At 41.9% G+C, this 72,089-nt stretch overlaps 1 protein-coding gene across 1 annotated transcript; it reads left to right on the top strand.

The window, feature by feature from the left end:
• The first annotated feature begins 44,214 nt into the window (after positions 1 to 44,214).
• On the top strand, positions 44,215 to 52,998 carry LOC127335401 (uncharacterized). The gene is made up of 15 exons (XM_051362059.1): positions 44,215 to 44,341; positions 46,090 to 46,734; positions 46,842 to 47,154; positions 47,425 to 47,571; positions 47,669 to 47,757; positions 47,833 to 47,925; positions 48,515 to 48,641; positions 48,895 to 48,959; positions 49,036 to 49,207; positions 50,278 to 50,472; positions 50,576 to 50,623; positions 50,702 to 50,848; positions 51,924 to 52,006; positions 52,398 to 52,516; positions 52,615 to 52,998. The coding sequence occupies exons 2-15, from the start codon at positions 46,151 to 46,153 to the stop codon at positions 52,698 to 52,700; spliced, it is 2,268 nt and encodes a 755-aa protein (XP_051218019.1). The 5' UTR covers positions 44,215 to 44,341; positions 46,090 to 46,150; the 3' UTR covers positions 52,701 to 52,998.
• The last annotated feature ends 19,091 nt before the right edge of the window (positions 52,999 to 72,089 follow it).

Below are 72,089 nucleotides of genomic sequence, written 5' to 3'. Positions count from 1 at the left end.
TTTGTAATCTTGCGGGATGAGTTAGAAACCTTCCCGGACTCTGTAACTTGTACGGCACGAATCCCTCGGCTCCGCCTCCTATATGAGGGGGAGTCGAGGGACGCAGAAATCATCGAATCATTGTTTACAAACCCTAGTTTTCACAATCGTCGAGTACTTTTCGGCTGAAACCTTCGAGATCTACTTGCCCTCTACTTCCAACTAAACCCTAGCCTACAATCCATAGGCATTGACAAGTGAATACCTTGTCAGTATCATAATCTTGATCAATACTATTGTAAATCATATGAGATGAATGAAGTGATTCGAAGCAATGTAAAGACAATGATTAAACAACTGAATCATATAGCAAAGACTTTCATGAATAGTACTTTCAAGACAAGCATCAATAAGACTTGCATAGGAGTTAACTCATAAAGCAATAGATTCTTAGTAGAAAGTTTTGAAGCAACACAAAGGAAGATATAAGTTTCAGCGGTTGCTTAAAACTTCAACATGTTTATCTCATGGATAATTGTCAACACAAAGTAATATGATGAATGCAAATAAGCAAGTATGTAGGAATCACTGCACACGGTTGACACAAGTGTTTGCTTCTAAGATAGAAAGAAGTAGGTAAACTGACTCAACATAAAAGTAAAAGAATGGCCCTTCGCAGAGGGAAGCATGGATTGCTATATTTGTGCTAGAGCTTTTATTTTGAAAACATAGAAACAATTTTGTCAACGGTAGTAATAATTCATATGTGTTATGCATAAGATATCCTATAAGTTGCAAGCCTCATGCATAGTATACCAATAGTGCCCGCACCTTGTCCTAATTAGCTAGGATTTACATGGATTATCATTGCATAGCATATGTTTCAACCAAGTGTCACAAAGGGGTACCTCTATGCCGCCTGTACAAAGGTCTAAGGAGAAAGTTCGCATTGGATTTCTCTCTTTTGATTATTCTCCACTTAGACATCCATACCGGGACAACATAGACAACAGATAATGGACTCCTCTTTAATGCATAAGCATTCAACAACAGATAATATTCTCATAAGAGATTGAGGATTGATGTCCAAACTGCAACTTCCACCATGGATCATGGCTTTAGTTAGCGGCCCGATGTTCTTCTCTAACAATATGCATACTCAAACCATTTGATCATGATAAATCACCCTTACTTCAGACAAGACGAAAATGCATAGCAACTCACATGATATTCAACAAAGGTGGAATAGTTGATGGCGTCCCCAGAAACATGGTTACCGCTCAACAAGCAACTTATAAGAAATAAGATACATAAGCTACATATTCAATACCACAATAGTTTTTAAGCTATTTTTCCCATGAGCTATATATTGGAAAGACAAGGAATGAAATTTTAAAGGTAGCACTCAAGCAATTTACTTTGGAATGGCAGAGAAATACCATGTACTAGGTAGGTATTGTGGACACAAATGACATAGTTTTTGGCTCAATGATTTTGGATGCACGAGAAGTATTCCCTCTCAATACAAGGCTTAGGCTAGCAAGGTTGTTTGAAGCAAACACAAGTATGAACCGGTACAGCAAAACTTACATAAGAACATATTGCAAGCATTATAAGACTCTACACTGTCTTCCTTGTTGTTCAAACACCTCACCAGAAAATATCTAGACTTTAGAGAGACCAATCATGCATACCAAATTTTAACAAGCTCTATGGTATTTCTTCATTAATAGGTGCAAAGTACATGATGCAAGAGCTTAAACATGATCTATTTGAGCACAACAATTGCCAAGTATCAAATTATTCAAGACATTATACCAATTACCACATGAAGCATTTTCTGTTTACAACCAAATAACAATGAACGAAGCAGTTTCAACCTTCGCCATGAACATTAAGAGTAAAGCTAAGAACACACGTGTTCATATGCAACAGCGGAGCGTGTGTCTCTCTCACACAAAGAATGCTAGGATCCGATTTTATTCAAACACAAACGAAAATAAAAACATAAAAACGCTCCAAGTAAAGCACATAAGATATGACAGAATAAAAATATAGTTTCACTAGAGGTGACCTGATAAGTTGTCGATGAAGAAGGGGATGCCTTGGGCATCCCCAAGCTTAGATGCTTGAGTCTTCTTGAAATATGCAGGGATGAACCACGGGGGCATCCCCAAGCTTAGAGTTTTCACTCTTCTTGATCCTATTGTATCATCCTCCTCTCTTGATCCTTGAAAACTTCCTCCACACCAAACTCAAAACAAACTCATTAGAGGGTTAGTGCATAATCAAAAATTCACATATTCAGAGGTGACATAATCATTCTTAACACTTCTGGACATTGCACAAAGCTACTGAAAGTTAATGGAACAAATAAATCCATCAAATATAGCAAAACAGGCAATGCGAAATAAAAGGCAGAATCTATCAAAACAGAACAGTCCGTAAAGACGAATTTTTCTGGGGCACTTAACTTGCTCAGATGAAAATGCTCAAATTTAATGAAAGTTGCGTACATATCTGAGGATCACGCACGTAAATTGGCAGATTTTTCTGAGTTACCTACAGAAGGGGCTGCTCAAATTTGTGACAGTAAGAATTCTGTTTCTGTGCAGTAATCCAAATCTAGTATCAACATTGCTATCAAAGACTTTACTTAGCACAACAATGCGATAAAATAAAGATAAGGAGAGGTTGCTACTGTTGGAGATATGCCCAAGAGGCAATAATAAAATGGTTATTATAATATATCTTTGAGTTTATGATAATGTTTACATACCATGCTATAATTGTATTAACCGAAACATTGATACATGTGTGTTATGTGAACAAACAAGGAGTCCCTAGTAAGCCTCTTGTATAACTAGCTTGTTGATTAATAGATGATCATCGTTTCATGATCATGAACATTGGATGTTATTAATAACAAGGTTATGTCATTATGTGAATGATATAATGGACACACCCAATTAAGCGTAGCATAAGATCACGTCATTAAGTTATTTGCTATAAGATTTCGATACATAGTTACCTAGTCCTTTAGACCATGAGATCATATAAATCACTTATACCGGAAGGGTACTTTGATTACATCAAACGCCACTACGTAAATGGGTGGTTATAAAGATGGGATTAGGTATTCGGAAAGTATGAGTTGAGGCATATGGATCAACAGTGGGATTTGTCTATCCCGATGATGGATAGATATACTCTGGGGCCTCTCGGTGGAATGTCGTCTAATAGCTTGCAAGCATATGAATGGTTCATAAGAGACCACATACCACGGTACGAGTAAAGAGTACTTGTCATGAGACGAGGTTGAACGAGGTATAGAGATACCGATGATCAAACCTCGGACAAGTAAAATATCGCGTGACAAAGGGAATCGGTATCATATGTAAATGGTTCAGTCGATCACTGAAGTCATCGTTGAATATGTGGGAGCCATTATGGATCTCCAGATCCCACTATTGGTTATTGGTCGGAGAGAAGTCTCAACCATGTCTACATAGTTCGCGAACCGTAGGGTGACACACTTAAGGTTTGATGTCGTTTAAGTAGATATGGAATATGGAATGGAGTTCGAAGTTTTGTTCGGAGTCTCGGATGGGATCCAGGACATCACGAGGAGTTCCGGAATGGTCCGGAGAATAAGATTCATATATAGGAACTCATTTTCTAGGTTTGAAAATGATCCGGTATTTTCTCTGGAAGGTTCTAGAAGAGTCCGGAAGAAATCAGGAAGGAAGGTGGAGTCCCAGAGGGACTCCACCCATCTTGGCCAGCCAGCCTAAGGGAGGAGGAGTCCCAAGTGGACTCCTCCCCATGGTGGCCGGCCACCCCACCAAGGAAAGGGGGGAGTCCCACTCCCCCTAGGTTTGGTCATATGGAAGGTTTATGTTGGGGTCTTATTCGGAGACTTTTGACCTAATCCTTGGGGCTTCCACCTATATAAAGAGAGGAGGGGAGGGGCTGGCCGGCCACTCAAGCCTCCAACCTTGGCTGCCCCCTTTGTGGTCGGCGCCCAAGGCACCCCTCTCCCCAAACCCTAGCGCCCCTCCTCCACATACAACTCCCGCATACGCTTAGGCGAAGCCCTGCCGGAGTTCTCCATCGACACCGCCACCACGTCATCGTGCTGCCGGGATTCCGAGAAGGATCTACTACTTCCGCTGCCCGCTGGAACGGGGAGAAGGACGTCGTCATCAACACCGAACGTGTGACCGAGTACGGAGGTGCTGCCCGATTGTGGCACCGTCAAGATCTTCTACGCGCTTTTGAAAGCGGCAAGTGATCGTCTACCGCAGCAATGAGAGCCTCCTCTTGTAGGCTTTGGAAATCTTCAAGGGTTAGTCTCGTTCATCCCCTCGTTGCTCCCATCATCTAGATTGCATCTTGGCTTGGATTGCGTTCTCGCGGTAGGAATTTTTTTGTTTTCTATGCTACGAATCCCTACAGTGGTATCAGATCCAGGTTTATGCATAGATGGTTGCACGAGTAGAACACAATGGTTTTGTGGGCGTTGATGCTTTGTTGTCTTTAGTTCGAGTACTTTGCATCTTTGTGGCATGGTGGGATGAAGCGGCTCGGGCTAACTTTACATGACCGCGTTCACGAGACTTGCTCCACGTTCGACATGCAACTTGTATTGCATAAGTGGCTTTGCGGGTGTCTGTCTCTCCCACCATAGTGAAGATTCAATTTACTCTTTCTATTGACAACACTAGTATCACCGTTGTGGTTCATGTTCGTAGGTAGATTGGATCTTACTCGAAAACCCTAAACCACGTAAAATATGCAAACCATATTAGAGACGTCTAACTAGTTTTTGCAGGGTTTGGTGATGTGATATGGCCATGATGTGATGATGAATATGTATGAGATGATCATTATTTTATTGTGGCAACCGGCATGAGCCTTATGGTTGTCTTTAAATTTCATGTTGAGTAGTATTTCAAAGTAGTTGTAATAGTTGCTACATGAGATGAACAACCATGAAGACGGCGCCATGGACCTTGACGCTACGCCGACGATGATGGAGATCATGCCCGTTGATGATGGAGATCATGTCCGTGCTTTGGAGATGAAGATCGAAGGCGCAAAGACTAAAGGGCCATATCATATAACATATGAATTGCATGTGATGTTAATCCTTTATGCATCTTGTTTTGCTTAGAACACGACGGTAGCATTATAAGATGATCCCTCACATTAATATCAAGATAATAAAGTGTTCTCCCCTCGTATGCACCGTTGCACAATGATGTCTACGGGTGCTTCTATTCTTGTAGGCAGTGTTGGGCCTCCAAGAGCAGAGGTTTGTAGAACAGCAGCAAGTTTCCCTTAAGTGGATCACCCAAGGTTTATCGAACTCAGGGAGGAAGAGGTCAAAGATATCCCTCTCATGCAACCCTGCGATCACAATGCAAGAAGTCTCTTGTGTCCCCAACACACCTAATACACTTGTCAGATGTATAGGTGCACTAGTTCGGCGAAGAGATAGTGAGATGCAAGTAATATGGATGAGTATGAGTGGTAATAGCAATCTGAATAAAATATGGCAGCGAGTAAACATGCAACAAAACAGTAAACAAACGGAGATTCGATGCTTGGAAGCAAGGCCTAGGGATCCTGCTTTCACTAGTGGACACTCTCAACAATGATCTCATAATAGGACTACTATACACCCTCTTGTTGGATGATGAACACCACTAATTGTGTAGGATTACACGAACCCTCAATGCCGGAGTTAACAAGCTCCACAATATTCGATATTCATATTTAAATAACCTTAGAGTGCAAGATAGATCAACACAATTACACCGAGAACTAACATAGCATGCACACTATCACCATCACAATATGAAGGAGGCATAGATCACATCAATACTATCATATCAATAGTTAACTTTATAATCTACAAGAGATTACAATCATAACCTACGCCAAGTACTACACGATGCACACACTGTCACCATTACACCATGCAGGAGGAATAGAGTACTTTAATAACATCACTAGAGTAGCACATAGATGATATTCAACTAAATCACATAAAGAGAGAGATGAACCACATAGCTACAGCGGAGCCCTCAGCCCCGGGGGTGAATTACTCCCTCCTCATCATGGAGACAGTGATGGCGGTGAAGATGGCGGTGGAGACGGCGGTGGAGATGACTCCGGGGGCACTTCCCCGTCCCGGCGGCGTGCCGGAACAGAGACTCCTGTCCCCCAGATCTTGGCTTCGCGATGGCGGCGGCTCTGGATGGTTTCTCGTACCGTGGCTTTTTCCGTATCGAGGATTTAGGTCAGGGACCTTTAAATAGGCGAAGAGGCGGACTCGAAGGGCTGACGAGGCGGTGACACAACAGGGGGGCGCGGCCCACCCCTGGCCGCGCCAGCCTGGTGTGTGGGGCCCCCAGGGCTCCCCTCTGGCGGCTCTCGGGTGTTCTGGAAGCTTCGTCCAATTCTAAGACTCTGGGCGTTGATTTCGTCCAATTCCGAGAATATTTCCTTACTAGGATTTCTGAAACCAAAAACAGCAGAAAACAGGAACTGGCACTTCGGCATCTCGTCAATAGGTTAGTTCCGGAAAACGCATAAAATCATCATAAAGTATGTATAAAACATGTAGGTATTGTCATAAAACAAGCATGGAACATAAGAAATTATCGATACGTCGGAGACGTATCAGCATCCCCAAGCTTAGTTCCTACTCGTCCCGAGTAGGTAAACGATAACAAAGATAATTTCTGAAGTGACATGCTACCAACATGATCTTAATCATACTATTGTAAAGCATATGAGATGAATGCAGCGATTCAAAGCAATGATAAAGACAATGATTAAACAACTGAACCATATAGCAAAGACTTTTCATGAATAGTACTTTCAAGACAAGCATCAATAAGTCTTGCATAAGAGTTAACTCATAAAGCAATAAATTCAAAGTAAAGGCATTGGAGCAACACAAAGGAAGATTAAGTTTCAGCGGTTGCTTTCAACTTGTAACATGTATATCTCATGGATATTGTCAACATAAAGTAATATAATAAGTGCAATATGCAAGTATGTAGGAATCAATGCACCGTTCACACAAGTGTTTGCTTCTTGAGGTGGAAGGAAATGGGTGAACTGACTCAACATAAAAGTAGAAGAAAGGCCCTTCGAAGAGGGAAGCATCGATTGCTATATTTGTGCTAGAGCTTTGGTTTTGAAAACAAGAAACAATTTTGTCAACGGTAGTAATAAAGCATATGCATCATGTAAATTATATCCTACAAGTTCCAAGCCTCATGCATAGTATACTAATAGTGCCCGCACCTTGTCCTAATTAGCTCGGATTACCTGGATTGTCACCGCAATACATATGTTTTAACCAAGTGTCACAAAGGGGTACCTCTATGTCGCATGTACAAAAGTCTAAGGAGAAAGCTCGCATTGGATTTCTTTTGATTATTCTCAACTTAGACATCCATACCGGGACAACATAGACAACAGATAATGGACTCCTCTTTAATGCTTAAACATTCAACAACAATTAATATTCTCATAAGAGATTGAGGATATTTGTCCAAAACTGAAACTTCCACCATGGATCATGGCTTTAGTTAGCGGCCCAATGTTCTTCTCTAACAGTATGCATGCTCAAACCATTCAACTCATGGTAAATCGCCCTTACTTCAGACAAGACGAACATGCATAGCAACTCACATGATATTTAACAAAGGGTAGTTGATGGCGTCCCCAGGAACATGGTTATCGCACAACAAGCAACTTAATAAGAAATAAGATACATAAGTACATATTCAATACCACAATAGTTTTTAGGCTATTTTTCCCATGAGCTATATATTGCAAAGACAAAGAATGGAATTTTAAAGGTAGCACTCAAGCAATTTACTTTGCAATGGCAGAAAATACCATGTAGTAGGTAGGTATGGTGGACACAAATGGCATAGTTTTTGGCTCAAGGATTTTGGATGCATGAGAAGTATTCCCTCTCAATACAAGGTTTAGGCTAGCAAGGTGATACGTCTAATTTGCATCACTATTTTATATCATAATTTGCTGTTATTCATTGATATATTTCATATTTGGGGATAATACTTATGTTATTTCATCTATTTTGCATGTTTCATGATTATTGGAGGATCGAGCACCAGAGCCAGGATTCTGCTGGAAAAAGCGCCGTCAGAATGCAATATTTCGGAAGATCAACAGTTGACGGAAATTATACGAAAAATCCTATTTTTCCAGAAGACGAAGTGAGCCAGAAGGGGGAGCCGAGGGCACCCGAGGTGGGCCCACCCCATAGGCCGGCGCGGCCCAAGGCCTGGCCGCGCCGCCCTGTGAGGAGGGGGCCCACAGCCCCCTCTCGCCTCCTTTTCTTCGCGTATGCCTTCGTAGCTCCAGAGGGTACCTCGCGAAGAGACACAGCCGCCTCTGCGGGGCGGAGAACACCAGAGAGAAAAGAGCTCTCCGGCAGGCTGAGATCCGCCGGGGAAATTCCCTCCCGGAGGGGGAAATCGACGCCATCGTCACCGTCATCGAGCTGGACATCATCTCCATCACCATCATCATCATCTTCATCATCATCACCGCCGTCTCCACCGCTGCACATCGTCACCGCTGTAGCAATTTGGGTTTGATCTTGATTGTTTGATAGGGGAAACTCTCCCGGTGTTGATTTCTACTTGTTATTGATGCTATTGAGTGAAACCGTTGAACCAAGGTTTATGTTCAGATTGTTATTCATCATCATATCACCTCTGATCATGTTCCATATGATGTCTCGTGAGTAGTTCGTTTAGTTCTTGAGGACATGGGTGAAGTCTAAATGTTAGTAGTGAAGTATGGTTGAGTAATATTCAATGTTATGATATTTAAGTTGTCGTGTTATTATTCTAGTGGTGTCGTGTGAACGTCGACTACACGACACTTCACCTTTATGGGCCTAGGGGAATGCATCTTCTACTCGTTTGCCAATTACGGGGTTGCCGGAGTGACAGAAACCTAAACCCCCGTTGGTATATCGATGCAGGAGGGATAGCAGGATCTCAGAGTTTAAGGCTGTGGTTAGATTTATCTTAATTACTTTCTTGTAGTTGCGGATGCTTGCAAGGGGTATAATCACAAGTATGTATTAGTCCTAGGAAGGGCGGTACATTAGCACAGGTTCACCCACACAACACTTAACAAAATAATGAAGATTAATTAGCCGTATGTAGCGAAAGCACTAGACTAAAATCCCGTGTGTCCTCGAGAACGTTTGGTCATTATAAGTAAACAAACCGGCTTGTCCTTTGTGCTAAAAAGGATTGGGCCACTCGCTGCAATTGTTACTCTCGCACTTTACTTACTCGTACTTTATTCATCTGCTACATCAAAACCCCCTGAATACTTGTCTGTGAGCATTACAATGAATCCTTCATCGAAACTGCTTGTCAACACCTTCTGCTCCTCATTGGGATCGACATTCTTACTTATCGAAGATACTACGATACACCCCCTATACTTGTGGGTCATCAAGACTATTTTCTGGCGCCGTTGCCGGGGAGTGAAGCGCTATTGGTAAGTGGAATTGGTAAGGGAAATTTCTACTGTTTGTGCTGATTTTATTTCTGCCTGCTGCCATAATTCATTATGGAGAGATCTTCTCTTGAGTTTTTATTTGCAAAATCTACTACTACTGCAAAGGTAGTGGATGAGGCGCCAGGTGAGGAAGAGATACCATACAAAATACCTATGAAAATTATTGAACGTGTAGTGGATAAACGTTATACAGGGGATGGAACTGTCCACCCTGGAGATCATTTACTGTTCTTACATGAATTATGCGGTTTATTCAAGTGTGCAGGTATTGCTATGGATGAAGTGAGGAATAAATTATTCTCTATATCGCTGTCTAGTAAAGCGGCGCATTGGTATAAATTACTGGATAATGGGGATTCTCTTGAATGGAATGATATTGTGCCCCGGTTTTATTCTAAGTTCTATCCTCCAAGTGAAATTCACAAGGATCGGAATCGCATATATAATTTTTGGCCTCATGATGGAGAGAGTATTGCCCAAGCATGGGGGAGATTGAAGTCTTTAATGCTCAAATGCCCCATTCATGAGCTTCCTGGTAATGTTATTATTGATAATTTCTATGCAAGACTTTCTTTTGAAGACAAGACCTTGCTGGATACTTCTTGTTCTGGATCATTTACGCGCAACAAAGAAGAGTTTAAAAGGGACCTTCTTAATCGGATCCAGGAGAATACTGAAGGATGGGAGAACGACAAAGATAGAGAATCAGGTATAAATTATGATTATAAATGCATTGAAGCTTTTATGGATACTGATAAATTTCGTAATATGAGTGCTACTTATGGTCTTGATTCTCAAGTTGCTGCAAATCTTTATAAAGATTTTGCCTCTCATTATGAATTGCCTAAGAAGAATTTTGATAAGTATCATGAACCGTATAAAGATAAAATTGATTCATCTATTAATAAATGCGTTGTAGTTGAAACTGTTGATCATGTTATTCCTGAAGCTTATATTGAAAAAACTCCTTTCCCTGCTAAAATGAAGGAGTACTCTGTTATAAATAGTGCGGTTCATAAAAGTGAAAAGAAACCTATAGAACCTGAAGAACAAATAAAATTTGAACCTGTTGTTGCAATAGTTAAAGATCTTGTGACTGAAAATGTGGAGGATTGTCATATTATTTTCTGTGAAGATGCTTCTAATATTGTTTCACATCCTAATAAGTCTAAGAAAGCTAGTGTTCCTATGCTATCTGTTAGAATTGGTGATCATTGTTATTATGGTTTATGTGATATTGGTGCAAGTATTAGTGCTATTCCTTATGAGCTTTACACGGAGATTATGCACGAAATTGGTTCTTGTGAACTTGAAGATATTGATGTGGTTATTCGGCTGGCTAATATAGAAACTATCTCTCCAATTGGTATTGTTCGAGATGTGGAAGTTCTATGCGGTAAGATTAAATATCCTGCTGACTTTTTGGTACTTGGTTCTGCTGCTAGTAAATATTGTCCTATCATTTTTGGTAGACCTTTTCTAAATACTTGTGGAGCTATTATAGATTGCAAGAAAGAGAAAATTTTGACTAAATTTGCTGGTGAATCTTATGAGTTTAACTTCTCTAAATTTACCAAAACTCCTTATAAAGCTGATTTGCCTAATAATGATTTTAAAGTTGAACAGTGTGCATCTATTGTTCTTGCTCCTAATAATCCCTTGCAGCAATATTTGGAGAATAGTGAGAGTGAAGTTTTTAGGGAAGAAAGAGATGAGCTTGATGAAATTTTTCTTCGTCAACCTATTCTTAAGCATGATTTACCGGTGGAAGATCTAGGTACAACACCACCACCAAAGGAAGATCCTGTCTTTGATTTAAAACCATTGCCTGATAATCTTAAATATGCTCATATTGATGATAAGAAAATATATCCTGTTATTATTAGTTCTAAGCTTACAGAGTTTGAAGAAGAAAGGTTATTGGAAATATTAAAGAAACACCGAGGTGCTATTGGCTACACTCTTGATGACTTGAAGGGGATTTCTCCCTCTATTTGCCAACAAGCCATTAATATGGAAGATGATGCCAAGCCTGTTGTTGAACCTCAGCGTCATCTAATTCCTAAGATGAAGGATGTGGTAAGAAATGAGGTATTAAGACTTCTTGAAGCTGGTATTATATATCCTATTGCTGATAGTAGATGGGTTAGTCCTGTGCATTGTGTTCCTAAGAAAGGAGGAATGACTGTTGTGCCTAATGATAATGATGAGCTCATCCCTCAAAGAGTAGTTGTAGGGTATAGAATGTGCATTGATTATCGAAAAGTTAATAAGGTTACTAAAAAGATCATTACCCTTTGCCTTTTATTGATCAAATGTTAGAAAGGTTATCTAAGAATACTCACTTTTGCTTTCTTGATGGTTATTTTGGGTTTTCACAAATTGCTGTTAAAACTAAGGATCAAGAGAAAACCACTTTCACTTGTCCCTATGGAACTTATGCTTATAGACATATGCCTTTTGGTTTATGTAATGCTCCTGCTACTTTTCAAAGATGCATGTCTGCTATTTTTCATGGCTTTTGCGAGAGTATTGTAGAGGTATTCATGGATGATTTTTCTGTCTATGGGAATTCTTTTGATATTTGCTTGCGGAACCTTGATAAAGTTTTGCAGAGATGTGAAGAAACTAACCTTGTTCTTAATTGGGAGAAATGCCACTTTATGGTTAATGAAGGAATTGTATTGGGACATAAAATTTCCGAGAGAGGTATTGAAGTTGATAGAGCTAAAGTTGAAGCAATTGAGAAGATGCCCTATCCTAGGGATGTTAAAGGTATTCGTAGTGTTCTTGGACATGCTGGGTTTTATAGGAGGTTTATTAAAGATTTCTCCAAGATTTCAAAGCCTCTTACTAATCTTCTTCAAAAAGATGTACCTTTTGTTTTTGATGATGATTGTAAGGAAGCTTTTGAAACTCTAAAGAAAGCCTTAACAACTGCTCCTATAGTTGAACCTCCTGATTGTAATTTACCATTTGAAATTATGTGTGATGCTAGTGATTTTGTTGTAGGCGCTGTTCTTGGACAGCGAGTAAATAAAAAATTGAATGTTATTCATTATGCTAGTAAAACCCTTGATGCTGCTCAAAGAAATTATGCTACTACTGAAAAAGAATTGATAGCTGTAGTCTTTGCTTGTGATAAGTTTAGATCTTATATTGTTGATTCAAAAGTTACTATACATACTGATCATGCTGCAATCAGATACCTTATGCAAAAGAAAGATGCTAAGCCAAGGCTTATTAGATGGGTACTTCTGTTGCAAGAATTTGATTTACATATTGTAGATAGGAAAGGTGCTGATAATCCTGTTGCTGATAATTTGTCTAGATTGGAAAATATTGCTTATGATCCTGTTCCTGTTAATGATAGTTTTCCAAATGAACAATTGGCTGTAATAAAGGTGAGCTCGCGAGATAGCCCTTGGTATGCTGATTATGCTAACTTTATTGTTTCCAAGTACTTGCCTCCAACCTTTTCAGCTCAGCAAAGGAGGAAATTCTTTTATGACTTGAGGCATTATTTCTGGGATGACCCACACTTATATAAAGAAGGAGTGGATGGTATCCTGCGAAGATGTGTTCCCGAATATGAACAACAAGAGATATTGAGTAAATGTCATGGTAGTGCTTATGGAGGACATCACGCCGGAGATAGAACCGCGCAAAAGGTTCTACAATCAGGTTTTTATTGGCCAACTCTCTTCAAAGATGCAAGGAAGTTTATTTTATCTTGTGATGAGTGTCAAAGGGTTGGTAATATCTCCAGACGCAATGAAATGCCTATGAATTATACTCTTGTTATTGAACCGTTCGATTGTTGGGGATTTGACTTCATGGGACCTTTTCCCTCTTCAGAAGGTAACACTCATATACTTGTTGCTGTTGATTATGTTACTAAATGGGTGGAAGCCATACCTACAAAAAGTGCTGATGGTGAGACCTCTTTAAGAATGCTTTTAGATATTATTTTTCCTAGATTTGGAGTTCCTAGATATATTATGACTGATGGAGGTTCTCATTTTATTCATGGTGGTTTTAGAAAAACTCTTGCTAAATATGGTATTAATCATAGAATTGCTTCTGCTTATCATCCTCAAACTAGTGGGCAAGTAGAATTATCAAATAGAGAGATTAAATCTATTTTGGAAAAGACTGTTAATAAAACTAGAAAGAATTGGGCTAGTAAATTGAAGGATGCACTATGGGCTTATAGAACTGCTTATAAAAATCCCATGGGAATGTCACCTTATAAAATGGTTTATGGAAAAGCTTGTCATTTACCTTTAGAACTGGAGCACAAAGCTTATTGGGCTGTTAGAGAGCTAAATAAAGATCCTAAACTAGCTGGTAATAAGAGGTTGCTGCAATTGAGTTCTCTAGATGAATGGAGAAGTGAAGCTTATGAAAATGCTAAACTCTTTAAAGAGAAAGTTAAAAAATGGCATGATAGAAGGATTATCAAAAGAGAATTTAATTTTGGGGATAAAGTCCTATTGTATCGGTCTCGTCTCAGATTCTTTGCAGGGAAATTACTCTCGAAATGGGAAGGACCATATGTTGTTGAGGAGGTGTATCGTTCAGGAGCAATTAAAATTAGCTCTCTCCAAGGCAATGCCACACAAGTGGTGAATGGACAAAGACTCAAGCATTATATCTCAGGTGATTCTTACAATGTAGATGTTGATGTTATTCGAGTGGAAACACCGGAGGCCTTCATCAAAGGTCAAATTGACAGTCGCGTAACTCGACTTTGAATAGGTAATGATCGTAATAAAAAGTTCGCAATTTACTTTCTGAACAATGTTTTTGCTGTTTTTGGAAAATATGAAAAATTACGAGATCGAAACGGAGTGGAGGAGACGCACGAGGGCGTGCCCCCATAGGCCGGCGCGGCCAGGCCTTGGCCCGCGCCGCCCTATGAGCTGGCCGCCCCGTTGCCTCTTTCCGACTCTGGTTCGACCTGGTACTTTCCTTTTGACATAAAAATTCCTGCTATATAATCCCCCGGACCCCTGGAGGTCCGTATATCGTTTTCTCGACGTGTTTTGTTTCGAGCTGTTTCTGCCAGGATCTGTTTTCAGTCTAGAAGCACCATGGTCTCCAAGAACAAGGGCAAGGAGCTTTCGGATGAAGATATTCAAGATCCCGAGTGGAAAGAGGTGGACAAGAGCGTCAAGGAAGAGGATGAAGAAGAGGTGGAGGAAGACTCGCGCGCATACCCGCGTGCTACCATCGCAAGCATCGAGGTGGTGGATAACCCTTTTAGTGCAAACAAGAGCGCAAGAATTCGCACCGGAGGAAGGGTTCCACGTCATTACCTAGCTCCGAAGACGTCTTCTTCAGGCACTCACCATCCCTTCCGCAATCTAATTTTCAATAGCCAAATTGAAAGGACTCCCAAGGCATCATTGCCTAGCAATTGGGATATAGATCGTTCTAACACTGCAGGAAGGATGAAGCCTGAGGGTGAAGAGTGGGGAAATAACTCCAAGAGTTGGGACTCGCCGTCGGACATACTTCTTAATCGCGTCGAGCATAATTCGGAGATGATTCGCAACCTCACGTACAAGATTGATGAGCTTCAGGAGCTTGTTGAGAAGCTTGTCAGGAATTCATCACCACCATCGCCGAAGGAGTAATTCATCATCGGTATTGGCATCCCCTTGGTTTGTTCCAAGCTTGGGGGAGTGCCGCGGTATCACATCATCACTATCTTTTACTTTTTATTATCAAGTAGTGTCATATCATGAGTAGGGAAGTTATCATATAAGATGGGTTGCAGTGTGGAAGTATCTCTCCTTTAGTTGATTGTCTATGTATCCCTTGGTGTGAGTTATCGTTATGGAATATTAATGAGAAGTCTTATCATTTACATGTTGCACATCTTATTTTAGTTTGCAATCCTTATTATATGATTGATCTTGTTATTAGTATTGGTATCACTTTGGGAGCATTGAATAAATCTATTTGGTTTTGGCAAACTTAGCATTGGTCAATAGCATCAACACTTTGAAGTTTAAGTAGAAAAGAGAAATACATGTAGTTGTTTCATTATCTTTCTTTCTTGTTAGCTCATAGTTTATTATTCTGAAGTTAAAACTATTTGTGCTTGCAAGGAAGATGCATGGTTGTTTCTATCACATGTATATTTGTTTGTTTCCCTCGACTCTTATGCTTGCTAATTAACCTTGCTAGCCAAAGACCTGTACTGAGAGGGAATACTTCTCGTGCATCCAAACCTTAACCCAAACCTATGTCATTTGTGTCCACCATAACTACCTATTACATGGTATTTCCTGCCATTCCAAGTAAATACTTCGTGTGCTACCTTTAAACAATTCAAAATTTACTATCTCTTATTTGTGTCAATGTTTTATAGCTCATGAGGAAGTATGTGGTGTTTTATCTTTCAATCTTGTTGGGCAACTTTCACCAATGGACTAGTGGCTTCATCCACTTATCCAATAACTTTGCAAAAAGAGCTGGCAATGGGATTCCCAGTCCCAAGTTAATTAACCTAAATAGACACTCCTCCATGGTATGTGATTGATGGACGGCACCCGAAGGATTCGGTTAGCCATGGCTTGTGTAAGCAAAGGTTGGGGGGAGTGTCATCATAATAAAACTAAAATAAAAAGGCACTCCTTCATGGTATGAGATTGTTGGCAGGCACCCGAGGATTCGGTTAGCCATGGTTTGTGAAAGAAAGGTTGGAAGGAGTGCCACACAAAAATAAAATGGGAGCCGCTCTTTGAAGGTTTGTCTGGCAAGGGGGTTAGAGTACCCGCTACCAGTCGTTGACAACAACAAACACCTCTCAAAATGTTACTTTTATTCTCTTTATATGATTTCAAAACTGAAAAAGCTCTAGCACATGATTTAATCCCTGCTTCCCTCTGCGAAGGGCCTGTCTTTTACTTTATGTTGAGTCAGCAAACCTATTTCCTTCCATCTTAAGCAAGCATTTGAGTTGTTGTGATCAAACCATTATATTGTGATTTGCTTCATCATGTCTTTTATTCTTCCTTGTTTAGTACAAGTTTTATCTAAATGAATATAGCTTTGCAAGTTATCAATGATCATGAGGAGACTATTATGATTGAGTATGCAAGTTGTGCCATATAAACTTTAACATGAGAGCGCTGCTCAATAAGATAAGTATAACCTGTTAATTGTTCTCTGACCAAGAACGAAGTTTTCCATCACCAACTAAGATTTCTTATGCACCTTTATTTGTGATTACCTTATACTTGTTTCAAGTTGAATTATGTGAGGGAGTTGTTTACTAGAATGTCTTGTGTGAATGAATATGATGCTTCTTGTCCGTATTTTATTTATCGACTCTTCACTCCATAAACATGTGGTCCTGTTTACCGAGTTCAGTTTCGCTTGGGGACAAGCGAAGTCTAAGCTTGGGGGGAGTTGATACGTCCAATTTGCATCACTATTTTGTATCATAATTTGCTGTTATTCATTGATATATTTCATATTTGGGGATAATACTTATGTTATTTCATCTATTTTGCATGTTTCATGATTATTGGAGGATCGAGCACCGGAGCCAGGATTCTGCTGGAAAAAGCGCCGTCAGAATGCAATATTTCGGAAGATCAACAGTTGACGGAAATTATACGAAAAATCCTATTTTTCCAGAAGACGAAGTGAGCCAGATGGGGGAGCCGAGGGGACCCGAGGTGGGCCCACCCCATAGGCCGGCGCGGCCCAAGGCCTGGCCGCGCCGCCCTGTGAGGAGGGGGCCCACAGCCCCCTCTGGCCTCCTTTTCTTCGCGTATGCCTTCGTCCCGAAAACCTAAGCTCCAGAGGGTACCTCGCGAAGAGACACAACCGCCTCTGCGGGGTGGAGAACACCAGAGAGAAAAGAGCTCTCCGGCAGGCTGAGATCCGCCGGGGAAATTCCCTCCCGGAGGGGGAAATCGACTCACCATCATCATCATCATCTTCATCATCTTCACCGCCGTCTCCACCGCTGCACATCGTCACCGCTGTAGCAATTTGGGTTTGATCTTGATTGTTTGATAGGGGAAAATCTCCCGGTGTTGATTTCTACTTGTTATTGATGCTATTGAGTGAAACCGTTGAACCAAGGTTTATGTTCAGATTGTTATTCATCATCATATCACCTCTGATCATGTTCCATATGATGTCTCGTGAGTAGTTCGTTTAGTTCTTGAGGACATGGGTGAAGTCTAAATGTTAGTAGTGAAGTATGGTTGAGTAATATTCAATGTTATGATATTTAAGTTGTGGTGTTATTCTTCTAGTGGTGTCGTGTGAACGTCGACTACATGACACTTCACCTTTATGGGCCTAGGGGAATGCATCTTGTACTCGTTTGCCAATTGCGGGGTTGCCGGAGTGACAGAAACCTAAACCCCCGTTGGTATATCGATGCAGGAGGGATAGCAGGATCTCAGAGTTTAAGGCTGTGGTTAGATTTATCTTAATTACTTTCTTGTAGTTGCGGATGCTTGCAAGGGGTATAATCACAAGTATGTATTAGTCCTAGGAAGGACGGTACATTAGCACAGGTTCACCCACACAACACTTATCAAAACAATGAAGATTAAGTAGTCGTATGTAGCGAAAGCACTAGACTAAAATCCCGTGTGTCCTCGAGAACGTTTGGTCATTATAAGTAAACAAACCGGCTTGTCCTTTGTGCTAAAAAGGATTGGGCCACTCGCTGCAATTGTTACTCTCGCACTTTACTTACTCGTACTTTATTCATCTGCTACATCAAAACCCCTCGAATACTTGTCTGTGAGCATTACAGTGAATCCTTCATCGAAAATGCTTGTCAACACCTTCTGCTCCTCGTTGGGATCGACATTCTTACTTATCGAAGATACTACGATACACCCCCTATACTTGTGGGTCATCACAAGGTTATTTGAAACAAACACAAGGATGAACCGGTGCAGCAAAACTCACATAAAAGACATATTGTAAACATTATAAGACTCTACACCGTCTTCCTTGTTGTTCAAACTCTTACTAGAAATTATCTAGACCTTAGAGAGACCAATTATGCAAACCAAATTTTAGCAAGCTCTATGTATTTCTTCATTAATGGGTGAAAAGTATATGATGCAAGAGCTTAAACATGAGCACAAAAATTGCCAAGTATCAAATTATTCAAGACATCATACCAATTACTACATGTAGCATTTCCCGTTTCCAACCATATAACAATTAACGAAGCAGTTTCAACCTTCGCCATGAACATTAAAAGCTAAGAACACATGTGTTCATATGAACCAGCGGAGCGTGTCTCTCTCCCACACAAGCATTTATTCAAACAAAAATAAAAACAAAAACATACAGACGCTCCAAGTAAAGTACATAAGATGTGACCGAATAAAAATATAGTTTCAAGAGAAGTGACCTGATAATTTTGTCGATGAAGAAGGGGACGCCTTGGGCATCCCCAAGCTTAGATGCTTGAGTCTTCCTGAAATATGCAGGGGTGAACCACCGGGGCATCCCCAAGCTTAGAGCTTTCACTCTCCTTGATCATATTGTATCATCCTCCTCTCTTGACCCTTGAAAACTTCCTCCACACCAAACTCGAAACAAACTCATTAGAGGGTTAGTGCATAATCAAAAATTCACATGTTCAGAGGTGACACAATCATTCTTAACACTTCTGGACATTGCTTAAAGCTACTGGAAGTTAATGGAATAAAGAAATCCATCCCTCATAGCAAAAGAGCCAATGCGAAATAAAAGGCAGAATCTGTCAAAACAGAACAGTCCGTAAAGACGTATTTTTAAGAGGCACCAGACTTGCTCAAATGAAAATGCTCAAATTGAATGAAAGTTGCGTACATATCTGAGGATCACTTACGTAAATTGGCAGAATTTTCTGAGTTACCTACAGAGAATTCATCCCAGATTCGTGACAGCAAGAAATCTGTTTCTGCGCGGTAATCCAAATCTAGTATCAACCTTGCTATCAAAGACTTTACTTGGCACAACAATGCAATAAAATAAAGATAAGGAGAAGTTGCTACAGTAGTAACAACTTCCAAAACACAAATATAAAACAAAATTACTGTAGTAAAATAAACACATGGGTTATCTCCCAAGAAGTGCTTTCTTTATAGCCATTAAGATGGGCTCAGCAGTTTTAATGATGCACTCGCAAGAAATAGTATTTGAAGCAAAAGAGAGCATCAAGAGGCAAATTCAAAACAAATTTAAGCCTAACATGCTTCCTATGAAAAGGAATCTTGTACACAAATAAATTCATGAAGAGCAAAGTGACAAGATCAAGAAGATAAAACAAGTGTAGCTTCAAGATTTTAAGCATATAGTGAGGTGTTTTAGTAACATGAAAATTTATACAACCATATTTTCCTCTCTCATAACGATTTTCAGTAGCAACATGAACAAACTCAACAATATAACTATCACATAAAGCATTCTTATTCACATGCATAAAAGTATCATTACTCTCCACATAAGCATAGTCAATTTTATTAGTTGTAGTGGGAGCAAATTCAACAAAGTAGCTATCATTATTATTCTCATCATAAAATATAGGAGGCATATTGTAATCATAATCAAATTTATCCTCCATAACAGGCGGCACCAAAAGACCACTATCATTATAATCATCATAAATAGGAGGTAAAGTATCATCAAAGAAAATTTTCTCCTCAATGCTTGGGGGGCTAAAAATATCATGCTCATCAAAACCAGCTTCCCCAAGCTTAGAATTTTCCATATCATTAGCAACAATGGTGTTCAAAGTGTTCATACTAATATGTTCCATGGGTTTTTTAATTTTCGAATCAAACCATCCATGTCTTAACTCAGGAAATAGAATAAAAAGCTCCATGTTGCCTTCCATTATGCCTTACTAGTGTAAAACAAGAAACAAAAAGATGCAATTGCAGGATCTAAAGGAAATAGCTTCGAGTACTTACAACGGCGCCGGAAAATAGCTTAGTAGCCGAGATCCGGAGTGTGAGTACCTTTTACCTTTCCTCCCCGGCAACGGCGCCAGAAAAGTGCTTGATGTCTACGGGTGCTTCTATTCTTGTAGACAGTGTTGGGCCTCCAAGAGCAGAGGTTTGTAGAACAACAGCAAGTTTTCCTTAAGTGGATCACCCAAGGTTTATCGAACTCAGGGAGGAAGAGGTCAAAGATATCCCTCTCATGCAACCCTGCGATCACAATGCAAGAAGTCTCTTGTGTCCCCAACACACCTAATACACTTGTCAGATGTATAGGTGCACTAGTTCGGCGAAGAGATAGTGAGATGCAAGTAATATGGATGAGTATGAGTGGTAATAGAAATCTGAATAAAATATGGCAGCGAGTAAACATGCAACAAAACAGTAAACAAACGGAGATTCGATGCTTGGAAGCAAGGCCTAGGGATCCTGCTTTCACTAGTGGACACTCTCAACAATGATCTCATAATAGGACTACTATACACCCTCTTGTTGGATGATGAACACCACTAATTGTGTAGGATTACACGAACCCTCAATGCCGGAGTTAACAAGCTCCACAATATTCGATATTCATATTTAAATAACCTTAGAGTGCAAGATAGATCAACACAATTACACCGAGAACTAACATAGCATGCATACTGTCACCATCACACTATGAAGGAGGCATAGATCACATCAATACTATCATAGCAATAGTTAACTTCATAATCTACAAGAGATTACAATCATAACCTACGCCAAGTACTACACGATGCACACACTGTCACCATTACACCGTGCAGGAGGAATAGAGTACTTTAATAACATCACTAGAGTAGCACATAGATGATATTCAACTAGATCAGATAAAGAGAGAGATGAACCATATAGCTACAGCGGAGCCCTCAGCCCCGGGGTGAATTACTCCCTCCTCATCATGGAGACAGCGATGGCGGTGAAGATGGCGGTGGAGACGGCGGTGGAGATGACTCTGGGGGCACTTCCCCGTCCCGGCGGCGTGCCGGAACAGAGACTCCTGTCCCCCAGATCTTGGCTTCGCGATGGCGGCGGCTCTGGATGGTTTCTCGTATCGTGGCTTTTTCCGTATCGAGGATTTAGGTCAGGGACCTTTAAATAGGCGAAGAGGCGGAGTCGGAGGGCTGACGAGGCGGTGACACAACAGGGGGGCGCGGCCCACCCCCTGGCCGCGCCAGCCTGGTGTGTGGGGCCCCCAGGGCTCCCCTCTGGCGGCTCTCGGGTGTTCTGGAAGCTTCGTCCAATTCTAAGACTCTGGGCGTTGATTTCGTCCAATTCCGAGAATATTTCCTTACTAGGATTTCTGAAACCAAAAACAGCAGAAAACAGGAACTGGCACTTCGGCATCTCGTCAATAGGTTAGTTCCGGAAAATGCATAAAATCATCATAAAGTATGTATAAAACATGTAGGTATTGTCATAAAACAAGCATGGAACATAAGAAATTATCGATACGTCGGAGACGTATCACACAGTTCGTTGTTTCGAAGCATCTCGTGATGATCGGATGTGATAGACTCAACGTTCACATACAACGGGTGTAAGCCATGTTGCACACACGGAATACTTGGGTTTGCTTGACGAGCCTAGCATGTATAGGCATGGCCTCGGGACAACGGAAACCGAAAGGTTGAACACGAGTCATATGGAAGATATGATCAACATGTTGATGTTCACCATTGAAGCTACATCATCTCATGTGATGATCGGTTTTGGTTTAGTGGATTTGGATCGTGTACCACTTAACAACTATGAGGGATGTTGTATTAAGTGGGAGTTCATTAGTAATTAGATTAAAACATGAACTAATTATCATAAACATAGTCTGAGTAGTATTTTGAATTAATTTTGTAGTATTGGCATCCGTTTTCTACCATGCGCTAGTCTTGTAATTGAGATAGAAATACTGTTAAAATCTGACAAGAAACTTTACGGACTGGTACCGTATTGTTAAAGAATCAAGAAATAATTAAGTCCTATTGCAAACTTTTAGTAAACCTCACATTGTTGATTCAAAGAACTATGGTTTCAATTAGTACCTAAAGTTATCTTGTCTCCGTGAAACTTGAAGTTCAAATCTGTTTGAAAAGTAAGGAGCTGAAAATTTAGTTTTCAGAAATAATCAAGGTATGAGATATATGTGATATCTAAGTCCTTATTGCAAGATGATAGAATATAATTTGGTGAGACTACATAAACTCATAAGTTTTATGGGAATGTATGAAGGTTGAAGACGCAAGGCGTCCCAATCCTCCAACTATTGGGGCACTAACGATATTCGCATATCCATGAAGTGATCGTCTTTAGTATGCACCGTTGCTAAGACTCGTCGTTTCGAAGCATCACGTGATGATCGGGTATTATAGATTCTACGTGTGCATACAACGGGTGCATGCTAGATTTGCATATGCGAATACTAAGGTTAAACTTTATGAGCCTAGCATGTACAGACATGGTCTCAGAAAGTCGTCATGAATTGATGGATAAGATTATGAGTGAAATTGTTCATCATATTAAAAGGTTACTAATAGTAAAATCCGGAACGCTTGTCATATGATGATCAACTTCAAAGTAAGAACCTCAAGGTTATTGGTATTTGACCAACAAACCTAGAAGTTATTGATGTTGAAGTGTTTTTCTGAATAATGAGGAAAGCTAAAAGAGAAACTACAAAAGATTATTGGCAGAAAGAAAGAAAAGACTAGAAAGTCTAGCTCAGGTGTATATAAATGATATACATGTTATGGATATATTCCTTGTTTGGTCACATAATGAAATTCTTGGGTATTTGTACCAGGTTGGTTGGTATGAGATGTCATACAATACAACGCAATACAAGAATACGATGGCCTAAGTGACTAATAAGGAATATGGTAATAATGCACATCTGGAACATAATAAAGAGTTATCATGTTTGTCGTTGGCATTCTACCTAGCCCTTAGAATTTATAATAAAGAACTTAATAATTGTTATTTTGCTCTGGTCAAATGAAAACAATGAGTTGTTCAAATTATGGCATTACTCCATGTACGATGGATAAGTTATTATAAATCTTAATAGTGAAACACACACACATAATACTGACGCTAAAATGCCATAAGTTAAATGATTTGTATTCCACTTATTTGTGGAACCGCCATTTAGGTCATGTTGGAAAGGAACGCATGAAGAAACTCCATGCAAATGGATTATTGGAGTCATTTGATTTTTGAATCATTTGGCGCTTGCAAATCTCTTCTAAAAAGAATGACTTAAGTACCGTTCATAGGCCAAGATTTGAACGGGCAACTAACTTAGTGGAAACATACATGATGATGTATATGGTTCACTGTGAATAGTTGTGTGCGGGAGATTCTTCTACTTCATTAAAACTTCAAACAATGAATTGAGTATATATATGTGGATATATTCGATAAGGAAGAAGTTTGAAACATTTGAATGGATTCAAATAGATTTCAGCATGAAGTGGAAATCATCGTAATAGAAAATTCAAATCTCTATGATTGGATCATTGAGAAAATATTTGAATTACGAGTTTTAGCGAACATCTAAGAGAGTTATGAAATTGTTCTACAACTCACGTTTCTTGAAGTATCATAGTGATGATGGAGTATCCGAGAGATGTATCCAAACCTTGTTGGGTCAATGAAGAGATAGTATATTGATGCCATTATATTTTTGTGGATTATGCTTTAGAGACTACCGCTTTTACACTAAAATAGAGCATCATCATGATCCGTTGAAATGACACCATACGAGTTATGGCATGGGTATAAACCCTAATAGTCCTTTCTTTAAATTTTGGTCTAAGAATTTACAACCAAAATCGGATGATTGTCTTTGTTGGTTATCCCAAAGAATTGATAGGGAATTCTTTCCACTATGAAGTAAAAGACAAAAGTGTTTGTTAATGTTACTTGCTTATTTCCAAGAAATTGTTTTCTAGCGAAATATTTGAGTGGGAGGACAATAGAACTTGATAAGGTTTATGAACCTGAGCATAATGATCAGAGTAGCGCAGCATCGGAAGTTGGTTCCGGAAGCAGCCACGACGATCATGGCTCCCATGACTACAAAGTGTTATAGCCATGGAGATCGAAGTATATATTGAACCTTGTAGGTATGGTTTACTTTGTGATCAAATAAATGATTTGTGGACAAAGGATTGATTTTGAACAATGATAAACCAACTACAAACAAAGAAGTTATGATGGGCCCTGACTCCGTTAAAATGGCCATGTGCCATGAAATCCAAGATAGATGAATACTTTTTGAAAGTAAGTGGATCTATAAAATTGATGGACTTGGATGAAATATCCTTGAAGAAGCTCGACCTATCGAAAAGTTGTTTACGACAAAGTTCAAAGATTTGACTACTATAAGATTAGATCTTCCGTGCTTATAGTCTATGTGGATTATTCTAGTAATCACTACATATTTCTTTTATGAGATATGCTAGTAGGATGGCAAAATACATTACTTATCAGAAGTATGTATTAAAGGTGTATACAAGATACAACCAAGAGTTTTGCTAGTCCATGGAATACTAGATAGGCATACAAACTTCAATTGGATGAAGTGAGTATTGCGGAGTTGGAATCTTCACCAAATGAAATAGTCAAAGAGTTTTTGATTTCATCAGAGACGATGAAGATGCTTGCATTTGCAACAAATTAAGTGGGAGCGCTGAGACATATTTATAATACTTATGTAAATGACATATAGTTGGTTATAAATGATGTAATTATATACTTGATTAAAAAGTTTCATTGAAAAATTAACTTCAATGAAAGGATAAGGACTGAAACGAAATTAGTGTCAAGATCTATGAAGATAGATTGAAGCACATAGCAAGTTTAAGTCAAAGTATATAGAATGGATATTGAAGTAGTTCAATATAGAAATATTAAGAAAATGTTCTTGTTATGTGAAGGTTTAACAAGACTTGAGTGTATCTGACAGTCAATGAGTAAAAACACATGAGTGATTTTAGATCACGAATAATATGTACAAAAACAGATGTCTTGTGCTCTAAAATGTTATAAGCATATACCAGAATGATTCATGTGATGATCATTGAAAAACAGTAAGAATATTCTTGAGTACTTAAGAAGAACCAAGGATATATAAAGTTTTGTATGGAGAAATGACAAACAAATCGCTGTAAGATGTTACACCGATATTGGTTTTGTAAAATATAAAATTTCAATCTCAAATTAGGCTAAGTGTTGTTTTAAAAGGTAGCACAATGAGCTAGAAGTTGTCTATGCTAGATTTAGATGAATTCTAAATATTGTGACGGATTCTACAAACGAAGGCAGAGTATGTCATTGTTTTGACAATGACTGAGGAGGTTAAGTCAAGAAATTCTTTGAGAACTTGGTGTAGTTCCGATAGTGTCAGAACTTTGAAGCTATATTGTGTGTGACAATATTAGTGACTTATTTCAGACCATGGAATTAAGGTTCCACCAGAAGACCAAACATATTTAAATGTTGACTCATTTGGAAAATGAGTGATGCGTGAAGACGCAAATGAATTGCAAAATACATACGGTTCTGAGCATGTCACGTCCGTTGACTAAAACCTCTCCCGTGAGCAAAACATGATAAAGCACCGGAAGGCCAAGGTGTTATATCTTTACAAATGTAAACTAGATTATTGACTCTAGTGCAAGTGGGAGACTGTTGGAGATATGCCCAAGAGGCAATAATAAAATGGTTATTATAATATATCTTTGAGTTTATGATAATGTTTACATACCATGCTATAATTGTATTAACCGAAATATTGATACATGTGTGTTATGTGAACAAACAAGGAGTCCCTAGTAAGCCTCTTGTATAACTAGCTTGTTGATTAATAGATGATCATCGTTTCATGATCATGAACATTGGATGTTATTAATAACAAGGTTATGTCATTATGTGAATGATATAATGGACACACCCAATTAAGCGTAGCATAAGATCACGTCATTAAGTTATTTGCTATAAGCTTTCGATACATAGTTACCTAGTCCTTTCGACCATGATATCATATAAATCACTTATACCGGAAGGGTACTTTGATTACATCAAACGCCACTGCGTAAATGGGTGGTTATAAAGATGGGATTAGGTATTCGGAAAGTATGAGTTGAGGCATATGGATCAACAGTGGGATTTGTCCATCCTGATGACGGATAGATATACTCTGGGCCCTCTCGATGGAATGTCGTCTAATAGCTTGCAAGCATATGAATGGTTCATAAGAGACCACATACCACGGTACGAGTAAAGAGTACTTGTCATGAGACGAGGTTGAACGAGGTATAGAGATACTGATGATCAAACCTCGGACAAGTAAAATATCGCGTGACAAAGGGAATCGGTATCATATGTAAATGGTTCAGTCGACCACTAAAGTCATCGTTGAATATGTGGGAGCCATTACGGATCTCCAGATCCCGCTATTGGTTATTGGTCGGAGAGAAGTCTCAACCATGTCTACATAGTTCGCGAACCGTAGGGTGACACACTTAAGGTTTGATGTCGTTTAAGTAGATATGGAATATGGAATGGAGTTCGAAGTTTTGTTCAGAGTCTCAGATGGGATCCAGGACATCACGAGGAGTTCCGGAATGGTCCGGAGAATAAGATTCATATATAGGAAGTCATTTTCTAGGTTTGAAAATGATCCGGTATTTTCTCTGGAAGGTTCTAGAAGGTTTTAGAAGAGTCCGGAAGAAATCAGGATGGAAGGTGGAGTCCCAGAGGGACTCCACCCACCTTGGCCGGCCAGCCTAAGGGAGGAGGAGTCCCAAGTGGACTCCTCCCCATGGTGGCCGGCCACCCCACCAAGGAAAGGGGGGAGTCCCACTCCCCCTAGGTTTGGTCATATGGAAGGTTTATGTTGGGGTCTTATTCGGAGACTTTTGACCTAATCCTTGGGGCTTCCACCTATATAAAGAGAGGAGGGGAGGGGCTGGCCGGCCACTCAAGCCTCCAACCTTGGCTGCCCCCTTTGTGGCCGGCGCCCAAGGCACCCCTCTCCCCAAACCCTAGCGCCCCTCCTCCACATACAACTCCCGCATACGCTTAGGCGAAGCCCTGCCGGAGTTCTCCATCGACACCGCCACCACGCCGTCATGCTGCCAGGATTCCGAGGAGGATCTACTACTTCCGCTGCCCGCTGGAACGGGGAGAAGGATGTCGTCATCAACACCGAACGTCTGACCGAGTACGGAGGTGCTGCCCGATTGTGGCACCGTCAAGATCTTCTACGCGCTTTTGAAAGCGGCAAGTGATCGTCTACCGCAGCAACGAGAGCCTCCTCTTGTAGGCTTTGGAAATCTTCAAGGGTTAGTCTCGTTCATCCCCTCGTTGCTCCCATCATCTAGAATGCATCTTGGCTTGGATTGCGTTCTCGCGGTAGGAAATTTTTTGTTTTCTATGCTACGAATCCCTACAGCTACAGTAGTAACAACTTCCAAGACTCAAATATAAAACAAAAGTGCAGAAGTAAAATAATGGGTTGTCTCCCATAAGCGCTTTTCTTTAACGCCTTTCAGCTAGGCGCAGAAAGTGTGAATCAAGTATTATCAAGAGATGAAGCATTAACATTCTTACCAGGGGCGTTGCGCCTACCCTTCTTACTCTTATTCTTACTCTTTGGTTTAGGGAATATATGACCGCATCCGGGTGTAGAGGCAAAATTTAGAGTGCTTTTCCCCACATCTATGATTGCTCCCACGAGTTTCAGCAGGGATCTTCCAAGTGTGATTTGTCCTGTCCCTACACATTCAACAACGAGATAATCTGTGGATACCGTCCTTCCAAGAAAGGTTGTGAACACACCTTCAGCTATTCCCTTAGGAATTATAACAGAGTTATCAGTAAGAGTTATTCCTTCTCCTCCTTCAGTAAGTTCCCAAAGTGTCAAAGATTCATAAATACTTTTAGGAATAAGGCAAAACTCAGACATAATATCACAACGGGCATGAAAAGTTTCACCACAAATAGCAACTTTAATGGTAGGCACCCACATTGAAGGTTCAAAGCTTAATGGAACATAATCATAATATTCGCGAATCTGGTTGTACCCTTCTTTTAAACATGATATATTTTTTCGAGAGTGTTTAATCTATTATGAATGCTAGCAAGAGATGAATCGAAATTATTAGCGGAGCTAGATGATGTAAACAATTTTTTATGGCATTAAAAGCTTGATCCCCATCACAACGAAGGAAATCTCCGCCCACTACAGCATCCAAGGCATATCTATAGCGAAGAATAAGCCCAAAATAAAAGTTACTAAGAAGCAAACTTAGAGTCATTTTAGGTTCAGTTTTACTATAAGAATCAAAAATTCTAGACCAGGCTTTTTAAAAACTCTCCTCACCCCCTTGTTTAAAAGTAAAGATCGATTCCTCAGGTGATAGAGTAACAGCTACGGGACTAGTCATGACAACAAAATAAGGTAAATGCAATTAACTAATTTTTTTTGTGTTTTTAATTTAGAGAATGCAAAAAAGACGGTAAATAAAGTAAAGCAAGTAACTAATTTTTTTGTATTTTGATATAAGAAAGCAAACAAAGCAGTAAATAAAATAAAGTAAAGCAAGACAAAAACAAAGTAAAGAGATTGGAAGTGGGAGACTCCCCTTGCAGCGTGTCTTGATCTCCCCGGCAACGGCGCCAGAAATTTATTTGCTGGCGTGAAGTTGACGTGGGAGTTAGAAATCTCTGTTGTGCAATTTTCCTTCACGTCCCGGCAACGGCGCCAGAAATTTAGCTTGTTGACGCGTAAAGCACACGCCCGTTGAGAACCCCAAGTGGAAGGTGTGATGCATACAACAGCAAGTTTCCCTCAGTAAGAAACCAAGGTTTATCGAACCAGTAGGAGTCAAGGAGCACGTGAAGGTTGTTGGTGACGGAGTGTAGTGTGGCGCAACACTAGGGATTCCGGCGCCAACGTGGAACCTGCACAACACAATCCAAATACTTTTCCCCAACTTAACAGTGAGGTTGTCAATCTCACCGGCTTGCTGTAACAAAGGATTAAATGTATGGTGTGGAAAATGATGTTTGTCTGCGAAGAACAGTAAAGAACAATGTTTGCAGTAGATTGTATTCAGATGTAAAAGAATGGACCGGGGTCCACAGTTCACTAGTGGTGTCTCTCCAATAAGAAATAGCATGTTGGGTGAACAAATTACAGTTGGGCAATTGTAAAATAAAGAGGGCATAACAATGCACATACATATCATGATGACTACTATGATATTTAATTGGGCATTACGACAAAGTACATAGACCGCTATCCAGCATGCATCTATGCCTAAAAAGTCCACCTTCGGGTTAGCATCCGCACCCCTTCCAGTATTAAGTTGCAAACAACAGACAATTGCATTAAGTATGGTGCGTCATGTAATCAACACAAATATCCTTAGACAAAGCATGATGTTTTATCCCTAGTGGCAACAACACATCCACAACCTTAGAACTTTCTGTCACTGTCCCAGATTTAATGGAGGCATGAACCCACTATCGAGCATAAATACTCCCTCTTGGAGTCACAAGTATCAACTTGGCCAGAGCCTCTACTAGCAACGGAGAGCATTCAAGATCATAAACAACACATATATGATAGATTGATAATCAACTTGACATAGTATTCCATATTCATCGGATCCCAACAAACACAACATGTAGCATTACAAATAGATGATCTTGATCATGATAGGTAGCTCACAAGATCTAACATGATAGCACAATGAGGAGAAGACAACCATCTAGCTACTGCTATGGACCCATAGTCCAGGGGTGAACTACTCACACATCAATCCAGAGGCGATCATGGTGATGAAGAGTCCTCCGGGAGATGATTCCCCTCTCCGGCAGGGTGCCGGAGGCGATCTCCTGAATCCCCCGAGATGGGATTGGTGGTGGCGGCTGATGTCTACGGGTCCTTCTATTATTGTAGACAGTGTTGGGCCTCCAAGAGCAGAGGTTTGTAGAACAGCAGCAAGTTTCCCTTAAGTGGATCACCCAAGGTTTATCGAACTCAGGGAGGAAGAGGTCAAAGATATCCCTCTCATGCAACCCTGCAACCACAAAGCAAGAAGTCTCTTGTGTCCCCAACACACCTAATAGGTGCACTAGTTCGGCGAAGAGATAGTGAAATACAGGTGGTATGAACAAGTATGAGCAGTAATAACGGCGCCAGAAAAGTGCTTTGCTGTCCAGGACTGGCGTGTGGTTGATGGTGGTAATATTGCGGACAGTACAGATGCAGTAGAACAGTAAACAAGCAGCGATAGCAGTATTTAGGAACAAGGCCTAGGGATTATACTTTCACTAGTGGACACTCTCAACATTGATCACATAACAGAATAAATAAATAGATGCTAGACTCTACACTCTCTTGTTGGATGATGAACACCACTAACTGTGTAGGATTACACGAACCCTCAATGCTGGAGTTAACAAGCTCCACAATATTCGATGTTCATATTTAAATAACCTTAGAGTGCACGACAGATCAACACAACTAAACCAAGTACTAACATAGCATGCACACTGTCACCTTCATGCTACGAAAGGAGGAATAGATCACATCAATACTATCATAGCAATAGTTAACTTCATAATCTACAAGAGATCACAATCATAACCTACGCCAAGTACTACACGATGCACACACTGTCACCATTACACCGTGCAGGAGGAATAGACTACTTTAATAACATCACTAGAGTAGCACATAGATGAATAGTGATACAAAACTCATATGAATCTCAATCATGTAAGGCAGCTCATGAGATCATTGTATTGAAGTACATAGGAGAGAGATTAACCACATAGCTACCGGTACAGCCCTTAGCCTCGATGGAGAACTACTCCCTCCTCATGGGAGACAACAGCGTTGATGAAGATGGCGGTGGATATGGCAGCGGTGTCGATGGAGAAGCCTTCCGGGGGCACTTCCCCGTCCCGGCGGCGTGCCGGAACAGAGACTCCTGTCCCCCAGATCTTGGCTTCGCGATGGCGGCGGCTCTGGAAGGTTTCTCGTACCGTGGCTTTTTTCGTTTCGAAGACTTAGGTCAGGGGCTTCTTATAGGCGAAGAGGCAGCGTCAGAAGGGGTCTGGGGCCACCAGACACTAGGGCGGCGCGCCCCCCCTGGGCCGCGCCGCCACCATGTGTGGGCCCCCTGTGGCCCCTCTATGGCGGCTCTCGGGTGTTCTGGAAGCTTCATGCAATCCTAAGACTCTGGGCGTTGATTTCCTCCAATTCCGAGAATATTTCCTTACTAGGATTTCTGAAACCAAAAACAACAGAAAACAGCAACTGGCCCTTCGGCATCTCGTCAATAGATTAGTTCCGGAAAATGCATAAATATGACATAAAGTATGCATAAAACATGTAGATATCATCAATAATGTGGCATGTAACATAAGAAATTATCGATACGTCGGAGACGTATCAGCATCCCCAAGCTTAGTTTCTGCTCGTCCCGAGCAGGTAAACGATAACAAAGATAATTTCTGGAGTGACATGCCATCATAACCTTGATCATACTATTGTAAGCACATGTAATGAATGCAGCGATCAAAATAATGGTAAATGACATGAGTAAACAAATGAATCATAAAGCAAAGACTTTTCATGAATAGTACTTTCAAGACAAGCATCAATAAGTCTTGCATAAGAGTTAACTCTTAAAGCAATAATTCAAAGTAAAGGCATTGAAGCAACACAAAGGAAGATTAAGTTTCAGCGGTTGCTTTCAACTTGTAACATGTATATCTCATGGATATTGTCAACATAAAGTAATATAACAAGTGCAATATGCAAGTATGTAGGAATCAATGCACAGTTAACACAAGTGTTTGCTTCTTGAGATGGAGAGAAATAGGTGAACTGACTCAACATAAAAGTAAAAGAATGGCCCTTCGCAGAGGGAAGCATCGATTGCTATATTTGTGCTAGAGCTTTGATTTTGAAAACATATAGAGAGCATAAAACTAAAATTTTGAGAGGTGTTTGTTGTTGTCAACGAATGGTAGTGGGTACTCTAACCCCCTTGCCAGACAAACCTTCAAAGAGCGGCTCCCATTTTATTTTTATTTTTGGGTGGCACTCCTTCCAACCTTTCTTTCACAAACCATGGCTAACCGAATCCTTCGGGTGCCTGCCAACAATCTCATACCATGAAGGAGTGCCTTTTTATTTTAGTTTTATTATGATGACACTCCTCCCCACCTTTGCTTTCTCAAGCCATGGCTAGCCGAATCCTTCGGGTGCCGTCCAACAATCACATACCATGAAGGAGTGTCTATTTAGGTTAATTAATTTGTGACTGGGAATCCCATTACCAGCTCTTTTTGCAAAATTATTGGATAAGCGGATGAAGCCACTAGTCCATTGGTGAAAGTTGCCCAACAAGATTGAAAGATAAACACCACATACTTCCTCATGAGCTATAAAACATTGACACAAATCAGAGGTGATAAATTTTGAATTGTTTAAAGGTAGCACTCAAGCAATTTACTTTGGAATGGCGGAGAAATACCATGTAGTAGGTAGGTATGGTGGACACAAGTGGCATAGTTATTGGCTCAAGGATTTTGGATGCACGAGAAGTATTCCCTCTCAATACAAGGCTTAGGCTAGCAAGGTTATTTGAAGCAAACACAAGTATGAACTAGTACGGCAAAACTTACATAAGAACATATTGCAAGCATTATAAGACTATACATTGTCTTCCTTGTTGTTCAAACACTTTACTAGAAAATATCTAGACCTTAGAGAGACCAATCATGCAAACCAAATTTTAGCAAGCTCTATGTATTTCTTCATTAATAGGTGCAAAGTATATGATGCAAGAGCTTAAACATGAGCACAACAATTGCCAAGTATCACATTATCCAGAACATTTTACCAATTACTACATGTAGCATTTTCTGTTTCCAACCATATAACAATTAACGAAGCAGTTTCAACCTTCGCCATGAAAATTAAAAGCTAAGAACACATATGTTCATACGAACCAGCGGAGCGTGTCTCTCTCCCACACAAGCATTTATTCAAACAAAAACAAAATAGAAACAAACAGACACTCCAAGTAAAGTACATAAGATGTGACCGAATAAAAATATAGTTTCAAGAGAAGGAACCTGATAATTTGTCGATGAAGAAGGGGATGCCTTGGGCATCCCCAAGCTTAGACGCTTGAGTCTTCTTGAAATATGTAGGGATGAACCACCGGGGCATCCCCAAGCTTAGAGCTTTCACTCTTCTTGATCATATTGTATCATCCTCCTCTCTTGACCCTTGAAAACTTCCTCCACACCAAACTCGAAACAAACTCATTAGAGAGTTAGTGCATAATAAAAAATTCACATGTTCAGAGGTGACACATTCATTCTTAACACTTCTGGACATTGCCCAAAACTACTGGAAGTCAATGGAACAAAGAAATCCATCCAACATAGCAAAAGAAGCAATGCGAAATAAAAGGCAGAATCTGTCAAAACAGAACAGTCCGTAAAGACGAATTTTATTGAGGCACCAGACTTGCTCAAATGAAAATGCTCAAATCGAATGAAAGTTGCGTACATATCTGAGGAACACTCACGTAAATTGGCAGAATTTTCTGAGTTACCTACAGATAATTCAACCCAGATTCGTGACAGCAAGAAATCTGTTTCTGCGCAGTAATCGAAATCTAGTATGAACCTTACTATCAAAGACTTTACTTGGCACAACAATGCAATAAAGCTAAGATAAGGAGAGGTTGCTACAGTAGTAACAACTTCCAAGACACAAATATAAAACAAAATTGCTGTAGTAAAATAAACACATGGGTTATCTCCCAAGAAGTGCTTTCTTTATAGCCATTAAGATGGGCTCAACAGTTTTAATGATGCACTCGCAAGAAATAGTATTTGAAGCAAAAGTGAGCATCAAAAAGCAAATTCAAAACACATTTAAGCCTAACATGCTTCCTATGAAAAGGAATCTTGTAAATAAACAAGTTCATGAAGCATAATGCAACAAACATAGAAAGATAAAACAAGTGCAGCTTCAAAAATTTCAGCATATAGAGAGGTGTTTTAGTAACATGAAAATTTCTACAACCATATTTTCCTCTCTCATAATAATATCCAGTAGTATCATGAGCAAACTCAACAATATAACTATCACATAAAGCATTCTTATCATGAGTCTCATGCATAAAATTAGTACTACTCCCAACATAAGCATAATCAATTTTATTAGTTGTAGTGGGAGCAAATTCAACAAAGTAGCTATCATTATTATTCTCATCATCAAATATAGGAGGCATATTGTAATCATAATCAAATTTATCCTCCATAACAGGCGGCACCAAAATACTACTATCATTATAATCATCATAAATAGGAGGCAAAGTATCATCAAAGTAAATTTTATCCTCCATGCTTGGTGGACTAAAAAGATCATGCTCATCAAAACCAGCTTCCCCAAGCTTAGAATTTTCCATAGCATTAGCAACAATAGTGTTCAAAGCATTCATATTAATAACATTCCCATTAGCATGCATATAAAGTTCCATGGTTTTTTTAATGCTCTCTTCAAACACATCATGTCCTAATTCAAGATAAAGTTCATAAAGATCTCTCATATTTTTGTTGTTTTCCATTATGCCTAACTAGTGTAAACAAGAAACAAAAAGATGCAATTGCAGGATCTAAAGGAAATAGCTTCGAGTACTTACAACGGCGCCGGAAAATAGCTTAGTAGCCGAGATCCGGAGTGTGAGTACCTTTTACCTTTCCTCCCCGGCAACGGCGCCAGAAAAGTGCTTGATGTCTACGGGTCCTTCTATTCTTGTAGACAGTGTTGGGCCTCCAAGAGCAGAGGTTTGTAGAACAGCAGCAAGTTTCCCTTAAGTGGATCACCCAAGGTTTATCGAACTCAGGGAGGAAGAGGTCAAAGATATCCCTCTCATGCAACCCTGCAACCACAAAGCAAGAAGTCTCTTGTGTCCCCAACACACCTAATAGGTGCACTAGTTCGGCGAAGAGATAGTGAAATACAGGTGGTATGAATAAGTATGAGCAGTAATAACGGCGCCAGAAAAGTGCTTTGCTGTCCAGGACTGGCGTGTGGTTGATGGTGGTAATATTGCGGACAGTACAGATGCAGTAGAACAGTAAACAAGCAGCGATAGCAGTATTTAGGAACAAGGCCTAGGGATTATACTTTCACTAGTGGACACTCTCAACATTGATCACATAACAGAATAAATAAATAGATGCTAGACTCTACATTCTCTTGTTGGATGATGAACACCACTAACTGTGTAGGATTACACGAACCCTCAATGCCGGAGTTAACAAGCTCCACAATATTCGATGTTCATATTTAAATAACCTTAGAGTGCATGACAGATCAACACAACTAAACCAAGTACTAACATAGCATGCACACTGTCACCTTCACGCTACGAAAGGAGGAATAGATCACATCAATACTATCATAGCAATAGTTAACTTCATAATCTACAAGAGATCACAATCATAACCTACGCCAAGTACTACACGATGCACACACTGTCACCATTACACCGTGCAGGAGGAATAGACTACTTTAATAACATCACTAGAGTAGTACATAGATGAATAGTGATACAAAACTCATATGAATCTCAATCATGTAAGGCAGCTCATGAGATCATTGTATTGAAGTACATAGGAGAGATATTAACCACATAGCTACCGGTACAACCCTTAGCCTCGATGGAGAACTACTCCCTCCTCATGGGAGACAGCAGCGTTGATGAAGATGGCGGTGGAGATGGCAGCGGTGTCGATGGAGAAGCCTTCCGGGGGCACTTCCCCGTCCCGGCGGCGTGCCGGAACAGAGACTCCTGTCCCCCAGATCTTGGCTTCGCGATGGCGGCGGCTCTGGAAGGTTTCTCGTACCGTGGCTTTTTTTGTTTCGAAGACTTAGGTCAGGGGCTTCTTATAGGCGAAGAGGCGGCGTCAGAAGGGGTCTGGGGCCACCAGACACTAGGGCGGCGCGCCCCCCCTGGGCCGCGCCGCCACCATGTGTGGGCCCCCTGTGGCCCCTCTCTGGCGGCTCTCGGGTGTTCTGGAAGCTTCATGCAATCCTAAGATTCTGGGCGTTGATTTCGTCCAATTCCGAGAATATTTCCTTACTAGGATTTCTGAAACCAAAAACAGCAGAAAACAGCAATTGGCCCTTCGGCATCTCGTCAATAGGTTAGTTTCGGAAAATGCATAAATATGACATAAAGTATGCATAAAACATGTAGATATCATCAATAATGTGGCATGGAACATAAGAAATTATCGATACGTCGGAGACGTATCAGCGGCGTCTCTGGAAGGTTTTCCGTATCGTGGCTCTCGGTACAGGGGTTTTCGCGACGGAGGCTATAAGTAGGCAGAAAGGCAGAGTCGGAGGGCTGACGAGGGGCCCACACCATAGGGCGGCTCGGGCCCCCCTTTGGCCGCGCGGCCCTATGGTGGCGGCGCCTCGTCGCCCCACTTCGTATCCCCTTCGGTCTTCTGGAAGCTTCGTGGAAAAATAAGACCCTGGGCGTTGATTTCGTCCAATTCCGAGAATATTTCCTTTGTAGGATTTCTGAAACCAAAAACAGCAGAAAACAACAACTGGCTCTTCGGCATCTCGTCAATAGGTTAGTGCCGGAAAATGCGTAATAATGACATAAACTGTGTATAAAACATGTGAGTATCATCATAAAAGTAGCATGGAACATAAGAAATTATAGATACGTTTGAGACATATCAACTGCCTAGCAATGCAGTGGTGCTGGAGCATGTGTTGTTTTGTTAATGAGGTAGCTAGAAATGTGGATACTAAAGCACAAATGAAAGGAACCATGACATGGGATCATTTCCTATACACATATGTTCTCATTAAGGTACGTGAGACCATCTCTAGCAGGGCGAGGACTAAGAAGGACTTCAAGGAGGTGCACCTGAACTCTGTTGGGAATGCTATATTTGAGTCCTGGGACAACGAGGTCTCCTCAACTGATGTTAAACCACCCTGGTGGATCAAGGTAACAGGGCTTATAGACCTTAGTGGAGCCCAACAGTGAGAGGATAGCTCATCCATACTATTGGAGGATGGGCACTAGTCAATCCGTATCTAATGGCCACAAGTATAGGGGATCGCGGATATATTCGATGGGAAGTATTACTCAAACTTATAGTTTAACTCAAGATGAACACAAGAATACCAATAAGACTTTAGAAATTGAGACATTACTATCAACCACACATGTATATCAATAGACTAACAAAGAAAGTGGTGATTTTATAGCAGTTGATTCAAAACAGTAAATACAAACAGTAAATAATAGCAACCGATTTCCAGTTTTCACCGGAAGTAGTGATGTGTAACTTTCAGTGGCTAAAACCGTAGGCATGAGTTAGTAGTGGGGTGTTGTATGAATGATATTGATCATATAATGTAATCCAACTAAAATAGCATCCATCTAAAATTCAGTTGTATGTAATTGTGTGATACAAATAGAGCTATGCATACTAACAAAAGAATTTGCATAACATCTTTTATCCTGCTTGCCCATTTTACCGGGCCAACTTCGAACTACAAGCAATTAAGGTCTATCCTTTCGAATAGTCCGGAACAAAGCATTAAGTTTTATGAACACACAATATCCTCAAACTATCACGTATTGCCATTGTTTTGCCCTATCCGTCACCTTAGGGATTCACATGTTCAACATAATAATAAGTAATACATCTTGCAAATATATACCAACCTCATATATATGATAAAGCAATATAGGTTCAGTACTGAAATCATGTTACTCGGGTCCTAGTAACAAGCATTAAGCATATCAAAGGTGTATCAACACTCATACATGAATATCCTCAAGACAAACACCTCAAGTCTCGATACATATGGATGATTACATGATCAATCGCATCCAAACCCCATCCACCTCTTAGGCCCATAGAGAACTACTCACTCATGGTGATGGAGAGTGAGCTCATTGTTGTTGTTGATGACGTTGGTGGCGTTGATGATTAATGTCGTTGCCTAATCGACGGTAGCCCGGAGGAGGGATCCTCACGAAGGGGGGGTAGGGACCATAGGGCAGAGAGCCATTGGGACGGTGGTACACGATTTACCCGGCTTCGTAACATGCTTCTCGGAAGTAGGGCCTACTGCTGCTTGGCTGGAATTATCTGGGCACTTTCGCATTGTTACAATGAGTTTTCGTTGTGCCTCTAGGGCTCCCGAGATCCAGCTTATAAAGGCGCCAGGATCTAGGGTTTCTATGGAGAGTCCTAGCCGGAATACAATCTTTCCTAACTACAGAATATTACATTGTCTTGCACGTCAAGGATCCGCCTACTACCTAAAATGACGTACTGGATCCGACTACCTTAATGAGCCTTGCCGGATCCGACTCCTGGCGCAGGTCGGGCTGGATCCAGCTCCTTGTTCCTGGGCTGGACTTCTTCCATCTTGATCAACAACAACTGGGCCGCCCGGTGAGTCGTAAGCCACCACCACCATCTGTGGGCCACTCGGGCTTGCCGGATCTAGGCACTGTCGATGGTACACCCATGAAGTATACCCACAATAGTAGCCCCCGAAACATCTTCCGTCTTGCTCGTGCCTCTGAAATATCCAGCTAGCTTCCCGGAAGTCTTGGAAATCTTGAGGAACTCCGACTTCATGAAATATTTTTCTAGCTTCTTTGCCGGAAAATCTTCTTTCCCGCGAGACTTCGTCCATCGACCAAATTTTCAAAGTTGTTCTCCTGATAACCTATCTCGCAGAAATCACACTAAGTACCTCGAAGTTTCCCAGATCCTCTAAGGGGATCAAATGGTTCCACCTAACCAGGCTCCAATTTCGGGTAACTCCAACAGTAACTTAATCCCTTGGCCGAATTTACCGCTAGGGTTTAGGACACGTGTCATTCATCCAACATCGTGAAGCTTGCATTCTGACCACAGGATGCGAAGCACGAGTTCCCGGGCTATAAATATCATCGCCGCAAGGTTTATCTCTTTAATCCATTCATTCCTCCCCTCACATCGCTCTTAGCCAAGCGCCACCTCCAAGTTTTCTCTACCATCACACCGGAACTTCGTCGGAGTCTCGCCGGAGCTTCTCCACCGCTCCGTGTTCATCGAGTGTTCTTAAGTCCGACGAGCCACCAGCCAAAACCTCACCACTGGCAGCTCCGACCGCCGCATCCGCCATTGCCGGTAAGAATTTCGGCTCCAAGCTTCTGTTGATCGGAGCTCGTAGAGATGAATGAATGAACCAAAGGATTTCCGGCTAGCTTAACTTATGCTAGCTTTCTTGTACATATGTCTTCTTCTCCTCCTCCTCATTCAAAACCGATCATGGCAACGCCACTTGCCTCGGCCCCTCCACCCCTTATACCCGTCCGGCTGGATCCTTCCCAGGGATCCGGCAACACCATCGAGGGTGCACCTACCGATCAAGGCCGAACTTGCCGAAAAGGAGTGAATGGAGCAGAAGGTCAATGAGGTGGCCGCCAAGAAATCTAAGGCTCGGACCCGCGGAGGTGAGGTGAAGGGACAATGGTGGACCTGCATTGCCACGGAAGAGGAACTGCGGAGCATGGAGGCGGAAGGCTTCCTGCAACCCGGATCCTCGCTGGTGGTTCCGGGAGCTCCATCGTGTCCTGTAGGACTGATGTTGAAACCTTGACTATATATTCAGATTTCGCTAGGAGTTGTTTACGTTTAGCTTCAAGAGCTTTCAGGTCTGCAACCACCTCTAGGGTGATTAGGGCCGTGAGAATCTCTTTCTGCTGAACGTGTTCTCCGCATCGGCCTGCTATGTCCATGAGCATGTCGGCTGCCATCCCTTCATAGAACTTCAGGCGCCGGGCCTGTGATGGCTCCGGCATCTAACGGGAACGAACCTGTGGTGGTGCTTCCAGCTGGGCTAGATCCAAGATATTAGCTCGAGGCGGAGTCTTCTCTGGGCCGTCATCCTCATCGTCATCAATGCTGGCCAAGGTCGCGAAGATATGCTTTGGCGGAGATGATTCACCATCCTCTTTCTCTCTGTCCTCCAGCTCCTTGCAGTACTGATGACCCACAAGTATAGGGGATCGCAACAGTCTTCGAGGGAAGTAAAACCCAAATTTATTGATTCGACACAAGGGGAGCCAAAGAATATTTATAAGCTTTAACAAATGAGTTGTCAATCAGCTGCACCTAGAAATAGATTTGCTCGTAACAGTTATCTGTAGTAAAAAAATTTATAGCAGTAGAAGTAGTGAAGTAACAACAGTAATGAAATAAAAAAATAGCAGCGATGATTGCAGTAGATAACATGATTAAAATATTGTAAGCATAGGGATGGATGAATGACGCTGCATTGATAAGATAATTCATATAATAAGCAAGACATGGGCATTTGCAGGTAATAATAATAAAATCATCCTAGTATAAAATAACCATAGGCGTGTGTTCCTATTTAGTTGTACGTGCTCGCAAGGAGAATGCATGGCATCTTTTGTCCTACCAGCCCATTTGCAGCAGGGCCTCAAGGGAATCTACTGGTAATTAAGGTACTCCTTTTAATAGAGTACCGGAGCAAAGCATTGACACTCCGTAAACACACGTAATCCTCACATCATAGCCAGCCCCTCCGGTTATCCCAATTATTGTCACTTTGGGGCCTCGGGTTCCAAACAACGATATGCGTATACAGCTTGCAGGTATGATAAAAAACAATAATTATCCTCATGAATCAATAACATTGTTCAGATCTGAGATCATGGCGCTTGGACCCAAAGTGACAAGCATTAAGCATAACAAGTTGCAACAATATCAAAAATACTAACAACGGATACTATGCACTATGCCCCTAACAATCTTGTAGCTTTTGCATGAACAATCTCATTCAATCCCTACCATCCCCTACAACCTACAGCGGGGGAACTACTCACACATGGATGGGGGAATCATGCATGGTTGATGGAGAGGCGTCGGTGATGGCGATAGCGATGATCTCCTCCAATTCCCCATCCCGCCAGGGTGCCATAATGGAGTTTCTGGTTCCCGGATTGGGGTTTCTGGTGGCGGCGGAGTAGCGAAAATCTTTCTGGAAAAACGTCGAACCCCCCTTTGTTTTCAGGTCATAGGCTCTTATATAGTTAGGACGAGAGGTCGAGGGGGTGCCCGAGGCGGCCTCACCACCCCTAGGCGCGGCCACGGTTGGCCCGCACCTAGGACAGGTGTGGGCCCCTCGTGGCCCTTCTCCGTCTCGTCTTCTGGCTCCGTGAGTTTTTGGGTGAAATAGGGACTTTGCGATATTTTCTGGGAATTTTCCTGAAATTTGAATTTCTGCACAAAAAACGAGACACCAGAGCAATTCTGCTGAAAACAGCGTTAGTCCGTGTTAGTTGTATTCAAAATACACAAATTAGAGGGAAAAAATAGCAAAAGTGTTCGGGAAAGTAGATACATTTTGGACGTATCAACTCCCTCCAAGCTTAGCAATTCAGTGACAACTGAGTACGATAAAAGAAACTTTCATGAACCTATTTGCTTCATATGATGTATATATTCTCACTATATGATCAAGTACTTAAGCAATTCATAATAATAAGTATGCAACTAATCCTACTCAATAGTTATGTAAGCTTATGAAAAGATACCAGCACAATAATAAGCAGCATGCAACATAAGTATCTGCAGGATTGCAATGCTCATAACATGATATGATAAAGCGGTATCTCACTTGCCCTTATAATGGAAAAGAGTGGAGGATGATTTTCTATGAATTTAGAGGTGCAACCTCTCAATACGGTAAATCGGGAAAATTATCCAACTCGAAAACACAACATGAGATTCATTCGGAATCCGTTTCCGATGAGCTAGAACTTGTCATGAGAATTAACACTAGCTATAAAACATCTCATGGATAATAACCAACAACAAGCAAGAAACACGATGCTATGCATGCAAGGTTTGAGCTCTCTCCGATGATGCGACCAACTATCGTACCGAGCACAAACCTTGTCCTTGCGCATTCCACTCGAGCCAACACGCTCCGTGTTCACCCCTCTTCATCATTGTACATGCTACTATCTTCATCCAACATACACGCCACCGTCTTCATCTATCTCCTACGTCGTCTTCTTCCCTCTTCGTCTTCTACGCCGTCTTCATCCCTCTTTGTCTTCTACACCGTCTTCATCCATCTTCTTCGTTGCACTCGATCTTCTTCATCTTGCAACCTTGAGACCAACATATGGCTCAAGCATTGCCTATGGACACGACCTAAGAGAGAATCTCAATACAACCATTAGTTCATAGGGATTGTCATTAATTACCAAAATCACACATGTGGACAAGGGAAGGAAATAAATGGCTGAAACAACCCTCGTCTACTCCAACAAAGGATGAACGACATCGTCGAGTAATTTGTCCATCGCTGAAGAGGGAAGTTTCCCTCTAGCCCTGGCTCGAAGGGCGCCAAACAATAGAAACCCTCTCCCTACTCCCTAGAGCTCGGACAAGCCCTGAAACGCAATCCAAGGTACCAAGAAGTGTGCCTTCCATGTTAGACAACACATCAACGAGTAAGCGCAAGATTGTCTCGTAAGCATAGCGGTTTTTGGGGGAGGGGGGGGGGTGTACCTTGATGATCAATCATCTACCGGTGATGGGAAGAGGAAGGGTGGCTCCTTACGAACGAGGATGTCCATTTCCTACTTAAAAATTAGGAAAAACCGTTATAAGTTGACCTCGTTGGGGTTTTGTCATTTTATTTTTATTTTTTACTCTACAATAAAAAATAAAATGAACGTTTTGGCTTAATAAAATCCCGCTTTCAAAATGTTGATGAGTTGATCCACTCCCTACTACTAGTGCAGCGCGGCCCTAGTGCCTCGGCCTAGTTGCGGCGAGCCCACCACTCCCCACTTCACTGATTCCACCAGAGATGCGGATACCCGTTTCTCTTGCTTCTCCGATCCGCAACATTTTCGGGGGCATATGCTGTGCACTAGCTACATCAAGTGTACTACTGTACTAGCCAATGTGTACCATCGGATATGAAATAGACCCTCTGGATTTACGCGAGGTACTGGGCGTACACTTGCTTGCAAATTTAAAACACAGCCCCTCCTGACAGCTACACATATAACAAACGTCCCTCCCACGTGGACTCATATTCTAGCAGTGACCCATCAATCCAAAGCTCTGCCTTTTCTAAGTTGCTCCTAACTTATTAGACAGTGATTATGCTTGGCCCAGCTGCATGTGTGGCAGATACAAACGGACGGGATTTTTTTCCCTCGCACAGCTATCGTACGGCAAAAATCAGGACCTAGAGACTAAGAATCTGTACAAATGGACCGGATATTGTTTCCAATTGGACGGAGAGGCTCCATAAGGTAGAAGACTGAGTTTCGTAAGGATGGTTTCAGAACATACTGAACCTAGTAGGATGCAGTCCACCTGCATCAATCTGAACACTCTATACATGATCGGATGACTCCTATGCCTCCTAGTACATTAGTACACCTCATGGAGCTAGTGCACAGCATATGCCCCCAACATTTTCCTTTTCTTTCCAGCACTTCCTTCGTTCGTTTCTTCGTTTCCCACGCTCCCTGCCCGTCTCCACTCCGCTTCGCCCGGATCCATCCAACGCGGCCGTCCCGCGACGGATTCCGCCGCACGGCCAATCGGCCGCCACAACCCCGGTGAGCCCGCTTCCGCCCCCTCGCTCGCAGCTAGCTCTCCCGTGACCTCTTTAATTTGTTTGACCGCGCGCGCTGGTGATTCGTCCACCGTTTTCGGGGTCGTCGCCAATGCGGCCTGTGCGCATTTCGACCGGGGACTTGGCGGGTAATAGATCGCTCATCTGCTTCCGCGCATGCACGGTGTGCAGCAGCCTCGATGCTTAGCCAGTGGTAGCCGTAGCGGATTTTACAGGTTTTTGATCATTCAGTCATTCAGACATGGCCGATATTTCAAATCTAATGATCGGGATTGATGGAGACAATCACACGATACGAGTAATAACGATAGTGCTCTCTCTGAAAAACAATAACAATGTGAAACAGATGGCTCAAGTAGTAGTAGTCAAGTGGGCAGTGGCATTAATCAGACCCGTCTAGCTGTTATATAGTTTCAGTCAGGTTGTGAATTTACTGGCGATGTACGTTCATAGATGTTCATGAGCATTTCAGGATATCCACTGGAGAAGTTACTGCTGATAATTCTTTGCCCTTGATTTTCTTCCGTCGGTCAAGTGATTGGAGGGTGGCCTTCGAAGCATAGGCGGACCCAACCGTCCCTAAGCCCGGGCACGCGCCTAGGCATCCAGCCGGCAGCGCAGCCTATTTTGATGAAAGTTTGGCCAGGCTTACAGTGCGCTGAGGCTTGATGAAAATCTTGGATCCGCCACTGCTTCAAAGCCATGTGTTCGAGGTGGAGCTAGCCATCCCATGACCAGATGATCGACATAGGGGAGAAATGGTTGACCATGATTTTGTTCCAGGCCACAATGGGGGAACGTTTGATGGTGCTGATGCTCACAGGGAAGATACGGCAGCTATGCAATGACATCGTGCATGGCAAACCGGTGCCTTCGATTGAGATCAGTCTCGTTTCTTATGTAGCTATGTGTCGTAGCTATTGCAGATTAAGCAATGTGATAGTCGGCATCTTATTAAGGACATGAGTATTGTTGGTTTTCTTCAATGCAGAAGGTGATCCCAATAATTCCTTAAGCTCCCCTCTCCGTAGGCTTGGGTAGCCTTGATAGTTTATGTCTCTGTAGTCGCTCAAGATGGTAAGGCTGATGCTGGGATGGTTCTGCGTGGTGCGGTTGGGCTGGTTATTTTTACTGTATGAGGTGGTTAAACATTGGCGTTGATGCTTTGGAGGCAGAAACCTGGCCTGCAAGGGAGGTGCTGGCACTCCCACTGGACAAACTTACTCGTCATTTTCAGCTTGAGAGGGTGTAAAGACTACTCAGTCTCAGAATAGGGTGGCACATAACTAGCAAGTTTATCTAGAGTGACCAGAAGAGCACAAGTCCAGGTCACATGAGCATTCAGACTGTTGCGGTCATAATTGCTGAAGAACGTAAACTTCATGTTGAGTAATAAAGCTCTCTTTCATGGCAAAATAAAATAAATTAATGACATTTATGCCTTTGTGGATTGCTATATACTTAGTGCATTTTCAGGTTTAACTATTGTACTATGTAAGTTAATTATAGCTGGTAATTCTTGTGGAAGTTTACACGACATAACCGAGTCATGGAAAATGCTCATTTTTGTAGACATGGGAATCACTTTCCGCATTTAAATAGGATTTTATGACTACCCTTTCTGATACAACTTTTATGACAAACTTTGTGTTAGTTTTTTTTTTCATTATTGCATGTCTTTGTATACTATAGATATGGTGATGCTCATAACTAGAGGTTGCCATGTTCCAGGGTTCTACCCAGAGAAGCATGACACTGCCATTCTTTTGAGTAACGGAAGCAGCAATCAAGAATGGCCTCGAGGGCAATCATTAGGAGACGGAAATATTATCTGGAGCATACTAATGCACCTCTTTTATTGCATTCATCTAATTCCATTTTTGGGCGAGGAACATTTGGATTTGATGTTCAGCTCAGTACTGTATGCCATTTGTCGGAGCAGAACTCAGGAGATTCTGACCGTGAGAAGGGGCTATCTACCTTAAGGAAGAGAGACCATTTGGGCCTTAGTAATGGATTCCTTTGGCGCCCAACTCTTGGTGCTTCTCTTGCCTCATATGAATCTAAAGCACGGAATTTGGGATTCCCTTTGGGAGCCAGGTATTTCCTGCAGCCAGTCCGCACAGCATCAAAAACAGCTGGGCAGCCTAAAACTGGTGTTCTGAATGAGCAGAGTGAGGACCATAAGCAGCCAAAAAAGGAGGCATCTCCAGAAGAGTGTGATCAGGCAGTGGAAGGCTTAAGCACTGCAAAAGCAAAGGCGAAAGCTAAGCAGGTGCAGGAAGTTCAAAAGACTGACCAATCAATCATACAGAAATTCTGGGCAAGGCTTCTGGGTATTGGTCCTGCTCTGCGTGTTGTTGCTGCAATGAGCAGGTCTTGGACCCCTTCTTTGAATCGAAGTATTTCTTCTATCTTGCTCTTTTTCATGAATGGCTGTTTGTCTCGACGTTTTAGTTTATATTTTGTTTTGTGGTTTTAAGAGCGGACTGGGTTGTGAAGCTGAAGCATTGGAAGGAAGAATTCGTTTCTACACTGCAGCATTATTGGTTGGGCACTAAGCTACTGTGGGCAGATGTTAGAATTTCATCAAGATTGTTGGTGAAACTTGCTGGTGGAAAGAACCTTACAAGGAGAGAGAGGCAACAGCTTACACGCACAACAGCAGACATGTTCAGACTGGTACCTTTCGCCGTGTTTATCATCATTCCGTTCATGGAGCTCTTACTGCCAGTGTTCCTCAAGCTATTTCCAAACATGTTGCCATCCACTTTCCAGGACAAGATGAAAGAGGAGGTAATGACATATGACCTCAAATTTCCCCTTATAGCCTGGCTAGACGCTCTGTAGTTCCTTTGGGCTATGCCCTGGGCTAAGCCCTTTTGTACATTCCCTCCCTCAATCTTGTACATATTGTTCTCTTTTAATAAAATTTAATGTCGGGGCCTCCCCTACAGTTTTCAGCTCAAAACAATGACCTATGACCTACCCCTTATCGTCCTGCCAGCAAAATTGTTAAATCTAAACATATTACCCAAGACTGCATTTCATTTTCCTTGTGTATAGGAGGCATTAAAAAGGAAACTTAAAGCAAGGATGGAGTATGCAAAGTTCTTACAAGAAACAGCAAAAGAAATGGCAAGAGAACTTCAAACATCGCGTAGTGGGGAAATGAAACAGACAGCTGAAGACCTGGATGAGTTTTTGAACAAGGTATTTGCTCAATTTTTTTTTCTTGACTCGAAAGCATAGATCAATAGGTGTGCTGAATTAAAGGTGTTTGGTGATGCCCTCTTGAATGCACAAGTAGGTCAGGAAAGGTGGACATGTCTCCAATGAAGAAATTTTGAGCTTTGCAAAGCTATTTAATGATGAACTGACTCTGGATAACATGAACAGGTTGGTGTTTCATTGAATATTTACTTAATCCTTGATTTTGCCAGCTCACTATTTTCCATTAACATTTTTCTGCAGATCACGGTTAGTAAACATGTGTAAATATATGGGGATTAAGCCTTTTGGTACGGATCACTACTTGAGATTCATGCTTCGGAAGAAATTACAAGAGTATGTCCTTAAATTTCTTCTGAATATAGATGTTAGAGTAAGAAAATGGATACAATGGATAATATAGAACATATCTTGCATGTAAATGTGTTGTTTCATACCATCCTTAATCACTACTAATACGGGTCCCTTACATATTTAAGCATAAGCTAGAACTCAAATTTGAGTTAAAATGTTTTCCAGGAAGTCTACCAGAAGGAAAATAACCCATTAGAATATTCGGCTGATTTGATAATTCTCTGACCTCGAACTCAGCTCAGAACATAAACTACTTTAGTCTACTGTTACGCCTTTAAAGATCAGCTAATTGCTCAGACTCAGCTTAATTATCTTCCAGAAAGCCTGCCAAAAGGATATTCCAGCTGAAAATTTTAGTGATTTTAATAGTTCTCAACTTCTCATGACCTCACCCGAGATTCAGAATAATAGGTTCAGAACATAATAATGCTGCTGTTGCACGATCCCTGACCCCCCTTGGCGTTGCAACCCAAGACAGCTTGATGTTTTCCATTTTTAGATTGGTCTTCCAAATTACTAATGTACAATTTTGGTATTAACTGTAATACAATCTTTATGTGTATATGTACAGCATTAAGAATGATGATACGATGATCCAGGCTGAGGGAGTGGAGTCTCTTTCTGATGAAGAGCTCCGACATGCTTGTCGCGAACGTGGCCACCTTGATTTATTATCAATAGAGGAGATGCGCCATCAGGTTTGTCTGTTTCCAAACTGTTGATGACGGATCCGTTGTATTATTGTTGGAGGTGTATATATGTTCTTGTATTGGCACTCTATTAATTTGATTTTTTCCAACCATACATATGCCTGCTATTTTGCAGTTTTAGCTAATTGCTAGTGTTCTGCGTTGATTATGCCAGATATTCACAGTGTGCTAGCATTTTTTTTTTTTTTTTTTGCAAATATCAAACTATTGTGAGATTTTGAACATTTCTTTGTATGTTCAGCTCAAAGACTGGTTGGATTTATCACTTAATCGTTCTGTACCATCATCTCTTCTAATTTTATCAAGGTAATTTTGTTGATAATTGACCTGTTGACTTGATGCCTATGTTCAAATTTTAACCTGTATTAAAAAATTCCGTCAGAGCTTTTACTGTGTCTGGAAAAATGAAGCCTGAGGAGGCTGTTGTAGCAACGTTATCTTCTTTGCCAGATGAAGTTGTGGATACAGTTGGAACAGTGTTGCCTTCTGAAGATTCCGTCTCTGAAAGGAAGAGAAAATTGGAATTCCTTGAGATGCAGGAAGAACTTATCAAGGTACAATAATTTATTGTAAACATGTGTCTTCGCTGTCTTCTGTGTAGGTATTCTATACACGGATCTCCTTTTTTTCACATTATTGGTTGTATCACCAATCGCCCAGCTGCAATAAAGTATATGCCATAAGAGTGGATATATGGAGGCTGAGCTGCACGTAACCCTTTATTTTTGAACATTCAAAAATCATATTTCAAAGTATCAAAAAATCTGAAAACCAAATCGTAGAGGATGTATACTATAACCATGTAAAATCTCAATATGAACTTATTTATATTCTAGGCGTTATATACTTTTTCAGATTTTGTCTTTTTTGTGTAGCCTATAATATAAAATAGTTCGCATTGAGATTTTGCACGTTTGTGTACGCATTATTGGCTACCTCTAGATTTTTCTTTCAATTTTTTTGAAAATTTGAAATACGAATTCTGAGAACTTAAATATAAAGGGCTACATGTAGCTCGGCCTCCGTTTTAAGTTTCTCATATGATATACTCTTAGTTTGGATGTTCTTCTCAAGTTAGATATGAGAAGTTGAACTAAATTTTATAAGGACAACCCATGCCTTTCTAGTATTTGTTGTTTTACCCAAACGATTTTCTTCTGAAACACAGAAATTTGAAATCTCTTCTACAAGGATCATATTTTTTTCTTCCCGACTAGTTTGTTAGCTTGAACTTTTGTGTCACTTACATGTACTGAAACTGAAGATTAGTAAATTTTAATTGTCTTTTTAAATTTAATTGGGAAGATTCTATTGAAAGAACAAGTAGTAAAGAGTACTATAAGAAAACGATGAGATCACATCTTACTTGAATTCTTGCTTGTCTCTTTTAGCAATAGAAATCAGTTCTTCATGTAGTTACTTGGTTAACCTGAAGATGCAATATTCCTAGCTGTCTTTATATTTTCTTTTGCTACACAGTTTTAAAATGTCTACTATGCATCTCTGTACACTATCCGGCTGAAGAAACAGCGGTCTTATATATGTATTTCCCAGTGCCACTGGTTTATGTTTGAACTATGTGGCAGTGATAAATTGTTACTAATACGGATGTTGTGATTAACAGGAGGAGGAGAAAAAGCAAGACAAAGAAGAAAAGGCAAAGCTAGACGAACCGCAGGCTACCAAAGAAGATTTGGCTTTGAGGGAAATGACTGAACCTACTGCTAGGGAAGAAGAGGAGCTAAAGAAATCGAAAGAACATGAGAAGGACCACCTTTGTGATATCAGTCAAGCATTGGCTGTGCTTGCATCTGCTTCTGTATGATCCTACTTTTTGTGTGTGTTAATATGTTGTACTGCATTTGTAGAAAACTTGCATTAGCACTCAGTTGCGCCTGTACAACTTGTGTCTTACCTTGCAGTCTGTTACCAAGGAGCGTGAAGAGTTTCTTAGTCTTGTCAATAAAGAGGTACGAGTTGCAGTTGGACTGAAATTTTTATGAGCTACCAATTTCCATTACGTAATAGAACACCCTTGCTCAATGCAGATAGAACTATATAATACCATGCTGGAAAAGGAGGGCACAGAGGATGAAGAAGAGGCTAGGAGAGCATATAGGGTGGCCAGGGAGGAATCAGACCATGCTGCAGAGGTAGTTGCAGGAGAAAAGGTTTCTTCGGCATTAATAGAGAAGGTACTTTTTTCTGTGTCTACATCTCAATCCCTTGATCTGTCTCTGCTACTTCTACTAAGAAACATACATTATTTGAATTTAAATATAAGTGTGTGCTGGTAGCTTGAACATATATCTTAGTCCTGAGAAGAACTGAATTACTAGAACTGTTGACTGGCTTTACAAGTGACAGAAGTTATGAGCTTTGCCAATCGGTCGCTCATAAGTTGTAATAGTTGAATAGTTCATTTTTCTATATTATGTCCATATTTTAAGAAATTTATCCCAGTTTCCGAATTTAATCATTGATGGCTTATACTAGACTGAGATAATAAATGGTCTTATTGCTGTCAAAAAGTACCTATTGGTAATCACAAACCGTATTACCAGAAAGCTAAAGGCTATAAAAGAAGCACATGGCTGGACTTCGTTTTTTGCTTTGTTGGCGAAGAGCTAAATGTTAGATATACTAGAGATTGCTAATATTAACTTTCTTGTTTGCACATTATGGTTTTGCACGGTTGCACCAAATGGCCAGGAGTTATCATTTGATACATCATAAGACTCTGTTCTTAACCTATTTTTGATGGAGTCTATTGTTTTGGCTCTACGTAATTGCAGTAGTATCTTAGTTGATCCAATCAGTTACTCAAATTGCACCAACCCACTCTTCCTATTTCAGCCTGATATCACAATATCTATATTTAATTGGGTAATTCGGTGTTGCTTTTATGTCTGTAACTCTGTAGTATTCACTTGCACGTCTTACTAATAAATATTTTTGTTGACAATACGAAGTATGCTATCTTCTTATTTTGATGAAAACAGAGCCTACTGAAGAGAGGTTCAATATAGGTAAACTAATACTCCACAAGAAGGGATACTAAGAGAACGAAACACAGGAAAACTAACCGATAATCTAGAATAAAGTATTAAAAACCATGCAACCAAAGTCATGAAACATGTGTTTCGGGGCTTTAATCTTTGAAGCCTCTCTTGTATATTTCAGATGTAAGATTTGTGCGTCTCTGTTGTCACTTTTTCTCATCGATCGCTAAAGACCGTCTCTTGACATTCTGTGTTACTGCATTTTCAGGTTGATGCTATGCTTCAGAAATTAGAAAAGGAGATTGATGATGTTGATGCTCGAATAGGAAACCGCTGGCAGCTGCTTGATAGGTAAATGCTTTACATGTGCATAAGCCTGTCATGAGTCATTTACTGACATGTTCCGTTGCTACTTGCTGGTGAATTTTTAGAGACTTGTCTTTATTTTTAGGAATAACAGATAAAAGTGCTAAGAACCAGTAGAATTTCCTGGCAAAGAGCCTAAAAGAATCCAAGTTAGGACATACATTAGCAGCTTAGCTTAGGTCTATCAAAATCGATTTCCGAACTTCAGATGCCTACTTAGCCGGCAGATCACTAATTCATGCCACTTTTGTAGCAGAAAATTATGCATGATCAGATCTTTTGGCTATAATATTTGACACTAATCAAGGAACTGGAATGTATCGTGGATTTGTTTGATTTCTCCTTGCTCGTCGGTAATAAGCTGGTCTGGTTTCAGGGACCGTGATGGCATAGTAACTCCTGAAGAGGTAGCAGCAGCTGCAGACTATCTCAAAGACACCATGGGGAAGGAGGAAGGTGTCCAAGAGCTTATCAGCAATCTTTCCAAAGATAGAGGTTCAACCCTGGCACCTGTACCTACTTTACTAACTGATCACAGCTCATCTTCGCTGCTCCTATTTTCCTAACATTTTCTCCGTGTCTACGCCTAACAGAAGGGAATATCCTTGTGGAAGACATTAAGAATCTGGCATCGCAGACGGAGGAGAGCAATGAACAGAAAGAGACGGCGCGAAGATAGGTGGAAGAATAACCACCATGGCACCATCTCGTGCATGTTGACATCAGCAGCTCCATTCTTTTCCCAGTTTTAGTGTGGATATTGTCTGGAGGCAGGATGGTCATCCTTTTTGCTGCGACCTGCTGCGGTGGAGCGCGCTGTGATATTTTTCATAAGCATGAATAAGTCGTTGTGGCGACATTGCGTATAGATTAGCCCCTGCTGATGCCGATCATTAGTCAGCTGAACAGCAACTGATAATTCAGCCTGCTGCCATTCAAATGTACCCAGTGATTGGCAGAATGAAACGATAAATCCATGTCTGGTGTGTGAATAATCTGAATACAGGTTTATGTGTTCAATAAGTGCCTGGCTTAGTTTTACGCTATTGGAATGAGCGCCTATGTATATTCAATCTGAACCTTGTTAATGGATGGCACTAAGGGTGGCAAAGCGGGCGGGATGCGGGACAACGATTTTCTTAAGCCTTCATTAATTCAGTAACAACAACACCCTGTGTTTTGCCTTGAAACAGCTTTTGTGGGACATAAGCGGGACACCCATTATGGGACGCACAAATCAGGCCAGGTCACTCCCCACCACAAGGGAGAGACCTTGGTCCTGACCTCCGTTCCTCCAATCAGCAGAGCATCTCTTCACATGTACTAGTAGCGACATTTTGATAAAGGGCATATATTAATGTATTCTTAGTCAACGCTGATCTGAGTTGTATGTGACTTTTCCGACTCGATCCTAAGCTCCCCAAACACATCTTGGAGCTCTAGTGGATTCCTGTGAGTTCATTCAAGTGAGAGGGAATGGAGTACATTCTCATGAGGTTGTAGTCTAGGAGTCCGCTAGTCCTTTACAAACGACCAAACATACTGTTTTAGTGGTAGGGGTTAGGCCATCTCTAGCGGGGCGACCTAAATGGTTCTAGGTTGTCCGAAAGGGTCCGTGCGGACGGGTGGACAGGCCGCGCACGCTCCAGCGACACGACGCAAACGGGCTGTAAGGATATTTTACCCTTATCCATTATTTTGGTAACTATGACACCGTGCTAGTGTATTTGGACTAATACATGTCTACAAGATGATTCCCAGGTATTAGCCAAAGAGGTATAATGGTGTATCAATGGAACAAGAAGGCAATAGGAGACCCTTCGACGAAAAATCAACAGGGATTTTCCAGTGCATGGTCGGTCCCAGACCCTGTCAGACCGGCCCTGGCACCGGATCGCCCGGCGCCGACCGGGCCCAGCGCATGTGCCATCCGGGCAGGTTCCAGTAAAGAAGGGGGAGCTCTCCGGTTTGCGTCCGGTCGCCAGCCCGGTTTGGACCGGCCACTCCGGTCCATGGCCCGGTCGGACCGGGTTCCTGACCGAGCGCGCCGGTGCCCAACCGGAGTTTGCGCTTGTGCCATCCGAACTGGATCCAAAAAGCCTCAGAAGCTCGTCGGTCAAGACCCGGTCCCAGCTCCGGTTGGAAACCGGCGGTCGGTCGGCTGATCTGGACCGGCTTTGTGCGCCAGCCTGTCCGGCGCCAAATCCGGTCGACCGGGTTCCTCAAGGAATCTGATGACATGTCAAGTGAGCAACGGCCAGATTTCGAAAAACACTATAAATAGCCCTTCTCCTACCTCTGAAAGTTAGGCACTACACTACAAGCTGTTCTTGAGCTCTCTCTCTCATACTCTATTGCTAGAAACACCAAAAGCCTCAGATCTCCCTCCTCCACCCAAACTCAAATCCCTCCGGGGAAACGTTAGAGGAGGACCCGATCTACTATTCTACCAAGCCAAATCTCATTCCCCCTTGTATTCATCAAGAAGCTTGCTTCCTAGGGTTCCTTGGAAACCCTAGGTGGGCAAGAGTGGTCCGGAAGCATCCGGGCTGTGGATTTGCCCCTGACAAGATTGTGAAGGTTTGGAGGCTACCTCAAAGTCTACCACAAGTGAGTGAGCTATTCCTTCGTGGGATAGGCTCCGGAGAATAGGGTGAGCCTTCGTGGCGTGGGGAATCCTTCGTGGGACCTCCACCCCTCCAAACGTGACGTACCTTCTTGCAAAGGAAGGGAACACGGGAATACATCCTCGTCTCCGCGTGCTATCGGTTATATCTAACCGAACTCCTTACTTGTGATTTAACTGCCTGTGAGAGCCTTCGTGCTCGAGTTAGTTGTATCCTCATATAGGTTGTTTCACCTAGTTTGCATTAGGCTCACCTTTATATTCCGCAAAGCCTAATATTGCAAAGAAAGAATTAAAATCTGTAGAAACCTATTCACCCCCCCTCTAGGTTTACCATCTCTATACTTTCAATTGGTATCAGAGCCTGGACTCTTATTAAGGGCTTCACCGCCTTAAGAGTGAGATGGATAAACTATTCGAGGGTCTAGATGAAAACTCTAACCTTTCGGTTAAAGAGATGAAATCTAGATTCTTGGCATATGATGCCGAGAAGAAGAAAAAGGAGGATGAACTACAAAGCCAAATGGCAGAGATGACTGCCATGCTTAAGAACTTGACTAGTGGGACTCCTAGTGCGGCTTCGGCCTCCCTAGGGAGCTTTCATGAAGTCAACCATGACTATCCCAAAAACACTTCACCCATGCCTCATATAAACCATAGTGGGAATGTTCCCCATTTTGATGGAACTCACTTTCCTTTTTGGAAATCTGCTATGGAATCTCATATTCGCAGCTGCAGTGTGGAGTTATGGGAGATCATTGTTCATGGATACCGGGAGCCACATGATCCCATTCGGTTGACCTCCACCGAATTTTACAACCGTCAACTCAATGCCTCCGCACGTGAAAAGATTAGGAGTGGCATCAACCGCAAGCTCCTTGATCAAGTCAATGACATAGACTCCGCTAAAGAGTTGTGGGATCGAATCATAGTACTCCAAGAGGGAACCGATTTGATCCAATCAGCTCTTTATGAGACCGCAAAGCAAGAGGCCCATCAGTTCATGATTCGAGAAGGAGAATCCGTGGCCGATGCTTATGCAAGGCTTGGTGCTCTTAGAGTAAGGGTCAAGGGACTTGGAGTTGAGAAGTGCAATGACGGCTTCGAGATGAATGAAGCATTCATAAAGTCCAAGGTCATTGCTATGATTGCTGTCAAGCAAGAAGACACCAACCTTGCACTCAACTTGCAAATCATGACCAAGAGCGCCGATCTCAACTCCGATGATCTAGTCTCATATGTGGCCGCCAATGAAAACATGGCCAAAGCAAGAAAGAGGCTCATGGCAATGAACCGTGTTGATGAAGCCTCACACAACCATGAAGCGTCACACAACCTTGCTCTCAAAGCTAGAGCCGACCATGGAAGCAAAGAAGACTATGAAATTGAAGAAGATGAAGAGATGACTTCAACTAGTGATATTGCTACCGACTTTGCTTTCTTTGCCAAGAAGTACAAGGCAAAGTTCCCAATGCTCCTCAATGACAAGAAGAAGAAGAGAACTTGCTACAACTGTGATGAAGATAGCCACTTTGCAAATGAGTGCCCTTATGAGAAAAGGGTAGACAAGACAAAGTTCATCAAAGGGGTCAAGCCAAGATTGAAGCCAAACCCAATCAACGACCGATACAAGAAGAACAAGGGAAGAGCTTTTGTTGGGGCCGAGTACTTGTCCGATGAAGAAGAGGAAGATGAGGAGAAGGAGGCCGGAGTGGCCGGTTTGGCTTTCTCTAAGCCCGGGTCACTCTTCACATATGACTACTCCAAGGGTTACTCCACGAAGAATGATGTTGGCTCTTCCTTCATGGAAAGAACAACTCAAGATGATGACTCCGATGACTCTCCCTCCTCTACAATCGTTGGCTCTTGTCTTATGGCAAGAGAGACCAAGGTAATGGAACCCCCACCTTCTCTATCTAGTGTTCTCGATGATGAAACTGAAAATCAAGAAGAATTAATTGTGCTTAAGGAACTTTATGATGTTAGATGCACCCTTCGTGGTGAAGCTCTTGTCAAGTTTGATTTCTTGATGGACTCCCTCAAGGAAAAGGATGAGTCCATTGAGGAATTAGAATATCATTTAAATGAAAAGGAACGGAGATTCAATCTCCTAAGACAAGAGCTAAAAATCGAAAGGTGCATATCTCAAGGTCTTAAGCAACAAATTGAAACTTATGAACTTGATAAAGTTAAGGACCTAGAAACTATTGATAAGGCTCAATCATTGGCTCAAGAGCTCAATGCCTCAAAGGAGGAGCTTGAAGTTGCTCATGCTTCTCTCACTAGGGATCTTGACCACCGTGAAAGAGCTAACAAGCTTGTTAAGGATGAGCTCAAGAAACTTGGAGAGAACCATGACCTACTCCAAGAAACCTACAAAAAGGCTCTTGGATCAATGAAGGATCCCATTGTTGTTGAAAACCTTGCTAGCTCCTCCACTTATTTTACTAGTGAGCATGCTAAGCTTGTTGAGGAACATGTTTGTTTACAAGAGGAACTCTCTTTGCATGTTGAGACCAATGCATACCTTGAATCCTTGGTGACCAAATATGGTCTCGACTATCATCCTAATGAATCTTCTTGTGAGCAAGCATCTATTCTTGAGGAAAATGTTAGGTTAACAAAGGAACTTGCAAAGTTCACCACCGCCAAGAACAAGATGGGATTGGATGACCTCTTGAGTAAGCAAAGGTCAAACAATCAAAAGTTTGGGCTTGGATATGCTCCCAAGTCCTACAAGAAGAACAACTACAAGAAGGAGAAACCCGCTCAAGATAAGAACAAGAAGGTCACTAATAATGGCAAAGCCTCAAAGGGCAAAGCCACTAGTGGTGACCGCACGGGGCCAAACGATCACTATGCTTTATTTGTTGATTATTATGGTGATGTCTATGCTAACTATGTTGGCCCTCCTAATGGCTATGCTTATAGAGAGTACTCAATTTGGGTACCGAAAGATATTGTTGCCATTGCAAAGGAACCCATTAATCGATGGGTTCCTAAATCCTCTACTTGATTTTGTAGGGGTATTCCTCCGGTTGTCCAAAATGGGTGTTTGATAGTGGATGCACCAATCATATGACCGGAGGAAGAGGTGTGCTTAATCAATTCATTGAAGATATCAACAAGAAGTCAAGCATCACTTTTGGTGACAACTCAAAGGGAAAGGTACTTGGGTATGGCAAGGTGGCAATCTCTAAGGACTTGTGCCTTGAGACGGTCATGCTTGTTGAATCCCTTGGCTATAACTTACTTTCTATATATCATCTTGCCGATGCCGGTTACAATTCATATTTTACTAACTATTGTGTGAAAGTCTTTAGGAGTGACAATCTCAAATTGGTCCTTGTTGGATATGTGGAGAACAACCTTTACGTGGTTGACCTCTCGAAAGAGAGCTCCTCTCCCTCCACATGTCTAATGGCGGCCAAGCATGACGAAGGTTGGTTGTGGCATCGCCGCCTTGGTCATGTCAACATGAGAAATCTTAAACAACTCCTAAAGGGTGAGCACATTGTGGGACTAACCGGCATTTCTTTTGATAAAGATCGTGTTTGCAGTGCATGTGTAGCCGGAAAGCAACTCAAGAAGAAACATCCTATCAAGAGTATCGTCACCACATCTAGGCCTTTGGAGCTCCTTCATTTGGATCTCTTTGGGCCATCACATTATGATACTCTTGGTGGGAGCAAGTATGGACTTGTCATTGTTGATGATTACTCAAGATACTCTTGGGTCTTTCTCCTTAAGTCTAAGGACGAGACCCATAGAGAGTTCATCACCTTCACCAAGAAAGCTCAACGTATGTATGAATCCGAGATCAAGGCGATTAGGACCGACAATGGCACCAAGTTCAAGAACTACACCATGCAAGAGTTTGTTGATGATGAGGGCATCAAGCATGAGTTTTCGGCGCCATACACCCCTCAACAAAATGGTGTTGTTGAAAGGAAGAACCGGACTATCATTGAGATGGCAAGAACCATGTTGAGTGAATTTAACTCACCCCACAACTTTTGGGGAGAAGCCATCTCTACGTCCGTCCACTACTCCAACCGGCTCTTCCTCCGCCCACTCCATAACAAAACTCCATACGAGCTTCTCACAGGTAACATGCCTAATGTAATGTACATTCGTGTCTTTGGATGCAAATGTCTTGTTAAGAACAACAAAGGAAAGCTCGGTAAATTTGAAACTAGAACCATAGAGGGTATATTTGTTGGGTATGCGGAGAACTCTCACGCCTATAGATACTACAACCGGTCCACTGGGACTATTGAAGTATCTTGTGACGTGGTGTTCTTGGAGGATAATGGCTCCCAAGTGGAGCAAGTTGTTCCATGTGTTGCAGGTAATAATGATGATCCATCTAGTGCCATAAAGCATATGGGCATTGGACACATCCGGCCCATGGAAGTTCATAATGATGATCAAGATGATGGAGTAGAAGTATCAAGCTCGGCTCAAATGGAGCCTAGCTCAACTCAAGCCGAACCATCAAGTGCAACTCAAGAACCATCCTCCACTCAAGATGAGTCACATTCCGAAGAACAAGAAGAAAGTCCTCATTCCACTGAGCAAGACCATGATGATGATCAAGAAACATCCTCAACTCATGATCGAGCTCAAGTGGTCCCTCATGATCAAGTACTAGCAAGAGATGAATTCATTGATCATGAAGGAACCATTCGGAAGATCAAGGCCGCTACAAGGGCAAGTGACATGAAAGTAGATCAAGTCCTTGGTAGCATCTCAAGAGGAGTGGTAACTCGTAGACACCATGCATTACTTATCACTTATTGTCAACACCATGCTTTTGTGTCTAGTTTTGAACCACTCAAGGTACATGAAGCCTTGGTTGATCCGGATTGGGTAATTGCCATGCAAGAAGAATTGGAGTGTTTCACTCGTAATGAAGTATGGTCTCTAGTTGAGACACCCAAGGATCATCGCATCAATGTTATTGGGACCAAATGGGTATTCAAGAACAAGCAAGATGAGAATGGCATTGTCATACGAAACAAACCAAGGTTAGTGGCGCAAGGGTTTGCCCAAATAGAAGGTATGGATTTTGAGGATACCTTTGCGCCGGTAGCCCGTCTTGAAGCTATTCGTATTTTGCTTGCATTTGCATCTTTCCACAATTTCAAACTATATCAAATGGATGTGAAAAGTGCATTTTTGAATGGTCCCCTAAAAGAAACCGCATATGTGGCTCAACCCCCAGGTTTTGAAGACCCATGCCGATCCAACCACGTGTATTTACTCCATAAGGCACTCTACGGTCTCAAGCAAGCTCCACGTGCTTGGTATGAGTTCCTTAGGGATTTCTTACTACATTATGGGTTTTGCATGGGTACGGTCGATTCCACCCTTTTCACCAAGCGGGTTAAAGGGGGTGGCTTATTTATATGTCAAATATATGTTGATGATATTATCTTTGGTGCAACTAACCCCAATCATAACAAAGCTTTTGAGCTATTGATGACTAGGAAATTTGAGATGTCCATGATGGGAGAGTTGAAGTTCTTCCTAGGCTTCCAAGTGAGGCAACTTGCAAAAGGCACCTTCATCTCTCAAGAAAAGTGTGTGAAGGACATGCTCAAGAAATTCAACATGACAAATGCAAGCCCAATGAAGACACCCATGCCCGCAAAGGGGCAACTTGGCTCATGTGACGGTGAGAAGGATGTGGACATAAAGGTATACCGCTCCATGATAGGATCCTTTCTCTACCTTTGTGCCTCTAGGCCGGATATCATGCTAAGTGTAGGGATGTGTGCTCGTTTTCAATCCGCTCCTAAGGAGAGCCATTTAATGGCGGTCAAACAGATTCTAAGATACCTTGTTCTCACTCCTACTCTCGGGCTATGGTATCCAAAGGGGTCAACATTTGAACTCATTGGCTATTCGGATTCCGATTGGGCCGGTGATAAGGTTGACCGGAAGTCTACCTCCGGGGCTTGCCAATTTATTGGCCGGTCATTGGTGAGTTGGTCATCCAAGAAACAAAAGTCCACCGCTCTATCCACCGCCGAAGCCGAATACATATCCGCGGCATCTTGTTGCACTCAATTGTTATGGATGAAGCAAACCTTGAAAGACTATGGTGTGTCTCTTGGTACGGTGCCTCTTCTTTGTGACAATCAAAGTGCAATTAAGATCGCCAATAACCCAGTTCAACATTGTCGCACCAAACATATTGACATTTGCCATCACTTCCTACGTGACCATGTTGCCAATAAGGATATTGATCTCACTCATGTGGGGACAACCTACCAATTGGCGGATATTTTCACTAAGCCTTTGGATGAAGCCCGGTTTGTTAACTTGAGAGGAGAACTTGGTATTCTTGATCCTAAAAACTTGGATTGATTAACTTCTTGCACTATATTCTTGCATTTATCTTGCTCTCTAGCTTAGAGGCACATCACATATGGGGATAGTCATCTTACCATGTCTTGGTATGATGCATACCTATGTGTGCAACATAAATAGACCCAATGTCATTATATGGACCCAAGCATGTCTCTTCGAGGTATCATGACATTTGCGCTTTCACATAGGGGGAGTAATCCCCCGCCCCTCATTGAGCCTCAATTACAACTTGATTTGACTATATAAGGCTAAATGATCTTATTGCAAAAACTATTCCAAAATGTTTTATGGTTCTTGATATACTTCGAATCATGCCCATTGTTGCTATTTATATCTTGTTTGGATTTCACTCCAATGGGTATGCCTAGAGAACTTTGTGTTTCCAACACCATGTCTATGCTCATCTCATCATCGTCTATCTATCTATATGTACATGTCATCATCTGAGCATTCACACACATTTACACAAAGAATAGGGGAAAAACGAGGCAAATTGAGACAAAACTGGGCAAACAGACTCTGGCCGGTTACTGGTCCGGTCGGACCGGCCTTTGTGCCGGGCCATCCGGCGCCTGGCCCGGTCGACCGGGCGGCCGACCGGCCGTGCAGCTGGTTATGTATTGGGGGAGGATACCCCTTGGGGGTCTTCTTCCTCATTATCCCCCACCTCCAAAACCTTCATGGCCGCCGCCTCCACCATCTCCACCACGTCCTAGGCCCTTCCCACCACTAGTTTCTCCCAAACTTCACCCAATCGTAGATCGGGATCTCTCAAGCCTCTTCACCAAAGGATTTGGTCCCTCTCAAGCTATTTTGGGAGATCTTGGGGATTTGGTCATCAAGCCCTCTTCACGTGTTCTTCTTGCTCACTTGGGCAAAGAGGACGATGTCTTCGGGTAAATCTTCCTCCCATTCCCTCTCCCTCTTGCTTTTCCTCTCCCCATTGCCAAATTTTGAGGAAAGTTGAGAAAAGTTAGGGTTAGGGTTAGGGTTAGTAAGTCCTCATGCCATCTAGAGTGTCTCACACCCCTATGCACATTGTTCACTGTAATGCTATAGTCTATGTTCAAGTTTGTGAGTTTTTTTGCATGATTTTGTGGTTGAATTTCTGGGCAAACATCACAAGTCAACAGCACCCGGTTTACAGCCCGGTCAACCGGCCTCTCAACCGGCCGGCCCGGCGTGCCGCCCGGTCAACCGGATTTACGACTGGCTAGTTTGGTCTGTCGTCCGGTCGGACTGGCCTGTGCGCCGGATCGCCCAGTTCTTCGCATAATCTCATCGAAACACTTGGATATTTGCTATGCTTTTTGGCCTCCCTATTTACTGATGACATGTACACTTACCCCACTGCTATCCTCGCTCTATTTTGCTTATTCACAGATGATTGGAGTGGAGAGGACCAGGGCATTGTTGCCAAGAGAGGAAGGCGTTCGGGACCTCCAGCCCGTCGTACTAGCGGTCGTGTGCCTTCCGGTGCACCTCCGACTACTGATGGCACCTCATCTGGAAGAACCAAGTCAGTCGCCAACAGAAGGAGAGATAAACATGCCGCACAAGAAGATGATGAGATCTTGCCAACATATAATGTTGGCGATGTACATGTTGGTGCATGGCGAAGACTTAGAGAGGACAACCCCTATCGCTTTGAGGCACCCACTTACACCGGGGGAGATAAATTTTTCTGGACCAAGACACAGCAAGTGATGTGGGAAGAGTACTATGACACCAAAGAGCACATGAAGAATGGTTCCTTTGTTATGCCCAAGGCCATCAAGGATGTTCTTGCAATGCATGAAGCCACCAAGTTTCGTTTTGTGGTTGAGACCTTGAGGCGGATGGGGTTGTTTGAGCTTATGTGCCTGATGCCTACTAATGAGAGCTATTGTCCACTCTTGGTGAGGTAGTTTCACTGCACCGTGTTTTTCCATGATGATGCAGCTCGGACTATGACTTGGATGACAGGCAAAGAGCAATACACTTGCAACTACCTTGATTTTTGTGAAGCCCTGGGATTTGGTGGAGGTCGTGCTCATGGTTTCAAGCTATACTCTCAGCAGAAGTTCACCAAAGGAGACATTGCCTTCTGCTATCCTCGGGAACCCACAGCTGGACCTCCCACTATCTCTGGCATGTACTACTCCTACCTTCTACTTGCCAAGCTCTTCCGTGAGACTCTCATTAGCAAGTCCGGCGATACAAGTGAATGCTGTGGATATCACCTGAACTTGATGTACTACTGCCACCCTGAGCATCGAAAACTCATTGATGGCTGTGATCTCATCTACTGTGAGCTGAGGCGATGTGTTCGCGAAAGGATGACTCCTAACTATGCTCAGTACATTCAGCTGCTCATCAACAAGGTTGTGCCAGCACCTCTCAATACGTAGGGTGAACGGGTCAATATGGAAGCCTTCAAGGTACCTATCCAAGGCGATAGACCGGACGTCCCTGAGATGATGCCTTCTGAGCGCCGGTCCAAGGAACGTCATGACCCTGCTAGCTCCAGCTACGCTAGGCGCCCACAGCATGGTGTCTCTCGGTTCTTCTCCTCCATGTGGCAGATGTGCAAAAATACTAATGATGTTGCACATCAAAGTCTTGCTATGAACCAAGAGACGAGGAGGCGCCAAAATGAATTTATGGCTACTAGGAATGTCCCTGTTCCTCCTCCTGGCCCTGAGTTGGAGCCCATTCATGCACCTAACTGGGAGATATCTCCCATCTCTGATCAGATGTTGCAGAACTTTGATCCCACCTGGTACGGTTTTGGTGGTCCTCCTCCTAGGCCTGCACGTGTTCCTGCTGTTGATGATGCTAATGAGGATGAAGGTGATGCGGATGAGGAAGAGGATGATGATGGCGAGGGCTCATATTCCACTGGGCATGAGTTCTACTGATGGGAGCGGTAGCACCTCTCCTCTTTTCTTCGCCTTTTTGGTGTTTCGATGCCAAAGGGGGAGAAGAGAGTAGAGTCTAGGACCACGGGGTTCTTAAGCCATGGGTGTTGCTTTATTTGATTCTTATATGGCTTGTGCTTATTTGCTTTTATCATTCCAAGAACCATTTGCTATTCATGTATGGACATGTACCTTTATGCTTAAACTCTATTATGTGTGCTACTCTATGTTAGGATGATTATGTGTGCTATGCTTATATATCTTGATATGCACATCTCCATACCATGCTTGTTTCCTAAAGATATTGGGGGAGATTCTCATGTTCCACAAAAGTTGCACTTTGCATTCAAACGCAAATTCTCCAAGTGCACACTTTATGGGGGAGCTGTCTCAATATCTTATATGGAATCAAGGTTTAAAGCTTATCATAATATCTATATGTGACTCTAGCTCGGTTTGTCATCGTATACCAAAAAGGGGGAGATTGTAAGGGTGTTTTACCCTTATCCATTATTTTGGTAACTATGACACCGTGCTAGTGTATTTGGACTAATACATGTCTACAAGATGATTCCCAGGTATTAGCCAAAGAGGTATAATGGTATATCAATGGAACAAGAAGGCAATAGGAGACCCCTCACTTCGACGAAAAATCAACAGAGATTTTCCAGTGTCTGGCCAGTCCCAGACCCGGTCAGACCGGCCCTGGCACCGGATCGCCCGGCGCCGACCGGGCCCAGCGCCTGTGCCATCCGGGCAGGTTCCAGTAAAGAAGGGGGAGCTCTCCGATTTGCGTCCGGTCGCCAGCCCGGTTTGGACCGGCCACTCCGGTCCACGGCCCGGTCGGACCGGGTTCCTGACCGAGCGCGCCGGTGCCCAACCGGAGTTTGCGCTTGTGCCATCCGGACTGGATCCAGTAAGCCTCAGAAGCTCGTCGGTCAAGACCCGGTCCCAGCTCCGGTTGGAAACCGGCCGGTCCGGTCGCTGGCCCGGTCTGACCGGCCTGTGCGCCAGCCTGTCCGGCGCCAAATCCGGTCGACCGGGTTCCTCGAGGAATCTGATGACATGTCAAGTGAGCAACGGCCAGATTTCGAAGAACACTATAAATAGCCCTTCTCCTACCTCTGAAAAGTTAGGCACTACACTACAAGCTGTTCTTGAGCTCTCTCTCTCATACTCCATTGCTAGAAACACCAAAAGCCTCAGATCTCCCCTCCTCCTCCACCCAAACTCAAATCCCTCCGGGGAAACGTTAGAGGAGGACCCAATCTACTGTTCTACCAAGCCAAATCTCATTCCCCCTTGTATTCATCAAGAAGCTTTCTTCCTAGGGTTCCTTGGAAACCCTAGGTGGGCAAGAGTGGTCCGGAAGGATCGGGACTGTGGATTTGCTTCTGACAAGATTGTGAAGGTTTGGAGGCTACCTCAAAGTCTACCACAAGTGAGTGAGCTATTCCTTCGTGGGATAGGCTCCGGAGAATAGAGTGAGCCTTCGTGGCGTGGGGAATCCTTCGTGGGACCTCCACCCCTCCAAACGTGATGTACCTTCTTGCAAAGGAAGGGAACAAGGGAATACATCCTCGTCTCCGCGTGCTATCGGTTATCTCTAACCGAACTCCTTACTTGTGATTTAACTGCCTGTGAGAGCCTTCGTGCTCGATTAGTTCTATCCTCATATAGGTTGTTTCACCTAGTTTGCATTAGGCTCACCTTTATATTCCGCAAAGCCTAATATTGCAAAGAAAGAATTAAAATCTGTAGAAACCTATTCACCCCCCCCCCCCTCTAGGTTTACCATCTCTATACTTTCACGGGCCGAATCACACGGACCGACCCATCCATTCTCCAAGTTTAGGCCGCCGATGCGTCAGGCCGGACAGTGAGCGCATCCTCCCTTTAGCGAACCCAGGGCCTCTCGCCAGTGGGATGAAAGATATATAGAAGAACTCCTTTGTCCCAAACCTTTGCCATCCATCTCCGCCGTCACGCCCAGGCAGTGCCGTCGTCTGCGCTTTGGGTTGTCGTTGGCATTAGCAGTTTTCAGCGGACCATCGTACCCAGCAAGTACGCCGGTTTTTGCCGCCGACTACATCGTCGACAAACTTTCTGGCCGGCTGCTGCCGCCCCTAGACGTCGTCGACTCCTCCCCATTTCAAGGAATGATGTGTGTCCTTTTGGTTGGCAAGGGATGTTCAAGGGGCATAAGGAGTGGTGCACGGTAATATTGGACGCAGTTGCGTCGCAAGATCTCCGGATTTGGCACTCCTTCTTTAACATGGAATGATCCAACAATGGTATCAACGTCCTTCAACGCTCCCTGGTGTTTGCTAGGCTTGCAGAAGGTAATGCTCCTCAGGTTTCCTATGAGTCAATGGTTATTCTTATGACAAGGGTTATTATCTAGCTGATTAAATCTATCCTTCGTGGGCAACCTTGGTGAAGACAATCCGTAACCCTGAACATGAAAATGCAAGAGATTCACAAAAGAGCAAAAAGCAGCTCGAAAGGATGTAGAGCGAGCATTTTAGCGTGCTGCAATCACGTTGGGGTATTGCTCGCCACCCTACTAGAGCATGGAGCGCTGAGAGAATGTGGGAGGTGATGACAGGATGTGTCATCATGCACAACATGATCATTTAGGAAGAGTGAGATGACAACATATATGACGGTGGCTGGGAATTCGAGGGTGGGTTGGTTGAGCCACAGGCTGGGTCAGCATCTTGGAAATACTTCTTGCATATGCACAATTCGTTGCGGGATCGGACCACACATGACCGCCTTCAAGCCGATTTGATTGAGCACATGTGGACTCATGTGGGAAACCAACATGGCTAGTCTATTTTTATATTCAATTTGAGTTTCCTTATTTGTAAAATTATGTGGTGTGTGATTGTGAACTATTCTTGTTTGAACAATACTTACTTTTCTATAATTTGAATAGCCTTATTTGTAAAAATTACTATTTGAAAGGCAATGGCCAACTGGCCAGGCCTGACCAAAGCCAACGGGGAACGGATGGGTCACGCCATTGTACGTGCTATCCTGGCAGGCCGGACAGGCACCACCAAACTATCCGCCAGCCGGCCCAAACAGACAGAAACAGACCATTTAGGTCGGCGTTTTGGGTCAGCCCGCTAGAGATGCCCTTAAAGACTGTAGACTAAAAGAATATGCCGTGCATAGTCCATGGTTTACTAGTCCACATACTTCTCCACCTTGTTTTTGATAAAGAGGAGAATGTATTAATATCGCAAAAATATCAATTATATCCAGCTTCTACAACAATATCATACCCTAATGGTAGTATGGATGCACACGGTCAAAAATAAGAAGAAACTAAAAATGGAAATGTTTCTCTATAATGTTTCAGTTCTTACAATAGCAACACAAACACCACTATGACAACATGAAGTCCAATTTCTCCAAAAACATCATTATCGTCTCATCATAGATCTTAGATTAAAATCGTCGCTCTCTACCTAATGGGTTACTTTGCTTGGACACCTTCTTGCCATGACCTCATTTTCTTTTGAATTATCGTCTTTTGTTCACTTGACTTTGTCAATTGCCACCTCGAGGTCTGTGGCAGGACTAGAAGGTAGAAGTATCCATTCCCACAACACAAGACAAACCATCACTTGTCGAAACCTAAAAGGCATTTATTTATACAGACAGTCTAGAATTTTCTAGACAATCGTTTTAGAAATCTTATTAAAATATTTGCAACAACTTTATAGGATTTCCAATGACAACTGTACCCTTCAGAAAAATTGCAAGATGGTGAACACTATAATATAATACAATACATCTAGTTGGTACAAACTAAGATATGGAGAAATTAGAAGGTTATCTACCTAAAATATGTTGACTAATTCAACAAACTAAAGTTTGATAAAAACAAATATTTTTGTGCTAAATATGTTAATCAGAGCATGATATCTTTATATTCGAAAGGACAATTACGTGGTGACTCTAATATGTTGGTAGAAAATATATTATTTAAAATCATGTGCTATACGTGAGTAAAAAATATTAGTATAAACAAAGGACAGTCGTTAATTGTAATTCCTCTTGGACTAGTTGTTGCACCTTCACTAGCTTGTCAAAAACTGAATCAGTTATAGTTAAATCACCACTAGCAGACTGATGGTTACAAGTACACAAATTAATAGCTAGTTTAGAAATAAGAGCATCGAACCAGATGAGCTACTAGTAAAAGTCTTAATGTCCCTTGTTGCTATTTATCTAAGATTACTTAAAAGTTGTCTTAAAATCCCAAGTGAGGTTTGGTTTTAAACAAGGTTGTGTTGTGGTTTGAGAAAACAAAAGTAAACAAGAACAAATAAATGAACTAATGTAACCGAGAGCAGCGAGTATGGTTGCGGGAATGACAATATGGCTAATGTGTTCTCGGAGAGCGTGGGATACACCACTAGCGTTGCTATTAAGTATGGATAAGATAATCTATGTATTTTTTCTCGTTGTATGTGGGAAATGCTCAATAATGAGATGCGCCTTTGATAACACATATCTAGATAACCACTGCAATGCAATGACCTTCTGCAAACCACATATTGATACATCACAATTAAGGGATCCCCCATGGCTATTTTTGAAAGCATAGTGGGTACTTTATTATCCCCTCATTCCATACAATAGTGCACCGCTCGCGGTATGTCACTTCCCGCTGTATGCACTACTATACTTTCAAAGGTAGTTTCCTCTCATGACAACCGGCAAATTTTACATGGCCGACTTCATATAATATCACGAGAGAAAACTGACACACAATCATATCACAAAGTGATAAATCATATTTACTTCATATCATAATATAGCTAGGGTTTCTCCATCTCTCCCCAAGAACAAAGGAACTACGCACACATGAAGGCAATCAACATTATCTCAAACATATGAATGGAATATTGTAATACAATTGAATACAAGATGAGATACACACTAGGGATCGGATTACAACCAAGTAAACAAAGGATATCAGTGTTGGAGACGGTGTTGATGATGAGGATGTTATAGATCGATGTTGAGGCCTTCAAGATCCAAGTCCCTTCTCCTCTTGAGTGGTGGTGATGGATGAGATCTTGTGGAGGCGGTGGCTATGGAGTTTGCAAGGCGGTAGGGCTCCGTCGTGGAGGTATGTGGTGATGGGTCTCTCTCCCTTGGCTCCTCCCCTCTTTATATAGGCCTAGCTAGGGGGCATCCAATAGCCCCTCCCACGTTGCCTATGACCTAACGAAGGTCTAGGAACAAACGGGGACGAATTATGTGAAAAAACGAGTTTAAAAAGGCTCTTTCTGCGCGTCCAGCCCCGTGGTACGGGCGGACGGTACGACCGGACCCGCCCGTACCGATGGTCGCTAATTAAACTTGGAAATGTTTTTCATATTTTGGCTGTCATTTCCTCATACGAACTTCGATTTTAGAGTTCTTGGGCTCGTTGAACTCGTATGGACGAGATATACAACACCATGGTATTAGATATTTATTTAGAGATGATGAAAAATGTCACTTTTTCCATTCCTCAAATGACCAAGTCTAGTGCATGCAGCTCTTCCATGTTTCCCTCTCTTGATCCTTTTGTCCTTGATTTATCCATAGTTGCCCATAACACATACAAACATCTAAAAGACAAAGCAAAAAATTAATAAAATCCTACTAAAATTACTAAATATGTTAAGCTCATATGAAAGTAAACAAGAACTCGTAAGTACGAAAAATAGGCATAGATGTAGCTCGATGGAGCATCTAACGAGTGACAATTCAATATGAGTAATTGTGTACTTAAAGACCTCAGTAAATGTGTTTAAATCTGGAGCCATCAACTTCTCCAAGCTTAGTGTTGTTGGCCCTCGAGTGACAAAGTGAAAAAGAATCATAGTGAGAAATAAACTTGGGTGTGCGTGGGTGGAGTTGCCGGCTGTGATGTTCGCATCTCAGCGTCGGTTTTGTAAAAAACATTTGCTCTCTTCTATAAAGATTCGGTACGCCTTTAGCGTACCCTCGAAAAAAAAAGAGAAATAAACTTGGGTAGAAAAACTCACAAGTACGAGGTGATATCATATACTTCCCCAAGCTAGACTCATGCTTTTTATCGAGGAAGGGATTCAGCTATGTTAGTCCATAAGAGATCACTCTTAACTTCTATGTTGCATGTCAAAATCAAATCAAACTTATGATCCTCCTATTGCTCCTTTTATATGTTCATGTATTAAGAGTAAGAGATCATGTCAAAAGAATTAATAAATCAAGGCTAGCAAAACACTTCTTTTCTATTCACTTTCTTTCAAAAAAAAATTCAATCCATAATAACGAGACCATGCCAAAAATTCTAGGTGATTCATTTGGATTCCATAATACTTTCCAATATTAGCCATAATCATCAAATATAGGAGGCATATTGTAATCACAATTAATTTTCTCCTCAATAGTAGGTGGACTGAAAATAACATAATCATCATTGTAATCATCATATATTGGAGGCATAGCATCATCATAGAAAATTTCCTCTTCCAAAGCTGGGGAACTAAAAAAATCATTTTCATAAAAACTAGCTTCCCCAAGCTTAGACTTTTCCATAGCATTAGCAATAATGGTGTTCAAAGAATTCATACTAATAACATTTCTATTAGGATGCAAATAAAGTTCCATAGGTTTTTTAATTTTCTCTTCAAACACCTCATGTCCTAACTCAAGATAAATACTATAAAGCTCTCTAATTTTGTCGTTGTTTTCCATTAAGCCTAACTAGTGAAAATAAAAACAAGAAACAAAAGGATATAATTGCAGAATTTAAAGTTAATAACTTCGAGCACTCACACACCAGCAACAGTACTAAAAGATAGCTTAGTAGCCAGAGGATGTGAGTACCTTTTACCTTACCTCCCCGGCAACGGTGCCAGAAAAGAGCTTGATGAGGTAGAGGTCAAAGTTATCCCTCTCAAGCAACCTTGCAATTACGATATAAGAAGTCTCTTGTGTTCCCAACACACTCAATACACTTGTCAGGTGTATAGGTGCACTAGTTCGGTGAAGAGATAGTGAAATACAAGTAATATGGATAATTGTAAGTGGTAATTGCAATCTGAAATAAAAATGGCAGCAAGCAAACATGTAGCAGAACTGGTTGAAAATGGTGTTTCAATACTTAGAAACAAGTGAAAGTGCATGGAGCCCCCATGTGTGGTTTTGGTAATTAATGGCAATCCCTATGGACTAATGTTTGCATTGAGTTATATTTGTAGGAGTTGTTCATAGGCAATGCTTGAACCATATGTTTGCTTCAAGATTGCAATAAGAAGCAAATGAAGAAGATCAAGTGTAAAATATGTCTTGAAGATGAAGATGAAGTGAGCTCTCAAGGTTAACTTCAAGACATCAACGAAATGAAGTGCAAGTTCAAGATGAGCCAACTTGAAGAGATCATATGCTTGAAGCTTGCCATGAAGAAATGAAGTGCAAGTTCAAGATGAGCCATCTCGAAAGAGATCCTTTGCTTGACACTTGCCATCCATATGGTGATCATGGATATGTGAAGATGCGCCGAAGAAGAAGCTCTCCCATGGTGGATTATGGGGGAGCAATCCACAAGACTTCGTCAAGCAAGCTCAATCAAGAAAGGCGTTCCATCTTGTTGAGGTCAAGATCGTCATCATCGAGCTCAAGTGGAATGCGCAAGTATAAGATTTGCTCTTGATAGGGTTTCTTTCTCACCGGTCTCATAGTGTAGTTGGATACCGGTTTATAGTTTAGTTGCCGTACTATCAAGAGGGCTCTCGAGTGAGTAACTCGATCGTATCGTTCGGAGAGAGCTCAAACCTTTGCATCCTTGCATCATCTTTCTTAGTTGTTATTTGGATCTTATCCATGTGACGTTTTAGAGCTTGTGCTTATTCTCATGACAAGCTCTAGTTCATCGAAAACGGATTTCGCATAGATCACTTGTTGCGTTTTCGAGTTTGGTGATTTTCTCGGTTTCTCATTTTGAGGTGTTGCACCACTAAATATTATAGAAAATCACCCCCACTAGTTTCCATATTTTCAACAAAATTGGTTTCACTCTATTCGGAGCTACCAATCTTAAGTTTTGGATTTACAAGGTAGCAGGTCTATATCACCAGGCCGGATTTTCCGGGCCGGATATTTGCAA

Source organism: Lolium perenne, chromosome 2, assembly GCF_019359855.2.
Source record: "Lolium perenne isolate Kyuss_39 chromosome 2, Kyuss_2.0, whole genome shotgun sequence".
NCBI classification, from domain to species: domain Eukaryota; kingdom Viridiplantae; phylum Streptophyta; class Magnoliopsida; order Poales; family Poaceae; genus Lolium; species Lolium perenne.
The sequence above is the reverse complement of the archived record's forward strand: the minus strand, read 5'-3'. Positions and strand labels throughout refer to the sequence as shown.

Coding starts and splice junctions, on each gene's coding strand:
- LOC127335401 (XM_051362059.1), top strand. CDS start 46,151: ATGGCCTCGAGGGCAATCATTAGGAGACGGAAATATTATCTGGAGCAT. Junction 47,572..47,668: donor TGGATGAGTTTTTGAACAAG/GTATTTGCTCAA, acceptor ATGCACAAGTAG/GTCAGGAAAGGTGGACATGT. Junction 49,208..50,277: donor TGCAGGAAGAACTTATCAAG/GTACAATAATTT, acceptor TGTGATTAACAG/GAGGAGGAGAAAAAGCAAGA.